Source organism: Diceros bicornis, chromosome 30, assembly GCF_020826845.1.
Source record: "Diceros bicornis minor isolate mBicDic1 chromosome 30, mDicBic1.mat.cur, whole genome shotgun sequence".
NCBI lineage: Eukaryota > Metazoa > Chordata > Mammalia > Perissodactyla > Rhinocerotidae > Diceros > Diceros bicornis.
The window spans coordinates 7598544-7670632 of NC_080769.1; the positions used below are offsets into that span (position 1 = coordinate 7598544).

The following is a 72089-nucleotide window of genomic DNA, read 5'->3' on the forward strand; positions in this document are numbered from 1 at the left end:
TAGGGGTAGTAAATAGTGAAGAAAAACCAGTTTGTGTATCCAGACTTCTCAGCCCTAAATTCCCTGTCTCTGATGATAAGGTTGCCTTCTCCCCTCCTCGTTCAAGGAGGGTACTGTTCACATGGGAAATTCATCTCCTGTCTTCAAGGGGACAAAGGAGGGAAAGAGTGTCTTTCTGGCAATGGCTGTTTCTCAACTACCTTTTACTCAAAATAATCAATATGCCAATGTGCCATATTTTTTTTATTTTTTATTTTGATGAGGAAGATTAGTCTCAAGCTAACATGTGTTGCCAATCCTCCTCTTTTTGCTGAGGAAGACTGGCCCTGGGCTAACATCCGTGCCCTTGCCCGTCTACTCTACGTGTTGGATGCCTGTCACAGCATGGCTTGATAAGTGGTGCTTAGGTCCATGCCTGGGATCCAAACCCGTGAACCCCGGGCCACCGAAGCAGAGCATGTAAACTTCACCACCACGCCAGAGGGCCAGCCTCAACAACGTGTCATATTTTGAGGTGACATATTTCAAACCTTCACACAAGATACCTCATTTGGATCTAGAGAGAGTTTTACATCTTCCCAACCAATCTGCAGGCATTTTATTTCCTTTTCTTGCCTAATTGTTCTGGCTAAAATCTCCAGTAGATTCTAGAATAGAAGTGGCAAGAGCAGACATCCATCTTTGGTTCCTTATCTTCAGGGGAAAGCTTTCCAGTTTTTCACTATTAAATATAATATTAGCTTTGGGTTTTCCACACACGCTCATTATGAAGTAAGGAAATTCCTTTCTATTCCTAGTATGCTGAGTGTTTTAATCACGAAAGGGAATTGATTTCACCAATTATTTTCATTGAGTCTATTGAAATGATCTTGCCATTTTTGATTTTTACTCTATTGACATCCTTTATTACATTAACGGATTTTGAAATCTTAACCCAATCTTTCATCCTTGGAATAAATTCACTTTGTCGTGGCATATAATACTTTTTATATGTTGCTGGATTGGCTGGCTAGTATTTGTTGTGCATTTTGCATTCATATTCAGAAAAGAAATAGGCGTGTAGTTTTTTTTGGTAATACACTTGGTTTTGGTATCACAGTAGTACTGGCTTCACAAAATGAGTGTGAAATGTTTTCTCCATTCTCTTATTTAGAAGAGCAAGTGAAGAATCTGTAATAAAACTTCTTTAGGTGTTTTGGAAAATTCTGAGTTGAAGCCACCTGGGGCTAGGCTTACTTACAGGGCTTTTCATTTACTGATTTAACTATTTCACTTATTATACTTCTATTCAGATTTTCCATTTATTCTTGAGTTAGTTTCAGTACTTTTGTGTCTTTCAAAAAAGGTATCCATTTCATCTGAGTTACCTAATTTGTTGCCATATAATTGTTTATTGAATTCCTTTATAATTCTTTTTATTTCTGTAATGTCAGTAATAATAGCCCTCTTTTTTCTTGATTGTATTAGTTTGAATCTTCCTTCTTTTTCTCTAGATCAGTCTTGGTGAGGACTTGCCTATTTTGTTAATCTTTCCACAGAACCCGCTTTTGTTTTTATTGATTTTCTCTGTGGTTTTTCTCGTTCTCATTTCATGAATTTCCGTCCTACTTGTAAAATCTCCTTTTCTCCTTGCTATGCGTTTGGTACATCATCTTATCAAGTCTGTTTAGGCGAAATGTTAGGTTACTGTTTTGAGATCTCTCTTCTTTGCTAGTATAGGTATTGATGGCTATAAATCATTTTCCATTTTGTGCTTGAGATGCAGCCTATAAACTTTCACCCTTTCAGCATGATGTAATGCTCCTCAATGTCTCTACTGATGCGTTTGTTTTCAAGTCTATTTGCATTATCTCTCCAGCTATCTTGTGGGTGCTGTTTACAGATGTATCTTTCCCATGCTTTTACCTTCAATCTATTTGTATCTTTGAATCTGAAGTGTGCTTCCTGTACATAGCAAATGTTTAGATCACGATTTTATTTATTTTTTAATCTGAGGTGACAACCTCTTCCTCCTGTTTGGATAATGTAATCCATTCACATTTAGTAGTATTGACATACTTACAATTACATCTGCTATTTTATATTTTGATTCCTACAATTCTCGTGTTATTTTTAGTTTCTCTACTTCTTTATAGCTTTCTATTGCATTTACTGAATATTTTCTAATGTAGGATTTTAATTTTTAAGTAAGTTTTTCAGTATATTTTTGATGTTGTTTTGGGGGTTGCTCTACTCTTTTTTTTTTTTTTGTGAGGAAGATCGGCCCTGAGCTAACATCTGCCAATCCTCCTCTTTTGCTGAGGAAGACCGGCTCTGGGCTAACATCCATGCCCATCTTCCTCCACTTTATATGGGACGCCACCACAGCATGGCCTGACAAGCGGTGTGTCGGCGTGCGCCCAGGATCTGAACCGGCGAACCCCGGGCCGCCGCAGGGGAGCACACACACCCAATCGCTTGTGCCACTGGGCCGGCCCTGGGGTTGCTCTACTGTTTAACATATACTTCTTAATTTACAGGAATGAGCTTCAGATTTATACAACCTTGATCCCGGTGATACTAGGAAACCTTACTCATACATTGCTCTATTCCCTTTTGCCGTTCTTGTGGTATTGTTAGGCACATTGTATCTATTAATGATGTAACCCAATAATATAAGTTAGACATATTTCTTTACCATCTGTAGTCATTCCCTTAGCTCAATACAGCTTGATCCCACCATGTCTTTTGTACATTTAATGGCAAATATATTACATTTCTATATAGTATAGTCTGAACAGCACTTTACTTACATAGTATTTTATACAATTCCCTTGTTATCAGTTAAGAGAAGAAAGGAGAAAATAGGTACTGATTCTGTCTTTCATACTCACATAATTACTTATACTGGTGTTTTAGATTCTTTGTTTTGATATTAATTACCACCTGGGGTCACTTGCTTTCAGCCTGAAGATCTCCTCTAGTCATTCATGCTTGGCAGTTGGCTGCCAATGTATTCTCACAGTTTCTTTTTTTTTTTTTAAATCTAGGAAATTGTTTATTTTACCTTCATTTCATTTTTTTTTACAAGGTAGTTTTAGTGAATATAGGATTTCTGGCTGAACTGTTCTTTCCTTGTGCACTTTGAATATGTTATCCCTCTGCCTTCTGACCTCACTTTTTTTCTGCTGAGATGCCAGATGTTAATTTTCCTAGGGTTTCCCTGTAGGAGTTCAGTCATTTTTTTCAACTGCTGTTTTTTTCCCAGTATCCTTGCATATCTTATAATTCTGTTGCAAATCATACATTTTAGGTAATATATTGTAGTAACTCCAGGTACTGGTCCCCTTCCTTCTGGGAGTTTTACTGTAATTGGCTATTTCTTTGTTCAGTGATTGGCTGGATTTAAGTTTATGTCCCTAACACAGAATGAAACCTCTGACACAGCTCTTAAAATCACACATAGTTTTGGGAAAGCCTACTCTCCTAGGACAGTAATATTGGGGGTGTTCTCTTTCTCTTTCATGAACCAAAGCCAGTGGTTAAACTCCATTAATTGCTGGCTGATTGCTTTATTGTTCTCACCAATGTCCTGGGGGCATAACTTACTCTAACAATCAATTCAATAAAAGTATGGCTCTTCTACAGAAATGTTTTCTAAAGTCACTGGGTGATATTTGTTCTGAGTTTTGTAAGCCTCCTCTCAGAAGTCTAATTATCTTTTTTTTTTTTTCCAAAAAAATAGCCAACTTATGCTCTAGGCTGTATCTTAAATAAATATATGAATCTACTCCTACTTGCCTTTTACCGTTTTCTTGGTAGGGCCCTTTGACTTGAAATTCTCATGATCTTCAGCCAATGAAGTTAATTCTTTGGAAAGTGACTAAGAGCTTTGTGTTCTATGGCTCCACCCCCATGTTGAGGAAAATCTCTATGTCAGGAACCTGGAGCTGTTTTGAGGACAATGGGAAGACGTTCCATCATTGACCATCCCATTTTAGGAGCTGAGGGTTCAGTGCAGTAAAGAGATAGCAGCGAGTGGTCCTCTCAATTGTGTCTCCTGGCCCCTCACAAATGACTTCTGTTACACTAACCTCATGAGATGGAACAAGGGTGATCAGCTCCCAAGTACTGCCAGCACACAACTCCAAGGCATCACCTCAGTCCCATGTGTAGGGACTGAAACAGCGGTGTCCCCACTTTTCAAGCACACTCTCCCAGCACTTATTTACCCTCAGCAACAGGTAGCTGGGCACAAGTTTTAAAATGTTGATGTCCTGTTCTTCTCAAGAAGATAGCCCTGTTAGTGGGATTTGAATTGACAGAGTGCCATGTGTTGTAGATTGCAGTAGTTGGGAGTGGAGATTTCACCAAGGCAAGCTGAGAGGAGCTAGGGAGACAATGTTCTTGGTTTGAATACCACAGACTCTCATGTTTCATTAAAAACTTCATAGGAAATGAGTGACATCAGCATTGTGGTGGAGTGAGCTCTCCCCTTAGACTCTCCCCACTAAGATACAACAAAAAGGACATTCATACACCAACTGAGGACATTCACACAATACAAATGTCTGAGAGACCCACACAGCCATACATCTGAAGGTAGAGGTGCTGGAACCCATGGAGGAAGTAGAAGAAGGTAAGGAGAACTCCTCTCCATTCCCAAAGCAGCAACCCTGGGACTGGACCACACGGCTCTCAAAGAGAGGGCCGAGGGATGGCCATCCATGGCAAAACCTTCATTCTCCAAGTTCCCTCACAGTCCATGGGAAACTCTCTCATGGAGGATATTGAACTGTTGTGGAGGTGTCTTCATCAAGCCAGCACCCCAGGAAAGCAGATAGTGAGGGAAGACCAAGAAGCCCGCAGGATCAGGCAGGAAAAGAAAGCACCCCTTGTCTGGTGCTTCAGCTCAGTCACTCTACCAGAGCACCCGCAGATCACAGCGGGCTCAGAATACACAGATCTTGACCCCCACCCAGTGGCAGCAGGTGGAAGCTGTGACCAGATATTCTCATTATGAGGAAAAACAAATCCAGGCCATCAAAGAGTATGCAAAAATATATTAAATCTCCAGACCAGAGGAAAATGACAAGCACACAGAAATTAATCCTGAAAGCACAGAAATTTATAATCTAAATGACAGAGAATTAAAAATAGCTATCATAAATAAGCTCAAGGAGTTACAAGAAAATACAAGTAGATAGCTCAATGAAATCAGGAACTTCTTCACAAAAGAGATTGAAACTATAAAGAAAAACCAATCAGAAATGCTGGAGATGAAAAACACACTGGAGGAGATTCAGAAAAATCTGGAATCTTTAAAGAACAGAGCTGACAATATACAGGAAAGAATTAGCAATATAAAGGATAGGAATACAGAAACACTCCAGATGGAGGGGAGAGAACTAAGGCTAAAAAGAAATGAAGAAATTCTTTGAGAAATATCCAACTCAACTAGGAAATGCAACATAAGGATTATAGGTATTCCAGAGGGAGAAGAGAGAGAAAAAGGAGCAGAGAGCTTGTTCAAAGAAATAACAGCTGAGAACTTCCTAAACCAGGGGAAAGAGCTGGAAATACAAGTGAATGAAGTCAATAGATCTCCTAATTATATCAACATAAAAAGACCCTCTCCAAGGCATATAGTAGCAAGGGTGGCAAAAGTCAATGACAAAGTAAAAATATTAAGAGCAGCAAGGCACGGCCGGGCCCGAGGCTTAGTGGTTAAGTGCGCGTGATCCGCTACTGGCAGCCCGGGTTCAGATCCCGGGCACGCACTGACGCACTGCCTCTCCGGCCATGCTGAGGCTGCGTCCCTGTTACGAGAGGTTCGGGGATTCGATCAGAGACGTAAAAGACACTTTCCACTCCAAACAAATGGACTGAAGGTATATTTTATTATATAGAGGATAGTAAAGGTGATAGTCTGCAAACAGATCCAAATAGGTCAAATATTAAGAGGGAAAAAACATCAGCCCGACTGGAAAGGGAAAACACCCACATCGGCTGAAGAGAAATGACACAAATCAACCAGAAAGAGAAACACTAGGTTAACCGAAAAGAGAACACATCAAATCAATTACTTCATATCAAATCAATTACTTCATATCAAATCAATTACTTACAACATCCACACCCCACTGCCGGGAGAGCCCTGTCAATCAACGCGGCTGGGCAAGGATCACACGTCCTGGGCAAGGTGTCCCTTCCACAGGTGGAACTCTCACCAGGGCTCAGTTTCCAGCAGTTTTTATACCATCAGTAATTTTCAGAGTGAGCATTTACAGAGTTTGCAGAGCAAGCATTTAGTGTTCCCATGCACAAAATGGTTATCAGCGGCGTACGTGCACTGAGCCCCCTGGCTAACGTCCCAGCCCAGTAGTTGTGTATGTGCATTGTTCTCTTTGGTTATCGTCTCAGCCCGGCACAGATGGCCAGTCCATTCCGGGCTATGACGCTCCAAGAGCCTTGAAATGTTACAACTTGCAACTCTCTCGGTGGGAGAAAGGCCAGTTCCCGGGAAAAGGCCAGTTCCCACCACGCAGAAAGCAGCTTTGTATTTCTTTTTGTGCTGGTGGCTGTAGGTCAATGGAACGGCCAAACATGGCTGTACTCATGTCAAGACAGTCCCACATACAGCAACTAGAAGGATGTGTAACTATGACATACAACTATCTACTGGGGCTTTGGGGGAAAAAGAGGAGGATTGGCAATAGACGTTAGCTCAGAGCCGGTCTTCCTCAGCAAAAAGAGGAGGATTAGCATGGACGTTAGCTCAGGGCTGATCTTCCTCACAAAAAAAAAAAAAAAAGAGCAGCAAGGCAAGTAATAATAATGTACAAAGGAACTCCTATCAGGCTCTCAGCAAATTTCTCAGCAGAAACCTTACAGGCTAGTAGAGAGTGGAATGACATATTCAAAATTCTGAAACACTAAAACTTTCAGCCAAGAATACCATATCCTGTGAAAATATCCTTTGGATATGATGGAGAAATAAAAACTTTCCCAGATAAGCAAAAGCTAAGGGAGTTCATTGCCACAAGAACACCACAACAAGAAATGCTCAAGAAGTCCCTCATGCCTGAAAAAAAAAGAGAAAGAGGATAAAAAGCCTTGAACAAGGAAAAAAATAGGTAGACAAAATGAGAAAAATTGCAGCTTTCTATGAGAACAGGTTACCAAACACTTAATTATAACATCAAAGATAAAGGGAAGGAAAACATGCAAAATAAATATAACCTCATCACTTTAACCACAAACCCACAACACAAGATGGAATAAGTTGTGACAATCATAACTCAGAAGGGGAAGAGGATAGGGATGGAATCGACTTAGTCTAAGGAAAGAAGAAGCCATCAGAAAAGGGACTATCTCATCTATGAGTTTTTTTAATACAAATCTCATGGTAACCACTAAAGAAATAATCAGAACAGAGACACGTATGATAAATAAAGAGAAAACTAAGAAAACCATCATACAGAACTGCCAAACTGAATTGGTAGTCTGAAACACATGGGATGAGAAACAAAGGAAATGCAGAAGAACTGGAAAATGAGCAATAAAATAGCAACATTAAACCCTCATGTACGAATAGTCACTCTAAATGTAAATGGATTGAATTCTCCAACCAAAAGACACAGAGTGGCGGGATGGATTACTAAACAAGACCCAACAATATGTTGCCTCCAGGAAACATATCTCAGCTCTAAACACAAACACAGGCTCAGAATGAAAGGATGGAAGACAATGCTCCAAGCTAATGGCAAACAAAACAAAGCAGGTGTTGCCATACTTATATCAGACAAAGTTGACTTCAAGATAAAACAGGCAGTGAGAGACAAAGAGGGTTAATGTATAATAATAAAAGGACACTCCACCAAGAAGACATATCACTTTTAAATATATATGTACCCAACACAGGAGCACCAAAGTACATAAAGCAAGTATTAACAAACCTAAACGGAGATAAACAACAACAAAATAATAGTAGGGGACCTTAACACCCCACTTACATCAATGGATGTAAGTGACTTTCCAGACAGAAAGTCAATAAGGAAATAGTGGGCTTAAGTGAAAAACTAGATGAGATGGAATTAATAGATATAAATAGAGCACTCTATCCAAACACAGCAGAATACACATTCCTCTCAAGCATGAATGGAACATTCTCAAGGATAGACTATATTTTGGGAAACAAGGCAAGACTCTATAAATTTAAGAAGACTGAAATCATAATAAGCATCTTTTCTGACCATAATGCTATGAAACTAGAAATCAACTACAAGAAAAAAACTAGGAAAGTGACAAAGATGTGGAGATTAAACAACATGCTGCTGAACAACTAACGGATCATTGATCAAGTTAAAGGAGAAATCAAAAAATATCTGGAGACAAATGAAAATGAAAATACACCATACCAACTCATATGAGATGCAGCGAAAGCAGTCCTGAGGGGGAAACTCATAGTAATACAGGCCCACCTTAACAAACAAGAACAATCCCAGATAAGCAATCTTAAACTACACCTAACAGAATTAGAAAAAGAAGAACAAACAAAGCCCAAAGTCAGCAGAAGGAGGAAAGTAATAAAAATTAGAGCAAAAATAAATGAAATTGAAACAAAAAAGCAGTAGAAAGGATCAATGAAACAAAGAGCTGGTTCTTTGAGAAGATAAACAAAATTGACAAACCCTAGCCAGACTCACTAAGAAAAAAAGAGAGAAGGCTCAAATAAATAATATTACAAAGGAAAGAGGAGAAATTATAACAGATACCACAGAAATACAAAGGATTATAAGAGAATACAATGAAAAATTATATGACAACAAATAGGAAATCTAGAAAAAATGGATAAATTCTTAGACTCATACAACCTGCCAAAACTGAATCAAGAGGAAATAGAGAATCTGAATAGACCAATCACAAGTAAAGAGATTGAAAGAGTAATCAAAAAACCTCCTCAAATATAAGAGTCCAGGACCAGATGGCTTCTCTAGAGAATTTTACCAAACATTCAAAGAAGATTTAATACCTATCCTTCTCAAACTATTCCAAAAAATGGAGGAAGATGGAACACTTCCTAACACATTCTACAAGGACAACATCACCCTGATACCAAAGCCAGACAAGGATAATACAAAGAAGGAAAATTACAGGCTAATATAGCTGGTGAACATAGATGCAAAAATCCTCAACAAAATATTGGCAAACCAAATACAGCAATACACTAAAAAGATCATACACACACCATGATCGAGTGGGATTTATACCAGGGACACAGGGATGGTTCAACATTCACAAATCAATCAATGTGATATTGATATAATATGTGATACACTACATTAACAAAACAAGGAATAAAAAATACATGATCATCTCAACAGATGCAGAGAAAGCATTTTACAAGATCCAACAACAATTTATTATAAAAACTCTCAATAAAATGAGTATAGAAAGAAAGTACCTCAACATAATAAAGGCCATATATGACAAACCCACAGCCAACATCATACTGAGTGGGGAAAAACTGAAAGCCATCCCTCTGAGAACAGGAATAAGACAGGGTGCCCACTCTCACCACTCTTATTCAACACAGTACTGGAGGTTTTGGCCAGAGCAGTTAGGCAAGAAAAAGGAATAAAAGGAATCCAAATAGGCAATGAAGAAGTGAAACTCTCCCTGTTTGCAGATGACATGATTTTATATATAGAAAAGCCTAAAGAATCCATTGGAAAACTGTTAGAAATAATCAGCAACTACAGCAAAGTTGCAGGGTACAAAATCAATGGACAAAAATCAGTTGCATTTCTATACTCTAATAATGAACTAACAGAAAGAGAACTCAAGAATACAATCCCATTCACAATTGCAACAAAAAGAATAAACTATCTAGGAATAAATTTAACCAAGGAGGTGAAAAATCTATACAATGAAAGCTATAAGGCATTATTGAAAGAAATTGATGACAACATAAAAAAATGGAAAGATATCCCATGCACATGGATTGAAGAATAGACATAGTTAAAATGTCCATACTACCTAAAGCAATCTACAGATTCAATGCAATCTCAATCAGAACTCCAATGACGTTCTTCATGGAAATAGAATAAAGAATACTAAAATTCATATGTGGCAACAAAAGACCCCGAATAGGTAAAGTAATCCTGAGAAAAATAACAAAGCTGGGGGTGTCACAATCCCTGACTTCAAAATATAATACAAAGCTATAATACTTAAAACAGCACGGTACTGGTACAAAAACAGACACACAGATCAATGGAAAAGAATTGAAAGCCCAGAAATAAAACCACATCTAGGGACAGCTAATCTTCAATATAGGAGCTAAGAGCATACAATGAAGAAAGGAAAGTCTCTTCAATAAATTGCGCTGGGAAAACTGGACAGCCACCTTGAAAAGAATGAAAGTAGACCATTTGCTTTCACCATACACAATGATTAACTTGAATGGGGGTCAGACTATCTTTAATGTTTGCTGCAGCTGGAGGTGTCAGGGGCTTCATAGTCTGTAGTGACCTTGTACTTACTTCCCTGGTGTGTTTGGGTTGCCCTAGACTCTCATTCTTTTTTTTTTTTTTTTTTTTATTGATGTTTTAATGGTTTCTAACATTGTGAAATTTTGGGTTGTACATTTTTGTTTGTCCATCACCCCATATATGACTCCCTTCACCCCTTGTGCCCACCCCCCACCCCCACTTCCCGGGTAACCACAGTCCAGTTTTCTCTGTCCATGTGTTGGTTTATATTCCACATATGAGTGAGATCATACAGTGTTTGTCTTTCTCTTTCTGGCTTATTTCACTTAACATAATACGCTCCAGGCCCATCCATGTTGTTGCAAATGGGACGATTTTGTCTTTTTTTATGGCTGAGTAGTATTCCATTGTATATATATATACCACATTTTCTTAATCCAATCGCCTAGACTCTCATTCTTAAGTAGAGTTTGTGTCTTGCAGGTGTGTGTTTTAATCCTGGGACCCTGCTGATACGGCGTCAGGTATTTGAAAGGGAAAATATACTCTTATGTTATGATAAAATCTGCAATGTTTGGTGGTAAAGAGTCCCTGGACTATGGACTTCAGAACAGGTTCTTAGCACATATATTTCCTCCACTTTAGTCAGAGGAACCTGAAGTGACCATCGGTGTCTGTCTGCACTTTGCCCAATCAGATAAGACTTTGGCACATTAGTTTCCTTTGAGGGATGGTCTACATTACAGACAACAAAATGCTTTTTGTGAATATCAAAATGTTTTCCTCCATTTCCTGCATGAAGAAGGAGGCAATTTTTTCTGATCTTCACTATGAGGACCAGGTTGGGCTGCTGACGGAAATATTCATGAATTTTGGGGGATCCCCGAAGACTAGGCTCACTAGTTTTTAAATCTCAAGATAATCCAGGGGCCGGCCCCGTGGCTTAGCGGTTAAGTGCTCGCGCTCCGCTACTGGCGGCCCGGGTTTGGATCCCGGGCGCGCACCAACGCACCACTTCTCCAGCCATGCTGAGGCCACGTCCCACATACAGCAACTAGAAGGATGTGCAGCTATGACACACAACTATCTACTGGGGTTTTGGGGGGGGGAAAAAAAGGAGGAGGATTGGCAATAGATGTTAGCTCAGAGCCGGTCTTCCTCAGCAAAAATGGGAGGATTAGCATGGGTGTTAGCTCAGGGCTGATCTTCCTCACAAAAAAAAAAAAAAAAAAAGAAAAAGAAACAGTCTTTAAAAAAAAAAAAAAGATAATCCATATTATGTCTTCATTCATCCATCTACTATAGTTGATGTGTTCCTAGAAAGTGACTGCCTCCAGTCATTTCTCCTAGTACATGGTAATTCTATTTACCTGTCTCTCATTTTGGGGGCATTGTTTGCCGTGTAACCTCAAATCTCTCATGGATCTAAGAAGAGATGTTCCTTTTCAGAGTGTTTAGATCTTTTCTTGCTGTGAGGATGAGAGTGATCACACAGAGCTCTTTACACATTGGATCAGAAACCATCCATTCATGTATATTTCTCTGTATTTTCCCTTGTGGGACTATACCATTTTCATTTATTGATTCTACTGCTAGAGCCACGTAGATGGTTTCAAAGTTCTTTTGTGACCAATACATCTGAAAACATTATCACACAGGGATCTCTGCTTTGGATTCCTTTTCATCTTATAAAAATTCCCTGCACTGAATACCTGTGCATCAGCCAAAAGATTTTTGATGGGTTACCTTCTGTTGTATCATTGCCCTTTTGGGAGCAGGATTGACACCTTACCTAAAATGGGATTGGATGGCAAGACTGATGTTGCCACATGCATCAAGTGAATAGAAATATGTTTATTACTCAGAGGTACTTTCTAAGGAGAGTATGGAAAGGGTAAGCAGGTTGAGGTGGCTTCTGCAAAGGAAAATGGGTTGTCCCTTTAAGGAGTGTGGGAGTAGAGATAGAAAGATTTAAATGTCTGACCCTCCTACCCACTGATACAAAGAAAAGGGTTGTGTCAACCCTCCTAACTTGTTTACCATTGTGGACCAGGCAGGGTGAGCAGGGATCTAAAGCTGATTGACAGTCAAGTATCAAAGATGAGGCCAGTGTTTTTATTAAAGTTCACTCCGGTTGTTCATTGCCTGAGTAATGACACATCTCATTTAAATGAGTTTGATTTGAATATTAATTAAAAAGCCATGTGAAAAACATAAGGAACATAAATAAGATGACAAAGCCTCAAAAAAACTTTTGAATTCAATCATTCCAAAGTGTTGGAGAGATCCAGGAAAGTGTGTCAGTATGGTTCCAGAACCCTGGTCAAATATCTAATAATGCTACTGTTTATTTTCATTTGTAGCTTTATTGGTGGCACCTTGCCAATGTAGCCTGCTCATATGCAGCAAATAGCCCTTTTAGGGAAACAGAACTATCCCTGGCTAGTTAATAAATAGTCCAAACTTAAGTAGTCATCAGCTACTATGGCTGCCAGGGAGTTTCCTTCATGGAAAACATCTAAAACATTAGTGTCTGCTACAGGTATTTTGAGTATTTTGGACGTTTCTTTATGGCATTGATGATGTGTTTGTTGAATAACATCATGTGTGCCCAGATCAGTACTGGTGACTCCGACAACAATAAGCAGACGCATGCAAATGGTAGGAAAAGAGCACATTTGTGTTTGATGTGTTAGAAGGGCTTCTACGGAGCATGACCAAAATGAAATATTGACACACAGGGTAAACAGAGTATGGTGATGTTACGAGGAAGACCCAGGAGTGGGATGTGAGTGGTGGCCAGGGTGCACTATTACAGTAAACCAAAGACCTGTAGGAGTGCCCATTCTGACAGGAATGTCTAGTATAGAAAGGCTCTACTTATAAGGTGCCACTAAACCTGATGATCAGGACAAAGTAATAGGCCCTAAAGACTGGGGATTGAACCTAACTAATGACTCAAAGAGCAGGAAGACTTATTTAAGAGACAGGAAGGTTTGTCAGCCATTAGGCCATCCTATGAGGGGGTAGCCCAGGGTTGTAAGAGAGGTACAAGGTCCACTGAATACCTTTTTCAAGAGCCCAGTGTTTTGTATTTTCATAAATGAGCTGATATTATCAATAATTTCTAGAGTGTCTCAGAGAATCCTTGCATTTTGGTTTTAGGAGGTCATGTATGACAGCATGAGTAATTTTTCTATGTAAGTTTCTACCATGGTCTGAGCATGGCAAGTGCCCCAACAGAGCAGGGCAGGGGCCCTACAATGTCTATTCACCATCAGCTCTAGGGACTCCTTAGTTGGACTGGAAGGTATGTCCTTCAATTATATTACCAGCAACTTGTTTTTTCACATTAGCTGCTTTCATCAGTCAGTAAGGTAGCCATGGCAGATGAGAGAAGTCTCTTGAATTTTGCCTAAACCGTTAGGTTGGAGACCTCCAAATGGTTTTGTATTATGTGGGATCAGAGGGCCAAGGTTAATACCATCAGGTTTGAGGTGTCAGTATGTCTCTCAGAAATGTGAATCAATTTATCACCCTGAGTAACGACATGAGCCTCTGCAGACTGAGGTTTAATATGTGCAGAGGAAAGAGTGACCTGATTTGCACTTGGTTATTGTGAGGCAAGATATTCCCAGTGATCTTTATGCCAAAGGCGCCACCTTAGATAAGGAGTTGATGCTAGTGTTGGGATGAGACAGCTAGATCACTGGTAATGCCAGAGGACCTATAAAAATCTGCACGTGAGTTCAATACTTAGCCAGGGAATTTTCTGTTACTAACATGATTATCTGGAGATTGACAAATTGATCTGATACTTGGGTCCAATATTTGATCAAACATGGCCTGTTTGATCTAGGAAAAGAACGCAGCATCTCTGCACTGGACTCCATCAGCTGTGGTGGCAGTACACTCTCTATAAAGTATATGAACACGCTGGCTACCCATGTGCTCTCAGGTGACTCCCCAAGTGGCCATTGTGCCTGTAAAGAAAGTGTACTCTCCCACATGGATTATATCAATCAGAGACGAGGGTAACACACTTCCTCCTCTCAGGAGGATATGCCACAAGCACCAATTTTTGCTCTATCCTGTAAGTACTCATATCTGTTCAACAAAAACTCTTCTGATTAGCAAGCATGAGGGGTCCTGCATTCATGGCCCAAGGCAAAATGAGAAGTTGGCTGTGGAAGACCATCAACTCAGGCCCCGGGAGGGCCTCTATTTAAAACAAGACTGTCAGTGGCCAGCAGTGGCTTCTCTAATTGTGTGCAGCACTGGATGAGAATAATTTCAGTACAAGAATGCCTTGGGCAACTTATGCCCACCAAGAGAGGTTTAGGGACTCTTTTATTCATAATGGGAGGCTGCTAAAGCCTTTATCGTAAAGGGTTGTGTGAAGGGAGATGCTAATGGAGGCACAGTTATTTCAAAAATTTCTAGAGCCCTTTGTTCCCCAATTCAAAGTCAGTCAATTTCTAAGTGTTGTATGAATAAGTAAGCAAGCAGATCCGATAAATATGGAATGTTTGTGGTCACTGTGGCTGACAGCTGACAGAATGTGCCCGTGACATGGGTTCTACCACGGCTTCTGTCCCCCTCTCAGCTCACAGCACCCTCGTGTTGCCTCAGAGAAATTTTCCAGAGTGGGACATGTGTGGATTTCTAAAGATGTTTCCAAGTAAGCAGATACAGAGTAGACTTGAGTTAGGAAATAAACAGCTGGAAATGGTCTATGGATGGAAATGAGAAGAACTGATGCTGATGCACATGAGTGAGGTGTCCCCAGGCAGATCCCTCTTGGGATACAATTTTTTTTGTGTTAGAACCATAGTATTTCAAAGATCATGAACCTGATTTAAACTCAAGGACAGATTCTGGAAGCCCTTTCACTTCACTCCTAGTTATGAGTATGAGATGAGGGCAGGTGCAACTCTAGGGGGTGTTTTCTCAATTAAGACAGCGTTGCAGGAAAGGCCTGTTGAGGACTGAGTCCTTCTTGCCCAGTCCTGCAATCTTCCTAAGAAGGATCCCACAGTGGTGGAAAGATTTGAACACAAAAAAATCAAGGTTCAATAGAGCGTAACATTTTTCTAGCATGTGAAAGGAATTATATTATTCATTTTCTAATAATTTATATATAGAACACATACATAGACATATATAAAATATTTTAAGTGCACTCATGAGTCTTCTCAAATGTACAGAGATACTGATGTATAGAAATACTGACATCAAAAGAAGAAAAACACACCGGCACTCCAAAAGAACACTCCTGTGATGCCCATTTGAATGAAATCCCTCCAATACATAAACTAACACTAAAGAAAAAATGAAAACATTCCATTTCCTTTGTTGTTTTACCCCTTGAAGCTGTTACTGCTGTTTCCCACTTTTCCACACTATGTGCTGGACGTCTAAGCAATGGAAATGAAACCTGTGAACAGCTAAATGGGCTCCTGGGCTGGGTGGATCATTGAAATTAAAGACTTCCAGCCACTCCTGTGATGAAAAGATGTTGAAAATTTCCCATTCTCCTTTTATACTCAATTAGGATATTATTCAAAATAATATTGATGAAGTTCACCTGAATTATTCCTTAGATGATTACCTCTAAACAACAACGACACCTTCACTCACTCCTACCCTCACAGAAAAGATATGTCCACACCTCAGCCTGCCTATTAGCTCAACGGTATTTTTTACTTTCCTTCACAGCCCTTGTCTCTATCTTATAAACAAAGCTTTACTATCTGTCATCATCTCCCTTTTCCCACAAACATATAAGCAGCAGGACTGCAAGAACTTGTTTGTTTTAAGCACTTCTATCCAAATACTAACCTGCATTGTTTCTGCTAAATTGGGTACAACATGGTATGTGAGGGATGTTGAAACATTAGCATTAAAAGCATAGTCCCTGAGAAAGAAAGGCTTGATTGGCAGAGTGGTCCTGTCTCTCTCCCTTGCTAGGTTTGTATTGTCTCACAATTTACCTAAACTCAAAGGCCTCTGGCGAGTTATAAAGGAGACATTAAAAACATTATGTAGTATACTAAGTGAATTTATATAATTTGACTGAGGTACTTCAGGGTCAACAGTGTCTAATACACCATAGGAAATACATCAGTGTCTTGATAATAAACAGGAAAGGCAAAGCTGTCCCAGAGGACCAGGAGCTGCCTGCAGTCACTGCAAGGCCAAGTCTCATCCTGCTGAAGAGAAAAATCTCACTCATCTCCTTCATCAAAGGTACAGTCACCAAGAGAAAACTAAAAATATTCTGTAACATACCAGTACAAACAGTAAAAGATAAAATTCTAAATCATAAATATGACTAAGTTTCCCTTCTTCTTACTAAAAAGACTGACTGGAACTTCTTAGAAAATAACTTTTGCTCCACTGCCTTGTTTTGCCTTCTAGAAAAGAATGATTATATTTACCAAAGACAAAATGCTTCCAAACACAGAATTATGTTTACCTCCTCACAGCATTCAATAGAGAAAACAACCTTCCTCCTTGAATAGCAATCAAATCCACAACCACATGCCAACATCTTGTAAGGAGGACTTCTGAGCACCCTGTCACTGTTACACCTCACAGTCCTTTATGGTCTGTGGTCAATCTTCTTAGAATTTACTGCACCCCTCTCTTTGACTGCAGCTGCAGTCTTGCAGGTCACTGGCAAGAGGGCGTTAAAAAAACATGATTTTTAAGTTTTGTGTTAAGAATAAATTAGAAATTAGTTTCACGAAAAAAATAGTAACTATAAAAGAAAGAAAATTAAAGTTTGCCTGAGGAAAAAAATACCTGAATTTGTATGCACATGGCAAAGTTGACTCATAATGTATAATGATTAAATGAAGAAAATTGCAAAGTATATCTGAAAATCCATAATTAAAATGAATTTTAATATGTTCTTAGGAAAGAAAAGCACACGAATATTTATTAGCATATGCTGGATTAGAACAGTTGATAAAATATATCAATGAAACAACTACAGAAGTGTTCATTTCACAAGGAAACGCATAGTTTTAATGACATACAATCAAACATTATTGAAAACATATTGAGGGAATACATTTAGCTATAACTAACAGGAAACACACACTGTCTTCCTGACATGAGAAAGGGGACTGTTCTCACGTGAAGAACCGGGTCAAGGCAGCCACTGCACAATGCAGCAGAGAAACAAATTCCCAGGTCCTTTTTTTTACTGCCCTATTGCAGATCTTCACGGTGAATCAGGAAACACACTCACTAGCACTATGAATAGCATAATTAGACCTTACACAGCTATCATCTAAGAGGGGAATCAGAGAATACTCCCAACCACAAAAGTCTGAATTAGTTTCCTGCTGGACACAAGAGACCTTACAGAAAAATCCTAACTCTGATGGATCTTTGATGTGAAACTTATGAAAATATAAGAGGAAAAGACAACTCTAAGAAAATGGAAGTCCCAACAGTTGGTGGTGCTTTTCAAGATACTCTTGCTTAGAAGGGCAAAGAATCCAGAAAACGGGATTGAGGATGGTGTCCTCGAAGCTCCTATGTAACTGTCTCTCTCCCTGTATGGCGGTTCCAAAATCTGACCAATGCCTTGTTTGCTTCTGCCTTCCAAATCTCATGCAAGTGAGGGTATTGGTGAATTCCAACATGGAAGTACAAAGGGGATGGATTCTTAAGGATCCAGTTCTTAATATTACCCACATGGACATAATACAATATAGGGGTGATGTCTCCAGCTCTAGATTTTGTTGCCCTATCACAGGCCTCTACTTAATTCAATGTCTATTCACCAAATACCAGTCAGAAGGAAGGACAAAGAGCAAAGGCCCAAACGTGAAAATAAATTTACAGCAAAGTATACTCTCTGACAAACCTGCCATACATAAAACTTTATTCCAACTGTTCCAAGTGTGGAAAATAAAAACAGGCTCATACACCCACCACCCCAAAAAAGGAGCTCTCTCTAAGAAAGGTACAAAATGCACAATGGATTAGGCAAATCTGGGAACTGCAATATAAGGCCAGGAAGCAAATCGCAAAACTACAAACTGTCATTTTTCAATGGCCTTTTAACATAGAACAATTAAAACATTAAAAATTAAAGAGAAAATATTAACTGATATAAGAGGAAAGTACCACCTATTAATCTTTATATAGTATTGATGAAGGATAACTTGTAGAATTATCTCAATATTCATTTTATTAATAGAAACCCACAATCCAATGTTGCACTTTAAGTGGCTTAGAAAACACAATATATTTACAAACTTTATAACAACTCTTTCATGTTGAAAGTTTTCTAGAACATTATACACAAACAAGTTTTCCCATGTTACTTACATTTATATTTCTTTCTGGTTGGAAGTTACACATAGAAGTATGTAGGCCAAATGAAGTCTTTCCCATGCTATTTATATTCAAATATGTAACGTTTCTATCATGCCTTCAGAAAAATCTGGGATGACATAAAGCATTCCCACATTCTTTATCTTTACATGGTTTTTCCTCTAGTGTGCATTCTCGCATATCCTCAAAAGTTTGCATCAGAAATAAATGCTTTACCAGTTTCCTGACACTCACAGGCTTTCTCTCCTACGCGACTTCTTTCAAGTCTTTGAAGTGATCTAAGAGAAGTGAACGCTTTACTGCATTTTTTACATTCATGGGGTCTCTCCAATATGCATTCTTTTATGTGAGTGAAGAGAACCGGAAAAAGTGAACGCTTTACTGCATTTTTTACATTCATAGCGTTTCTCTCCGGTATGAATTCTTTCATGCAATCGAAGATAACGAGAAGAAGTGAATGCTTTATTGCATTGTTTACATTCATAGCGTTTCTCTTCCGTATGAATTCTTTCATGTAATCGAAGAGAACTGTTAGAAGTGAATGCTTTACTGCACTTTTCACATTGATAAGGTTTCTCTCCTGTGTGATTTCTTTCATGTATTCGAAGAGTACTGGAAGAAGCGAATGCTTTACCACATTTTTTACATTCATAGGGTTTCTCTCCAGTATGAATTCTTTCATGTACTCGAAGAGAAGTGGAAAAAGTGAATGCTTTACTGCATTTTTTACATTCATAGGGTTTGTCTCCAGTATGAATTCTTTCATGTACTCGAAGAGAAGTGGAAAAAGCGAATGCTTTACTGCATTTTTTACATTCATAAGGTTTCTCTCCGGTATGGATTCTTTCATGTAATCGAAGAGAAGTGGAAAAAGTGAATGCTTTACTGCATGTTTTACATTTATAGGGTTTCTCTCCAGTATGGATTCTTTCATGTACTCGAAGAGAACGGGAAGCAGTGAATGCTTTACTGCATATTTTACATTCATAAGGTTTCTCTCCAGTGTGACTCCTTTCATGTGCTTGAAGAGAACTGGAAGAAGTGAATGCTTCACTGCATTTTTCACATTTATAAGGTTTCTCTCCAGTGTGAATTCTTTCATGTATTCGACGGTAACTGGAGCAAGCGAATGCTTTACTGCATTTTTTACATTCATAAGGTTTCTCTCCAGTATGAGTTCTTTCATGTCTTTGAAGAGCACTGGGAACAGGGAAGGCTTTACCACATTCCTTACATTTACGTAACTTCTTTCCATAGTTTTGATAGTCATATGGTTTTCGTTCAGTGTGACATCTAATGTGTCTATTAAGGGATGAATGATGCATGAAGGCTTTTCCACATGGACTGCATTCATATCGTTTAACTCCTATAGTCTTCTTGTTCAGACTGAGATTTGGAGTAAGGCTGAATTTATCTCCATGTTGACTACCTTCTTCACTTTCACAGAGTCTCCCTGCTATATAACCACTGTAAGAAATAAGGAGCACATTATTAATGATTTCTTTATTAATGATTTTATATTTGTTATATTGATTATGATTCATAGGAAAAGTTTAGGTTTTCTGTCTTGTCTCAATTCACAGAAACTGAATATAATGAATGCTTTACAAGAGGCTTTCACCCTTCATGTTATCAAAACAGTGATATTCCTACATAGAGTTTATTAATCCTGTTTCCAAGGGAACTATTTTGCAAAAACTGATCCTCTACATCACATTTCAGAAAGCATATTTGATAAAAATTTTCTAAGAATAGCTAAATTTGAAGCAAGCGTTATTTGTTTTATTTGCTTCTCTTTAAAATTTCACAACATACCAGAATTCTCACATCAGAGACTGTTTTCTATATACTCACCTCTGTTTTCTTTCCCAGTTTTGGTACTGATCTTCAACATCATGATCTTCCCATATTTTTCCTAAAATGCAGACCCAGAAAGACGATTCCAAAGTATTAGAAATTATAGAAAAAAATTTAGCTTTAAGTCCATGATGAGCTATGACCATTTCTAGTTTATTTACAAACACCCCCTGTTTCCACATTCTACATATTGGAACCATGTTGATGGGCAAGAAACACTTGTTCTCTACTTGACGAAGGGAAGGAATGTCCTCAGTCTTACCCATTGAGGCCAGGTTACTGAAGGTTTCCCACATCACATCTCTGTAGAGTTTCTTCTGTGAAGGATCCAGTAAAGCCCACTCCTCTGGGGTGAAGTTCACAGCCACATCCTCAATGGCCACTGAGTCCTGAAACATCACAAACATGTGTAGAGTAGGATGCATAAGGCTGACAGCACTGGGGATCTGTACTCCATATGTAGGAAGGTTACATATGATTCTGTCATCTCCAAACATTTATTCTATGTTGTGATCATCAAAAACCCACTCATTTTCTGTGCACACTTGCTCATCAATTTAACAGTATTATGAACACATGGAAATTATTTATGTATTTGTACTGTGATCACATTACATCATATTTTTCTGTAATGGCAGGGTACAGAGTATATTAGGAAATGACACAAATGTTATAGAAATAAAGCAAATATCATTTTAAGACTGATGATTCCTTGTGAGAAAAATTCTTTCATCTTCTTCCTTATTACCCACCAGTCACAGCACTCCATGAGGCAGAGGGTGAAATCTGCATGAGGTTTCAATCGATAAAAACATAGTCAAGAATGGGAAACTTTTTGTGTACTCCCGTCATCAACAAGAGAGGCCAGGAGGCCCGTAGAAATCAGACTTACAATGAAGCCCAACTGGCCACATTGTCTTAGATTCCTCCAGACCATTACAAGGACTCAGATGCAGCTGGTGAATGTAAACCTTCTTGGGGGGAAGCATCACTTTTAATGCGTAATATTTATCATACACTCAGTTCTTTCTCTCTCTCTCTGTGTGATTTAGTGGGGCTAGAAAGTTATTTGGAACTTAGAGCTCAGACACAAGGAAGAAGGCATGACCAATTAGACCATAAAATCCCTATACTCAAGTGCCTCAAGGCTACTTCCTGCCAATTTTTAGAACACACAGTGAGATAACAATGTGCCAGAACAGCTCTTTCCAGTCAAACCCTAACAATGTACCTTGAGCCTTGCTGGCCTTGAGGGGGCAGGTTAAGAGCTGCAGAATGCAACGAAGTTCACTGAAACCCACAATGGTTTGATAGTCAATTTGCTGATGATTATACAATACATGAAGCTTATGGACAAGTAAAACAAATGACAACAACATGACAAAGAAATGGGAAGGGGAAACTGGGGATAGTGTGTTAAGAGGTACTTGCACAACAGTGAAGGGGCATACTGTTATTTGGCAGAGGAGGTGGGTTAGTTGTAAATGTATACTGAAAACTCAAGAGGAACCATTACAAAATGCTTTTCAAAAATGTGTAACTGATATTCTAAGAGACGAGAAGAAATCAGAGAAATTGCACAATTTCAGCCAGAGAAGACAGAAAAATGTGGAAGACAAAAAGAAAAAAAAACAAGGGCAAAAACTAGAAAACAGTCAAAGACCTCATAAATATTAATCCAGCTTTATCAATATCAGCTTTAATTATCAATGGTATCAATACAATTGAAACACACAGTAATATCAGATTTCAAAGAACACAATTATATATTGTCTACAACAAACCCACTTTAAATACACTTTATATACACTGATAGATGAAGGGTAAAGGGATGGAGAAAAATAGACAATGCCAACCCTAGTAAAAAGAAAGCTGCCATCGGTATATGAATTATAGACAATGCAGATTTCAAACTAAGAAAAATGCAGAGATAGAGAGGGGCATTAGACACTGATAAAGGGGTCTATTCTCCAAGAAGGCACAGCAGTGCTTCATGCGTACCTGCATAACAGAGGGGCAAAGGAGAAATAGATGAATCCAGTACTACAGCTGTAGAATTCAACTCGCCCTTACCAAGAGTTATAAATTCCAGTAGGCAGGATGAGGAATGACAGAGGTGAACTGAAGAGCACTATGAAACAAGTGGATTTCATTATACTCTATGGAATACTTCATACACAACAGCAGAATATACATTCTTCTCAAGGTCACATGGAATATTCTCCAAGACAAACCACATTGTGGGACAGAAAGCACACCTAATCAAATTTGAAAAAACAGAACACATAGAAAATATGCTCTCACACCACCTAGACATTCATCTAGAAGTGAATAACATCAAGATTGTTGGAAAACCTCAAGTATGTGGAGAAACAATAACACACTTCTAAATAATACATTGGATCAAAGATGAAGTCTCAAGAGAAATAAAAATTTCTTTTGAACTAAAGGAAATGAAACACAACATACCAATGGTTCTGGAAAGCAGCAAAAGTAGTGCCTAGAGGGAAATTTTTGCCATTGAACAAATACACTGGAAAAACCAAAGATCTATTATCAATAATGTAAGCATCTAACTTAGGAAACAATAAAAAGAAGTGCACATTTAGCCTAAAGTAAGCACAATAAAAGAATAAATAAAAAATTAATTAATAAATAAAAAGAAATCAATGTCATTGTCGAAATCAATGGAGAAAATTAAAACAAATGGTTCTTTGACAAGACTAATAAAATTGATAAACACTATTCAAGAAAACAAGGAAAGGATGGAAGACAGAAATTACTAATATCAGAAAGGAAAGCAGGGAAAAATGAAAATAAAAAAGGATTTCATAAAATCCAACATCCATTTATAACAAACTGGTAATAAAGAGGATGTCCACTTCTTAAGAAAGAACATCTTTATGAATCCTGTAGCTAAATTTATAACATTTTTTTCCATATGACATGATAGTCAGTGGAATGGCTAAAAGAATTCACAACAGAAATTAACTCCTGGAATTAATAAGAGAACATAGCAAGGTTGCAGGATATGAGTCCATTGCTTTCCTCATAGACCCACACAAATATAATCAAGTGATTTTTTGTGTGTGTGTGAGGAAGACTAGCCCTGAGCTAACATCCGATGCCAATCCTCCTCTTTTTGCTGAGGAAGACTGGCCCTGGGCTAACATCCGTGCCCATCTTTCTCTACTTGATATGGGACGCCGCCACAGCATGGCTTGACAAACGGTGCATCGGTGCGTGCCCGGGATCCGAACCTGTGAACCCCGGGCCACTGGAGTGGAGCTCACACTTAACCGCTCCAGTTGGTTAAGGCCAGCCCCAGTCAAGTGATTTTTGACAAAGAAGGAAAGGCAATTCAAACAAAAAATTAGGTCTTTTAAACAAATAATGGTGGAAATAATGGGTAGCCACATGCAAACACGCACACAAAACAAATGTAGACACGGGCCCCATACATTTCACAAAAATTAACTCAACACACATCACAGATTTAAATGCAAAATGCCTAAGGAATGACCTCCTAGATGGTAACATAGGAGAAAATCTAGATGACCTTGGGTTTTCAGATGAATTTTTAGATATGAAACCAAAAAGCAAGGTCCACAAAAGGAAAAAAACCAAAAATTTTACTTCATTAAAATGAAAAACTACTGCTCTGAGAAATACAGTGTTAAGACAATAAAAACAACTCACAGAGTAAGTGAAAGTTTTTGTAAAACACTTATTGGATAAATGACTTGTATCTGAAATATCCAAAGAACTCTTAAAACTCAACAGTCAAAAGACAAACAACCCAATTAAAAATAGGCAAAAGATCTGAACAGACATTTCACTGAAGAAGATATAAGATATATAGATGGGAAATAGGCAATATGAACACATTCTCCACAGTAAATGTCATTGGGAAATTGCAAATAAAACAACAATGAGGTATCATTAAACACTTATTATAATGGTTAAAACTTAAAACACTAGGAACACAAAATACTGGTGAAGATGTGAAGCTACAGGTAAGCCTCATTCATTGCTGGTGGAAATGGAATTTGGTAACTTACAATGGAAGACAGGAACCTTCTTTCAAAGCAAAATTCAGAGTTACTACGTAGAGTAAGATCCAGTAATCACACTCCTTGGTATTTTTGCAAGTGTACTGAAATCTTATGTTCACACAAAACATCCACCTGAATGTTTATAGGTGCTATATTCACAATTGGCAAGTCTTCGAATTTTAAACAAGATGTCCCTCAAGAATCAAATAGACAAAACAATCAATGGTGTATCCATAGTGAAATACTGTTCAGTGATAAAAAGAAATGAAGTATCAAGCCATGAAAACACACAGAGGAATCTTGAACGGATATTGCTAACGGAAAGAGGCCAATGTGACAAAATCTATGTAGTGTATGATTCCAAGTATATGACATTATATGAGCCATTAGAAGGATCTTTAGTTGTTAAGGATTTGGGGGTTGGGGGAGTGACGAATCAATAGGTGGAACACAGAGGATTTTTAGGGAAGTGAAACTATACTTTATGATACAGAAATGATGGACACGTCATTATACGTTTGCCAAAACCCATACATTGTATAACACAAAGAGTCAATGCTAATGTACACTGAGCACTGTGATGCATCAATATGGGTTTGGAAATTGTAACAAATGGACCACAGTAATAATACAAAATATGAAAAAGAGTGCAAACTGTGTGGATGCAGAGAGAAGGGTTCTGTAGAAACTGTAAATTCTGATCAATTTTTCTGAAAACCCAAAACTGCTCTAAAGAAAACTGAAGTCTTTCAAAAAAAAGGTGAAGACAGACTCATTACAATTCACCCCTGATAACTGAAACAGGACATCTCTCATCCAACTGATTTCAATAAGCCAGTATGGTGCTCTACGAGCCTGAGACCCATAAGGGAGGTGAAACTTCCACCAAATGCCTTGTTGAGAGCACGGCACTGTATTCTCTGAGAGGTGCCATGGTCACTCTCAGTAGTGTCAGAACTCCAAGGTGGATAACGAGTGTCCTGGTGAGTCTTTGTATTGTGGACTTAGTAACGTACAGCCAAGTGTTAGCTTGATTTCTATTTTGGTTATCTCTGATTTAAGACATTCCCAGAGTTATTTTACCACAAAGGGGCATCTCTTAGACAATCATTCAAGAGTTTGTGAACATGTGCAGTTGAGGCCAATTTTTGGCCAGTAGCGTGATGACTGCCTGATGTTTGGTTAGCTCTGGTGACTCTTGAGTTTGGTTCATCAGGGATGTCCCAATTAAGGGATGAAGAGCAGCAACTCTCCACTGAGCTCCATCATGTACGAATGTGTATTGTCATCTTTCAAGTCCATGCACTCCCCGGTGCTGTGCATTCAGTTAATCCTGAGAAACTACCCAGGGAACCAAGGTGTCTTGGAGAAGGGTGACCTCCTCCATCACCCTAGCATCTTTCAACAAACTGAAGAAACAAAGGCCATGCCCCTCCTGCAGGTGGTATAAGCTACAGGGCCAAGGTTAGGCTCCATCATACCACAAGTAAGTGTCGGTAGCTGGGCTGAACTGCTGGGAAGCTATTTCCCAGGCCAAAGGCATTATAGGTGCCTTGGTAGAGGGTCACATGCTCACTGCTTGTGAGAGCCTCTATTTTCAAGAGCTCTCAGTACCTGGTGACAATAGCAGCTCTAATGGCATATAGTGTGGGACTAGGGCAGGTTCCTTCATCAGAAGCCTATGGACAACTTAAGGTCCTCCTCCTGAGAGCCTCAAATCGCTGTCATCAGGGTTAGAGGCCTCCTCCATGACAACCGGTTGCTTTATAGAGTTTAACGACCCTAGGCTTAAGTTAGGTTTGCACTAATCCCTTTGCTGTGGCAAACTCATACTGTGGGTGTTGTCACTATAACCCAGAGGGTCAGGATCTTTGTTGCAATATCTGCAGAGATGGCAGCAGCAGCAGAGTTATTTAGGGATCCTGGTGAGACCTCTGTAATCTTGTTACCTTGTGGCTGCATTTTCCTGTCTCTTCTTTCTCTGAAATAATTGCTCTTTAAGGAGTGACCATCTGGTGGACTCACCCCCTCACAGGGTATAGTCATCCTTGTAACCCCAGGCCTCCACTAATTTTTAGGCAACTCCAGCCTCAGTCTCACCTTCACTCTAAACACACAGACAGATTCCACACAAGACAAAAATTTGTCTATATATAAAGATTACAGTGTGATCATTTGATATATGTATACAATTTATATACCTGAAATTTGCTAAATCAGTGGATTAAGCATTCTCACCAAACACACACACACACACACACACACACACACACACACACACAAGTAAGCATCTAGGATTGTAATTGATGGGTCATATGGTAATTTTAGGTTTTATACTTGAGGAACTCCCAGACCTTTTTCCACAGTAACTACACCATTTTATATTCTCACCACCCATGTATGAGAGTTCAAATTTCTAAATGTATCCTCAACAAAACTTGTTATTACCTCACTTCTTGACTCTGGCCATCTCACTGGGGATTTGATTTGCATTTCCTTGATGACTAACAATGTTCAGCATCTTTTCACATGCTCTTGGCTATCTGTCTTTGTTTCTTGGAAAATGGTAAAATCTCCAGCATATTCTAAAATAGAAGTGGAAAGAGCAGACATCCTTCTTTGGTTCCTTATCTTCAGGGGAAAGCATCCAGTTTTTTACAATTAAATATAATACTAAAAAAAATTTTAAATAATAATAATAAAAGAAATATAATATTAGCTGGAGGTTTTTCCACATATGCTCATTATGACGTTATGACATTTCCTTCTTTTCCTGGTAATCTGAGTGCTTTAATCATGAAAGGGTACTGGATTTTGTCAATTATTGTCCGTGAGTCTAGTGAAATGATCTGCCATGTCTGATTTTTACTCTATTGATATCCTTTATTATATGAATGGATTTTGAGATGTTAACCCCGCCTTTCATCCCTGGAATAAATCTCACTTGGTCATGGTGTATGATTCTTTTCCTTATTGCTGAATTGGGTTTGCTGGCATTTGTTGTACTGGCCTCACAATATTAGTATGAAGTATTCTCTCCATATTAATTCTTTAAAGAAACTGTGAAGAATCGTTATTAAATAATCTTGAGTGTTTTGGAAAATGCTGTAATGAATCAGTGCAGTGGAGAGACAGCAGCCAAGGGTCCTCTTGATTGTCTCCTATGACAGCCACCTCATAAGCTGGGAAAAGTGACCAGTGCCCAGTATTCTCAGCAAAGCATGAGCACAGCAGAGCCTCTGTACCAGGAGAAGGGGCTGGGTGCAAGAAGGGTGTCCCTGGTTATCATGTGAACCAATGAGGGACTTAAATTCATGAATATGTAGCTGAGGGCAGGATGGGTAATGTTGAAGTCCTGCTCTTCCTGGGAAAAAGCCCCCATTCTGGAAGCTTAGGGAGACAGAATCGTGTCTTCTGGTTCAGGGTGCAGCACTCTGGAGAGGAGTGTTCACTTGCTGAGCTGAGAGTGGGGAGAGAGTGGACATGGTTCAAATCCCACACACTCTCCCCTTTCTCACAGAATATTTATCAATTTTCTTGAATACATGTTCCTCATTTGCTGCTTGCCCTTAGAACGAATTCCGGAGGGTTTAAATGGTTGTTTTAAATTAGTTTTTACCAGTTTCACTGGGGAGTGGGTCAGTGCATCTGCTTACATTATGATACAACTCTAGTGCACTTAATACACGGCCCATATCAGAAATCCTCTCCAGATTGATAAACAATGGCACTACAGGCTGTAGTATCACTTGTCATTTTACAGAGAAACAATTGAAAAAATTAATATTTTATGGTTAAAATGTATTGCACACTTCAAAAAATTATTATTTAGACAATTAACACATAGAGCTCTGGCTTCCCATTAAAGATACATTAGTCATTTGATTATAAACTATTGTTAACAAGAAAACCACAGGCCCCAAATGGAGTCACTTTTGCTAGTCCCACATCACCAAACCAGGGTTTATTATTTAACCTAACTGCAGCTTCAATCTCATTCAGGTCAGTCTAGAATTTTCTGGTCTGTACCAATGAGGTAATGGGCCTTCTCCAATCCCCAAAAGAAGATGTGGTAATCCACCTAACAAAACCCTTGTGTCCCCAAAGGAAGGTAACTTTGCCTAAAATAATCCTTTTATTCTGCTTATGCCTTCCTTCTCCTGGCTTTAAAACTTTTCCCTTTCTATAGTCCTATGGACCTCCTCCTCTCTACTTGCAACATGGGATGCTGCCTAATTAATGAATTGCTCAATAAAGCCAATTAGACATTTAAAATTTATTCAGTTGAATTTTTGTTATTCAACACTATTAAAAATAAAATACGGGGCCGGCCCCGTGGCTTAGCGGTTAAGTGCGTGCGCTCCGCTGCTGGTGGCCCGGGTTCGGATCCCGGGCGCGCACCGACGCACCGCTTCTCCGGCCATGCTGAGGCCGCGTCCCACATACAGCAACTAGAAGGATGTGCAGCTATGACATACAACTATCTACTGGGGCTTTGGGGAAGAAAAAAAGGAGGAAGATTGGCAATAGATGTTAGCTCAGAGCCGGTCTTCCTCAGCAAAAAGAGGAGGATTAGCACGGATGTTAGCTCAGGGCTGATCTCCCTCACAAAAATAAAATAAAATACAGTTAATATAATTTTTTTGTTTATCATGAATATCAATTTTCAATAACTCAGCCTGATATTTTTAAAAGCGTGCCTGGAGGCTGGTCCTAACATGCATTCTAGCATTGGCTTCTAGATTCTCCATGCTCATGTGGATAACAATGTACTTCATTTCTTGTAAGGCTTTTCAGCATTTGTCTACAAAGAAGCAATTTAAAGTACCTATTTTTTTCTTCCCTTTGAAATGCAAAGGACGTGTGTTTTACTTTCTGAAATATGCTTTGCTTTCTGGTTCACGAAAAAATAAATCCTGCACCTATTTTCATATCAATGGTGGTCTTATGACCATCATACGATGGTCCCTAACCAGGCCATCCCTGATCAAAGACAGGACCTAATGGTCAGCAGGATTAGTCAACATGCAGGCATTCATGCTGGAAGATGCCCTGCATGTCAACACCATCTTCATATTTTGAGACTCTCAGCTCACTGGCCACGGTCTAGCTGCCTGGCAACAAGAACATCAACTACTTATCCAAGGTCATGCTTTGGGAGAAAGCACTCTGGGATAATCTTGCTCATACTTACTCAAATACATAAGCAGCTCCCACGTGTCTCTTCACATATTAAAAATCAAACGACAGAGCCTCACTTCAACCCTCAGGCTGAAAAACTAGTTACAATTTCAGAAACACATACTGACACCTCAGTTGCACTCAGAAGCAGAGAAAACAAACAGGGGGTGTGGGAGCGAGGCTTTGGAGCATCAAGACAGTGAGGGGCTCCTATGAGCCCATGGGAGGATGTGAACGGCTTATTTGAGTAACTCCGTGGACGGACACGGTAATGACACCCACTATGCTACAGACTGATAAGACTGTAATACTATTCTTTAAAAGCATAACACTATACTATACACTGCAAAACTAATTATAAATATGTTAATGTATAATATATTCTATTTATACATAATATATACTAATTCTGTACAATACTATATACTACCTATAGTATATACAGGTAATACACTCTAACATATATATTAATATAGACACGTATACATACTGTATTATAAATTCTGTCTATATATACATATACACACAAAGATATACACTATATGCAGCATTAGATAATTTTATACTATATACTACATTATAATTCAGTACACAAATCTCTCTTTTCAATATAGATGAAAAAACACTCCACAGAATACTAGTACAGTGAATCCAACAATAGATAAAATGACCTGAACAGCATGACCACACGGAAATTTAACCCAGGAAAGAAATGTTGGTTTTACATCTGAAAGTGAATTAACATAAGAAACCATTAATAGAATCAACATCAACAACTACAGGATAATCTCATTAGATGCAAACAAGCATCAGACCAAGTTCAACACTCCTTCACAAGGAAAACACTCGATAAACTCCCTCAGTAAACTACCTCAACATGAAATAAAGCATCAATGAAAACCCACAGCTGACATCATTCTTGATGGTGAAAGACTGGAGGCTTTCTCTCTAAGATCAGAGAGAAGACAGAGATGTCTGCTCTCACCAGTTCTACCCAACATGGTAGGAAAGGTGCTACCAGGGCAATTAGGCAAGAACATGGAAAAAACTTAACAGATTTCAAAGGACATGTGCATAGCTCCACAGACAGACACACAAAATCACAATAACCTTAACGTGGCACATATAGGAGGAGACACACAGACACAGACACACAAACTCACAAACCCTCAGAGTTAATGGCTCAGAGACACACAGATGTTCCCATAGACACACAGAGCCCAGGCCCTCTGCACTCCGCCCCACTTTTCTTTACTCTTTAGGGCCAATCATCAGACATATGTTATAATTTTACTTATATATCTTCTTCTCTCTTAAAATGTCAGCTTTAAAGCAAACGGGGATATTTGCTCTGCTTTGTTCACAAAAGCACCTACCAGAAGGCCTGTCACACCAATATTTCTTGCATATCAGGGCTCATAGAGAGACAGACACACACACACTCACATGGAAGCTTCACACAGACCTCATCACAGGCCCAGACCTTCACACAGTGCATTGTTCTCACTCCCATCCCACCTGGTAGAGGGGTGTCTCCTGGCTCCCAAACCAATCCCCAAAGAGGGTGTCTCAGCTCCTCCAGATGGGGAAGGGATTTCACTGTTCCTGACACCACACAGGACAAAAAGTACATCTCTACAAAAAACACAAAATGGGAGACTGGATGGCACAGTCAGAAACCAGAATGGCTGGAGTCATGATGTTCCAGCCCCTCTCACTGCTACAAAAGCTTCCAGAAACTCACTCATCATGAATTGTCCCTCTGTCACTTTGCTTTTCTATTGTGAGCTCAGTGAGGGAACAAAGGTGAGTATCTCCTCGCTCAGCACCCATGTCCTCTGCTGCAGGCTCCTTGGTAAACGTCACCTCTGCTGTGGACTCATATTCCCACAGACCTCACTCAGTCCTCCCACGGTGGCCCCACCATCGTAACTGAACGCTTTCTCCTTAGGATCAGTGTCCAATTTGTACCACTGAGATTTTCATTTATGGAGGTGACTAAGTGACAACAAGGACAGGCTGCTGTCATTGAAATATTTTATTACTTGTATTTCCCAAAGTAAGGGGGCATGCCATGTCAGGCAGGGTCACAGTCGATGTATCAGATTTGCTCAAGAGGTCAAATCAGGAGTGGGACAAAAATCTAGGCCAGAGCCTTCATTTGGGGTTCCATAGGAAACACAGGTCAGGGCAGTGTAAGCAGCTTAGGATTGGCTACTTTTAACAATTCCAGCAGGGTTTGGGGCATAGAGACGGTCTTGTCATTTGGTACCTGGCCCTGGGTTGGTTTAGGGCAGGGGAGATATCGTCTTGCTGTGTGAGAGGTGGATCAGGAGGTCTGTAGGGACAGGGCACTGGACCGGGTGGTGTGCACACGAAAGGCCTGCTCCAGACAGGCTGTCCACTGCCAAGGTGGAGTTAGGTGCCCCTGGGAGGGGCAGTGTCTCCCTATGTCTGAGAGGCCCCCAAGATGTCAAAACATCTTCAGAGACAAAATAAAACACATGATTAATATAATCAGAAAGAAGACAAGGACTTGTCTGCTCACACCAGGGCAGTCAGGCACCAAATGAAAGAAAAGCATTCCAGATTTTGAGGACATACACACAGCCCCCCAAACAGACATACAAAATCCCACAGGCTTTCTCACTGGACATACCTGTGCACACACTCACACACAGACACCCAAAGTCACAAACCCTCAAACACAGTGGCCCAGAGACACACAGCCCAGGCCCTGAGGAGGGGAGAGTCAGGGCCCACAAGGGCTGCAGTGATCATCGTGCTCCAGCCCCTCACGCTGCTATGATCACTTCCAGAAACACGCCCCTCACCACTGGCCCCTTCCTCACTCTGCTTTCCCATTGGAAGCTCAGTGCAGACAACAAAGTTCTGTTCATCGCCCAGCCACCGTGTCCCACCTGCACACAGACCCCATGTGGGTCGGCCCCATGGGCCATCCTCACTGAGGTGTTGATCACTACCCTGCCCTGGAACATTCACTGATCCGGGGGAGGAGGCCTCAGTATCTCAGACCCCAGGTCTCCCAGAAACAGAGACATCACCTTGGGGACCCAGGAAAGCACTGGAAGTTGTTGCAAGAGCACACTGCGATGTGGCTTGGCTCATTCCTGCCCCTTCCCTTCAGGAAACAGTGGGCGTGGCCTCTCACAAAGGAGGGGGCATCACCTGGACCTGCACACTTCAGGAGGGGTGTAAATCCTCACCATTTCCCCCCACTTCCCTCGGTGTGGTGCCCGTTGCATTCTGGGTGCCATGTGAAGGGAGGGGCCCATGACTGGAGGGTCTGGCTGGGATCACCATTTCCCACAGGCCTCAGGGCTGGAACTCTGCAGGGTGGGTCCTGTTCCAGAGAAAGTAAGCACTGGCCTTGGTGGGTGGGCTCCAAACTCACTCTGGAGGCAGGTTCTGAGGTGTGGGAGCCAGGTGTGGTCAGCAGACGAGCCACTGAAACTGCAGGGTGGAATCTGCCAGAGATCTCAGGGAGAGTGGTTTAGGTACAGCAGGGCACCTGAGGGACTCAAGAGCTGGGACAGGCAGGGCATCTCTTTTTGACATAATTGGTGGTATAGAGACTATTGTGAAACTGTGCTTGTTGGTGCAGAGGTGATGTTTATGTGACAGTGGGGAGTATTGTGCTCCAGGGGCCTGTGCCTCATGACATGGGTTCTGGGTTCTGCCACTGCCTTGCCACATGGTCACCTGGGGTTGCAAATGTCAACAGAAATACAGGAAATCTCATTGCAAGTGGAGCAGGCAAGTCCTGAAGGAGGACCTCTCATGCAGTACTACTCACTATATTTTTCAGACCCCAAAAAAGAAGCGTACCTCCCATTCCTCAACAGGAAGATGCCTACCCTACACACCCCATCTGGAGGTAGGAAGAATTTCTCCTTGCCCAGTAACAGCCCAGCCAAGGAGAAACCACCACACTCATCCAATGAGAAACCACCACATTCAACCAATGAGAAACCACCATAATCAGCCACTGTCAGCAGAATTCAGTTTAAGGTTGTGACACAAATAAACTCCCAAATCTATGGACCCTAATCAAGGACACAGAATTCCTGACTTTCACAGACTTTCTCAATGTGCACAAATTACCCTCTGTGTGCCCCTACACTGTGAAAACTCCAACGTGTATCTAGAAACAGGCCCAAGTGAAGCACTGTTACAACCTCAGAAAGGGCATCACCTCCCCCTCCCCACCTCCTCCAACCAAACATCGCATGGTGCACCCCCAGCTTTCCGGGACTCTGTAGCTTCTCTCAGTATAAAGGCTCCTTTCAAGGTGGGGGAGAGCAGGGAGGACACCTGCAGGGTGAAGCTCCCCCAGAACAACTGGACGTTCAAGTGCTTCCACTGGAGGCTCAAGGGGGTTGTATCTTGGAGTCATCAGCCTCTGACCTCTGTCCTCCACTGGAGTTGCTCTGGACCACATTGATATTTTAAATAACAGAAACCCACTGTTTGAATAATCCAATAAAATCACTCAAAACCGGTGTTCATGTGGAGAGGAGGGAAGAAGATTGTAAGGCACTTTGCGAGCTCAACAAGAAAACCCAGAAGTATCTAAAGCATGCTGGAAAAAAAAATAATGTTAATTGTTATTTCCATGGCAAGAAATCGTTTTATAAACTATTTATTAAACTTGAGCACTTCAGGTCTGCAAGTCTAACCTCCTGGAAAGTTTGAACTTTTGAACTTCCCCAAAATTAAAGAACAGATCTCAGAATATTAGTACCAGCAATGTGGAAAAAAAAGGAAAGAATGGAATACATGCAAAGGAATATCAGAATAATTCATTTTTCTGTAATTCACCTCTAAGGGAGGAAGATCAATTTCTACCCTCTAGGTCCTTCTGGCTGGGCTACGAATTAAATTGACATGAGACAATAACAGGAGAAAATCCAACAAAGCTTTATAACGTGTATACATGGGAGAGACCCAGGAAAACTGAGCAACTCGCCAATGGCGGAGGCTGTTACTTTAAACACTATCCTCAGCTGAAGACAAAGGAGGGTGTTGGGGCAGCCGGGAATCAGTTACGAGAGATTACCAGAAAAGTGGTCAACAAGAGTAAGGTTATTATGCAGATTTAAGTCTTTGCCTTCTGCATTGACAAGAGTTTCTAGAGATAAGGTCATCCCCCCTTCTTCCTGGTACAGGGAGGGAGACAAATGGAGATTTCCCTACAAATGTAAATGGCTCTTACAAAGGGTAATTTCTACTTGATTTTCAGAGCTTCCTCTCCGTCTGCAGTTTCTTAAAAGTAACCAGCCCAAAATAATCCTCATGCCAAATAGACACATTTTAGGGTGGCCAATTCTGATCCCCCACAACCTCTTTCCTGGCTCTTTGAAAATATTTTACATTGTGTTTGGAATGGTATTGATTATAAAGTAATTTTCATTCATTGAAAAACTGAGACTAAAATAAAGTGAATAAATCTTTTCAAGGTGGCTAACTTAGGTGGGGCCAGTGCTGACAGATGAGCTGGTCCAAAACAGTCCTCAAGAGGAAACTCCACCCAAAGGACTTCCCCTAGGCTGTCTGCGCTCAGGAAAGATCCTGGGGGGAGGGGCACAAGGATTTCTCACCACGTAGTTCCAGCTGGTTACAGGCTGATTTTCACTCGTGTCAAATATCCACACACACAAAATAAATTTAAAAACAGCCATCCATTGTGAGAAAATGATAAACAATTAAAATACTGGATGTTTCAAATGCACAAAGGAGGACAAATAGGTGATAATGCTGTGAATTAGAGATGGGAACGTGGCCTTTGGGAATGCGGGGAGGGAGTGGAAATTTCGACATTTGCTGTCAGCCCTAGGAAGATCTAGACTGGGGGACAGAGTCCTGGATTTGAGACTCTGCTCCCTCAAATGTATGGAAAATTCGGAATAAAATGAGTTCCCTCTGGGGAGAAAGGAAGAACTGGGGACCCCACAGACCACAGCTCCTCCCGCGCAGGAGCCCCGGACACCGAGTCACGACTGTCCCTGATGTCCTCCCCGTGGTCACCGCAGCATCTGGGGACACGCGGGGCTGCGGGCGCAGAGCTGCCCAGAGAGGCTCCGGGGCCCAAGTCGCCGCGCGCAGTGAGCACAGGACGCCCGGGGTCCCGGCTGCCGGCCTCGCCCCCACGCTGCGGCCGGAGGGGACTGAGGTCCGAGCGGCGCCCCCGCGGACTCGGGCCCGCAGACTCGGAGATGACCGCGGGGAGGCCACTCCCGCCACGGCCCGTTCCGACCAGACCCTCCTCCCCCAGCCCCAACGCCCGGGCCAAGCTCTCACCATTTCTAAGTTCCCGGGTTCTGTGGCGTCCTTCCTACGATTTGGTAGCGGTCACAGCGCGACACAGTCGGCGGCAAAGCACCGTGGGGGCTTTAATGGCGGAGGACAGGGGATCCCGAGCGCGGAAGGAGCGAGCAGCTACTTCCCGGTGATGCGACTCCTTTGTCCCACCCACCTGCCCCAGCGCCGCCTCTGATTGGACAGCTCACAAGACCTCGCCCCCTCCTGCCTGAGTGACAGCCCCCTGAGGTTACGTTTCTGAGCCTAATGCCCCCCAGAACTTGTCCTCCACAGCGAGATTTGCGTTGAAGAGTAGTGCTGGGAGCGCGCTCCTGGAACTGTGATTCTTTTACAAACACAATTAAAAGGCACCTCGCCATGTGCAATAATTACTCTCTCTCCATTTTGACCTTTGTTGACAACTGGAGTCTGACATAGTTTTGCCAAATACGTACACAGACACCAGGGATGCATTAGGTGGGCATCCTTCCAGAACTTCAGTCAGGTTCAGAGAAAGAGCATTAAAACCAAGAACAAGCCTTGGTTTCAGGAGAAAAATGACTTCTGGGTATTCAAAATGGTTAACTTTAGAAAATGTTTCTGGGGCTGGCCCCGTGGCTTAGCGGTTAATCTGCTACTGGTGGCCCGGGTTAGGATCCCGGGTGCTCACAGACGCACCGCTTGTCCAGCCATGCTGAGGCGGTGTCCAACATACAGCAGCTAGAAGGATGTGCAGCTATGACATACAACTATCTACTGGGGCTTTGGGGAGAAAAAGGGGGAAAAAAAGGAGGAAGATTGGCAATAGATATTAGCTCAGGGCTGATCTTCCTCACAGAAAAAATAAAAAAATAAATAAAAATGTCAAGATCATGGATACAAATGTAATTTGTTTACATTGAGAAAGTCTGTGAAAGTCAAGAGTTCTGTGTCCTGGATTAGGGTTCGTTGATTTGGGAGTTCATTTGGGTCAGAACCTTAAACTGAATCCAGCTGAGTTTTCCTCATTGTGAGAAGGGAAGCCTGAGAGAGGGAGCATTTGCATTATTCCCTGGGGAGGGGAGGGTGTGTGGAGCTCCCAGAGTTCACTCCTGTGGCGGCTTGGGTGTCTCCACTCGCCTTCACCAGGCACATAGCACTCTAGGGGGTACGTCTCAACCAGAGGTGTTTAGACCCTAAGTTTGGGAATACGGTCAACTTTCTGAGTGTGGGTTTTCCTTCTGAACTGTAGACAAGCAGGCTGTTCTATGGGCTCATTGGAATATTCAGTGTCTGTCCTTGGATTCCTTTATCAGTTGAAGATTTCAGCCCTTTGCTTATAGTTTCATTTGTACTTGGGGTTTTAAAATTTATGCTGATTGAGAGATATGATGTGAGTACGGCAAGAAAATTGTGCAGCCAAATACAATTTTTATTCTGTTTAGGTAAGAGAACCTCAGCGCGTGAGATGGGTGTACTTAAGTTGTCAGGTGCTTTTTCCACGCTTGGGTCAATTTCTGATGTCCCTGTCCCTAGAGAACACTGATGTTTATAAGGCTGTACTCTCCCTAAGGCAAATGATTTCCTGTTTTAGCGGATGTGAGGAAAAAGCACTTGAATTTCTGTTTTCATTGATATGAGGAAACAGGTCAAACCTTATGCAAACTTTTGGAATTCCTAGTTTATTTCAGGGCTTAAGTGCAAACCTCTAATGTGTTATAATATGCTATTCCTTCCTGAAAATATCCCCAGTGTGAAATAGAGTGGAGGGACAATCTACAATGTCCCTTGTCCTTTTAGTTAGAAAGGGGTTTGTCATTTTTTTATGGTTTACAGTTTTATGTTTACTAGCATTTAAAGTATTAAATCTAGGAGTGGTTTCTTATGTAGAAAAGTTAAAATTAAATTAATTTTTAAAAGCTAAAGTTAAGAATAATGATTAACCATGTAAAATATGGTGTTTATAAATTTCTCTCCTTATTTTAAATAAATAACACATGGGAAGGTTAAAAAAATTCCTAAGAGAGGAAACTAACTTAAGGAGACTCCCTGCCTGCACATCCTGCCCCACTCCTCTGCTCTCTCTCCAGCCCCCCTCAAATGACCAGTTTTGATTCCTGCTGCATCACCCTGTTACTGTTTCTTTATATAAAACCAAGACAGTGCAAATGCCTATTTCTCTTACCCCTGTTTATTCTTGTAGTGAGTGTCCAGGGTCCACATATTTGATGTTTGACTTCTGAGAACTTAAGCCTCACCCCTCCCTTTCCCCTAGGCCTTCTTGTCTGGACAGACTGATGAGAAAGCCTGGAGGCTCCTGCACTGTGAGCTGCTGCTTGCTGGGCAGCTCCTCCTGTGAGCTGTGCTGCCCTGTGTGCATTGTTGACCCACCACGCCTGGTTCTATATACAGAGGACTCTGAATTGGCAGTTTCAGTTCTTTTGGGAGCAGGAGTCTGGGGATGGGGCCTTCCTCAGTGTGGTTCCGGGTTATGTCTTGAGTGGAAATCATCTGTTTGTTTTGGTAATTTTTGGCAGTTTTTCCTTGTCCTTGGAGCAGGAATCTGGGAATGAAGCGCTCCTTAATGTAGTCCTCAGTCAGTGTATTGAGTGGAATCTGTCTGTCTGTTTGGAGTAAACGTGAGACTGAAGCTGGGGTCACCTTGGCGTTAGGGGGAATCTGGGGCTTCAAGCATGATTATACCTGTGAATGAGCTGAGCCCATCAAATGGTCACTGGTTAAAGAGCAATTATTTCACAAAGAAGAGATTGGAAAAAGCAGGCAGTAGGTAGCAAGCTTACGGAGGGCTCCCCAGGACCCCTGAGTAACTCTGCTGCTGCCACCCCTGCGTCTATTGCGATAAAGATCCTGACCCTCTGGGTTATAATGGACAAGACCCACAGATTGCATTTGGCCCAGCAAAGGGATTAATTCATACTCGACTTAAGCCCGGGTTCCTTAAATGCTACAAAGCAACCAGTTGTCATGGAGGAGGCCACTAACCCTGATGGCAGTGATTTGAGGCTCTCAGGAGGAGGACTGTAAGTTGTCCATAGGCGTCTGATGCAAGAACCTGCCCTGGTCCCCACACTATACACCATTAGAGCTGCTGTTGTCACCAGGTACTGAGATCTCTTGAAAGTATAGGCTCTCACAAGCACTGAGCATGTGACCCTCTACTGAGGTGCCTGTTATGCCTTTGGCCCTGGAAACAGCCTCCCACCAGCATATCCCAGGTACTACACCTACTTCTGATATGATGGAGCCTAACCTGGGCCCTGTAGCTTATGTCACCTGCAGGAGGAGCGTGGCATTTGTTTCTTCAGTTTTTTGAAAGATGCTAGGGGGTGGAGGAGGTCACCCCTCTCCCAGACTCCTTGGTTCCCTGGGTAGTTCCTTGGGGTTAACTGAATGCACAGCACTGGGGAGGGCATAGACTTGAAGAACAACAATACACATTCGTACATGATGGAGCTCAGTGGAGAGTTGCTGCTCTTCATCCCTTAATTGGGACATCCCTGATGAAGAACCAAACCCAAGTGTCACCAGAGCTATCCAAACATCAGGCAGTCGTCATACTACTGGCCAAAAATTGGGCTCATCTGCATATGTTCACAAACTCTTGGATGATTGTCTAAGAGATGACCTTTTGTGGAAAAAGAACTTTGGAAAACTCCTGACTCACTGATAGCCAAAATAGAATCAAGGTAACACTTGTCTGTACATTGCTAGGTGTACAATATAAGGCCTCACCAGGACACTCGTTATCCACCTTGGAGTTTTTTCTGACACTACTGATAGTAACCATGGCACCTCTCAGAGTATACAGTGCCCTGCTCTCCAACAAGACATTTGGTGGAAGTTTCACCTTCCTTGTGGGTCTCAGGCTCATAGAGCACCATACTGGCTTATTGAAATCAGTTGGATGAGAGATGTCCTGTTTCAGTCACCAGGGGTGAATTATAATGAGTCTGTCTTCATCTGTTTTTTGAAAGACTTCATTTTTTTAGACCAGTTGTAGGTTTACAGAACAATGGATCAGAATTTACAGTTTCCACATAACCCTTCTCTCTGCATCCACAGAGTTTGCATTCTTTTTCACATTTTGTTTTACTGCTGCACATTTGTTACAATTTCAAGACCCATATTGATGCATCACAGTGCACAGCGGCATTGATTCTTTGTGTTATACGTTGTATGGGTTTTGGCAAATGTATAATAACATGTGTCCATCATTTCTGTATCACATATTGTAGTTTCACTTCCCTGAAAATCCCCTGTGCTCCCTCTATTGATTCATCCCTCCCTCCATCCCACAAGTTCTTCACAACTAAAGATCCTTCTACTGGCTCATGCTTTGTCTTTTCCAGAATGTCATATACTTGGAATCATACACCACATACCCGTGTCACATTGGCTTCTTTCCGTTAGCAACATACTTTTAAGATTCCCTCATGTGTTTTCGTGGCTTGATACCTCATCTCCTTTTATCACTAAACAGTATTTCATCGTATGGATACTCCACTGCCTGCTTTTGTCTATTTGACTCTTGAAGGACATCTTGCTATAAACTCTAACTCTTGCCAATTATGAATAAACTGCCTATAAACATTCATGTGTAGGTTTTGTGTGAACATAAGGTTTCAGTTCATTTGGAAAAATAACAAGGAGTGTGATTGCTGGATCTTACTCTATGTGGTAACAGTGTATTTTGTTTTGAAGGAAAGTTTCCGTCTTCCCTTGTAGACATACCAAATTCCATTTCCACTGGCAATAGAGGAGGATTATTTGTAATTTTGCATCTTCACCAATGTTTGGTGTTCTGAGAGTTTTACCCATTTAATAAGTGTTTATTGATACCTCATTGTCGTTTTATTTGCATTTTCCCAATGACATTTGATGTGGAACGTGTTTTCATATTGCTTATTTCCTATTTATATCTTCTTCAGTGAGCTCTCTGTTCAGATCTTTTGCCCACTTTTAATTGGGTCATTTATCTTTTTGCTGTAGAGTTTCAAGAATTCTTTGGATATTTCAGATACAAGTCATTTATCTGATAAGCATTTTACAAACGTTTTCTCTTACTCTGTGAATTGTGTTGTTATTCTCTTGACACTGTCTTTCCCAGAGCAGGAGGTTTTCATTTTAATGAAGTAAAATTTTATTTGTTTTTCTTTTGTGGACCTTGCTTTTTGGTTCTGTATCTAAAAATTCATCTCCAAATCCCAGGTCCTTTAGATATTCTCCTGTGTTATCTTCTAGGAGTTTACTTGTGTTGCATTTTAGATTTTGATCTGTGACGTGTTTTGACTTAATTTTTCTGTGTGTGTTCCCTTGTGGATATCTATTATTTCCACCAATGTTTGTTTAAAAGACTTTGTTTTTCATTTGAATTGCCTTCCTTCTTTGTCAAAGATCACTTGACTATATATTGTGTGGGTCGATAGGAAAAGCAATAGACTCACGTATTCTTCAACCTTGCTATACTCTCTTATTAATTCCAGGAGTTATTTCTGTTGTAAATTCTTTCAGAGGTTTCACAGAGACAGTCATGCCATATGGAACAAATGTGATTCATAAAGATTTCATAAAGATGTTCTTTCTTAAGAAGTGAAAGTTCCCCTCTATTACTAGTTTGTTATCATAAATGGAAGTTGGATTTTATCAAATCCTTTTTTATTTTCATTTCTCTCTCCTTTCCCTTCTCATATTAGTAATTTCTGTCTTCCATCTTTTTTTTTATCTTGACTAGATGTTAAGCAATTTTATTAGACTTGTGAAAGAACCAGCTGTTTTTGTTTCTTCTCCATTGATTTCCCACAATGACATTGATTTCTTTTCTGATTTGTATAATATCTTGTATTGTGCTTAATTTGGGTTTCATTTGCTCTTCTTTTTATTGTTTCCTAAGGTAGACGCTTACATTATTATTATTTTTATAATTTTATTTATTTATTTTTTCCCCCAAAGCCCCAGTAGATAGTTGTATGTCATAGCTGCACATCCTTCTAGTTGCTGTATGTGGGACGCGGCCTCAGCATGGCCAGAGAAGCGGTGCGTCGGTGCACGCCCGGGATCCGAACCCCGGGGCCGCCAGCAGCGGAGCATACGCACTTAACCATTAAGCCACGGGGCCGGCCCCTATTTTTAATAATTTTATTTATTTATTTTTCCCTCAAAGCCCCAGTAGACAGTTGTATGTCACAGCTGCACATCCTTCCAGCCGCTGCATGTGGGACGTGGCCTCAGCATGGCCAGAGAAGCGGTTCCTTGGTGCGCGCCCGGGATCCGAACCCAGGCCGCCAGCAGCAGAGCGTGCACACTTAACCGCCAAGCCACGGGGCCAGCCTGATGCTTACGTTATTGATTAGAGATCTTTGGTGTTTCCAGTGTATTTGTTCCATGGCATAAATTTACCTCTAGGCACTGCTTTTGCTGCATCCAAGAACCTTTGGTATGTTGTGTTTTCATTTAAGTTCAAAATAATTTTTATTTCTTTTGAGACTTCTTCATTTATCCTATGTATTATTTAGAAGTATGTTGTTGAATCTCCACGTATTTGGGTTTTTCCAGCTATCTTGCTGTTACTGACTTCTACATGAATGCCTGTGTGGTGTGAGAGCATATTTTATTTGATTTCTCTTCTTTCAAATTTTTAAGGTGTGCTTTATGTCCTAGAATGTGGTTTGTCTTGGTGAATGTTCCATGTGACCTTGAGAAGAATGTTTCTGCTGTTGTATGAAGTATTCCATAGATTACAATGAAATCCAGTTGTTTCAAAGTGCTGTTCAGTTCACCTCTGTCCTTCCTCATTTCCTGCCTACTGGAATTTATAATTCCTGATAAGGGTATGTTGAAGTATATGCTTATAGGACTGGATTCATCTATTTCTCCTTGCATTCTATCAGTTCTTGACTCATGTATTTTGCCCCTCTGTTGTTCTGCAGTTACACATGAAAGATTGCTGTGCCTTCTGGGAGAATAGATCCCTTTATCAGTATTTAATGCTCCTCTATTTCTCTGAATCTTTTTTGGTTTGGAATCTGCATTGCCTATAATTCACATACCTATGGCAACTTTCTTTTGATTACTGTTGGGATGGTCTATTTTTCTCCATCCCTTCACCCTTCATGTATCTTTGTCTTTATTTTGAAAGTAGGTTTCTTGTAGACAACATATAATTGTGTTTTTTGAAATCTGATATTACAGTATCTTTCAATTGTTTTGAGACCATTGATGAGTAAAGTGGTTACTGATACAGCTGGATTAATATTAACTAAATCTCTTCCTGTTTTCTATTTTGCCCTTGTTCTTTGTTTCTTTTTGCCTTCTAACTTTTTTCCATCTTCTCTGGCTGAAATTGAGCATTTTTTCTGATTCTTTTTTATCTCCTCTCCTAGCATATCAGTTACACAATTTTTTTTTTAATTTTTTATTTATTTATTTTTCCCCTAAAGCCCCAGGCGATAGTTGTATGTCATAGTTGCACATTCTTCTAGTTGCTGTATGTGGGACGCGGCCTCAGCATGGCCGGAGAAGCAGTGCGTCTGTGTGCGCCCGGGATCCGAACCCGGGCCGCCTGCATCGGAGCGCACGCACTTAACCGCTAAGCCACGGGGCCGGCCCAGTTACACAATTTTTAAAAAACATTTTTTATTGGTTGTCCTTGAGTTTTCAGAATATATTTATAACTAACTCACCTCCTCTGCCAAATAACACTATACCACTTCATGTTGTGCAAGTACCTCTTAACAACTGTTCTCAATTTCTCCCTCCCTGTCCCTTGTCAGATTGCTGTCATTTATTTCACTTCTACATAAGCTTCTCATTTCCAGATACATTGTTGCTAGTATTATTTTAAACAAAATGTCATCTGTTATATTAATTATAAGAAATATAAAAGTTATTTTACCTTCATTTTTTCTTTTTTTAATCCTCTGCATTTATCTTTTGAATTCTTTTTGATTCATTTTTGAACATTTCATTCAAAGTAGGTGTACTCATGACAAATTTCCTCAGCTTTTGTCAGAGAAAGTCCTTATTTTTCCTTTATTTTTGAAGGACAATTTTGCTTAACAGAATTCTAGGAGAGTGTTCTTTTATTTTCAAAACTTTAAGTATTTCACTCTACTCTATTCTTGCTTGCATGGTGTTTGAAAAGAAGTACAATTTATTTCAAATCTTTGTTTCTTTAAACCAAAGGTGTGTTTCTTCTCTGGCATTTCTCAATATATTCTGTGTCTTTGATTTTTCTCTAGTTTGAATATGATATCCTTGGGTGTGCACTTTTGTAGTTTATCATGTTTTGTGTTCTCTGAGCTTCCTGGATGTACAATGTGCTGCCTATTATTAATTTTAGGATATTTTGGTGATAATTACTTCACTTGTTTCTTCTGTTTCTTTCTTTCTTTTCCTTCAAGTATCCCCATTGTGCGTATTTTAAACCTTCTGTTAAGGCACTTCTGGGTTGTCCTAGGCTTCATGAATATTGTATCCTGTTTTTTTTGTTATTTTTGTCTTTGCATTAGACTCTGGTGAAGTAGATTTTTTGTTTAGTACAGGCCTTGTTAAGAACAGAGTATCTGTGGCTTATTTAAAAATCCCATTGTTTTCTTCCTCTTTCCCAATTTTGAAGACAGTAGTTTGCCTTGTGACCTCAAGGCACTCATGGATTTAAGATGAGTTGTTCATTTTCTTCTTGTGAGTCAAGAGTGACAGCTTCTAAGTTCCTTAAGCATGGCATCAGAAGTTGGCAGGGCATCATCTAGACTGTCTGGTCAGGAAACATTCCTCTTGAAGTTGGATAATGGAGATTTTACGTTCTTTTGGAGGAAACCCCTGTTAAATCCTTCACATATGTTATAATCATGGGCAAATTTACCATCAAACCATTGTGGACTTCAAGGAACTCCATCGTAAAATGCAGCTCTTGGGCTGGACCTGTGGCTTAACAGTTAAGTGCGCGCGCTCCGCTGCTGGCGGCCCAAGTTCGGATCCCGGGCGCGCACCGATGCACTGCTTCTCCTGCCGTGCTGAGGCCGCGTCCCACATACAGCAACTAGAAGGATGTGCAACTATGACATACTACTGTCTACTGAGGTTTTGGGGGAAAAAAAAAGGAGGAGGATTGGCAATAGATGTTAGCTCAGAGCTGGTCTTCATCAGCAAAAAGAGGAGGATTAGCATGGATGTTAGGTCAGGGCTGATCTTCCTCACAAAAAAAAAAAAATAGAAAAAAAATTAAAATGCAGCTCTTAACCTGCCCTTCAAAGCAACCAAGGCTCAGGGTACACTGTTAGTGTTTGATCAGAACGAGTGCTTATGGTATATTATTATCTCACTATGTGTTCTTTTTTCTTTTTTTTTTTTTGTGAGGAAGATCAACCCTGTGCTAACATCTGCCAATCCTCCTCTTTTTTTGCTGAGGAAGACTGGCCCTGGGCTAACATCCGTGCCCATCTTCCTCCACTTTATATGGGACGCTGCCACAGCACGGCTTGCCAAGCGGTGCATCGGTGCGTGCCCGGGATCCGAACCAGCGAACCCCGGGCTGCCGGAGCGGAGCGCGTGCACTTAACCGCTTGCGCCACCGGGCGGCCCCTCACTGTGTTCTTAAAATTGGTGGGAAGTAGCCTTGAGGCATGAGTATTGGTATTTTATGGTCTAAGTTGTCATGCCTTCTTCCTTGTATCTGGGCTCTAAGTTCTGAATAACTTTCTATCCCCATTAAATCATACAGAGAGAAAGGAAGAACCGGGTCTGTGATAAATATTATAGAAATTGAAAGCAGTGCTTCCCCACAAGAATATTTACATTCACCCAGCTGCATCTGATTACTTGTAGTGATTGCCTGGAGTACTGTAGGACAACGTGGCCAGCTGGACATCGTTAAAAAGTTTCATTTCTGCAGCCCTCCTGGACTCCCTGTTTGGTGATGGGACTAGACATAAAAGCTTCCAGTTCTTCACTATGTTTTTATCCATTGAGACCTCATGTAGACTTAACCCTCTGCCTCATGGAGTTCTGTAACTGGTGGGTAATAAACAAGAAGATGAAAGAATTTTTCTCACAAGGAATCATTGGTCTTTAAGTGATAAATATTTGTTTCATATGTATAGCATTTCTGCCATTTCCCAACATGCTCTGGACCCTGTTATTAGAAATATGATTTAATGTGGTCACGTAAAAATGTGTAAATAATTTTCATGCATTCATAATACTCTTAAACTGATGAGGAAGTGTGTACAGAAAAACAGTTTTTAATGATGATGTCATAGAATAAATGTTTGGAGATGACAGAGTCACATGTAACCTTCCTACAAATGGAATGTGGATACCCAGTGTTGTCAGTCTTATACATCCTACTGTACACATACTGTGATGTTTTAGGACTCAGTGGCCATTGAGGATGTGGCTGTGAACTTCACCCCAGAAGAGTGGGCTTTACTGGATCCTTCACAGAAGAAACTCTACAGAGATGTGATGTGGGAAACCTTAAGGATCCTGGACTCAGTAGGTAAGAATAAGAACATTTCTTCACTTCATCAGACAACAATTGTTTCTTGCCCATCAACATGGTTCCAAGATGGTAGAATGTGGAAATGGGTGTGTGTGGGGGGTGTTGCTAAATAAACTAGAAATGGTCATAGCTCATCATGGAGTTAGAATCTAAAAACTTTTCTCTAATTTCTAATACTTTGTAATCACCTTTCTGGGTCTGCATTTCAGGAAAAGCATGGGAAGATCATGATATCGAAGATCAGTACAAAAACCAAGGGAGAAAACTAAGGTGAGTCTCAGTCACAATGGAAAGCAGTGTCTCACATGAGAATCCTGGTATGTTATGAAATTTTTAAAGATGTAAACAAAACAAACCTCATTTGAAATTTAGCTATTCTTAGAAAATTTTCACTAAATATACTTTCTGAAGTGTGATATAGGGGTGCAGTTTTTGCAAAATAGTTCACTTGGAAATAGTATTAATAAACCCTATATATGAATATCACGGTTTTGACAATAGCCAGTGTAAAGACTTCTTGCACAGCATTCAGTATATTCAATTTCAGAGAATTCAGATAAGGCAGAAAACCTAAACTTTTCCTGTAACTTATATATAAGAAATATATAATCATTAATAAAGCAATAATTAATAATGTGCTTCTCATTTTTTACACAAGTCATATGGTACGGACACTCTGTGAAAGTGAAGAAGGTAGTCAATGTGGAGAAAATTTCAGCCTTGTTGCAAACCTCACTTGGAAAAAGAAAACTACAGGAGCTAAACCATGTGAATGCAGTGCATGTGGGAAAGTCTTCAAGCATCATTCATCCCTTAGTAGGCATGTTAGATGTCACACTGAACACAAAGCGTGTGACTATCAAAAATATGGAGAGAAGCCTTATAAATGTAAGGAATGTGGAAAAGACTTCCCTTTTCACAGGTCTTTTCAAATTCATAAAAGAAGTCATACTGGAGATAAACTTTATGAATGTAAAAAATGCAGTAAAGCATTCACTTCTTCAGGTTATCTTCTAATATATGAAAGAATTCATACTGGAGAGAAACCCTATGAATGTAAAGAATGTGGGAAAGCCTTTATAAATCCCTCAAGCCTTCAATCACACATGATCTTTCACACTGAAGATGGACCTTATAAGTGTAAGGAATGTGAGAAAGTATTCATTTCTCCCAGTGCATTTCAAATATATGAAAGGAGTCACACTGGGGAGAAACCCTGTGAATGTAACGAATGTAGGAAAGCCTTTAATTACTCTTCAAGCCTTCAATCACACATGATCTTTTATACTGAAGACGGACCTTATAAATGTAAGGAATATGAGAAAGCCTTCATTTTTCCCAGTTTACTTCGATACATGAAAGAACTCACGCTGGAGACAAACCCTGCGAATGTAAAAAATGTATTAATACATTCACTTTTTCCAGTTCTCTTCGAGACCATGAAAGAATTCATACTGGAGAGAAACCCTATGAATATAAACAATGTGGTAAAGCCTTCACTTCTTCCAGCTCTCTTCGAAAAAATGAAAGATATCATACTGGAGAGAAACCTTATGAATGTAAAGAATGTGAGAAAGCATTCACTTCTCTCAAATCACTTCAAAGACATGAAAGAAGTCACACTGGAGAGAAAGCGTATGAATGTGAGGAAAATGAGAAAGCATTTATTTCTCATGAAAAGTTTCAAAGGCATGTGAGAATGCACACTAGAGGAAAAACAAACCTACATGTAAATGTAGATGATGTGGGAAAGCCTTTGTCATCTGAGTTCTTTCTGAGCGTATGAAAGGACTCACTTGATAAAAACCTCTTAAATGTAAAGAGCATGAGAAAAACTTCAATTGGCCTGGGTCATTGTATGTGAAGGTCTCTCCAAAAAAATATAAATGTAAGTAATATGAGCAAGCTTGATGGAAATTAATCTGTGTATAATGTTCTAGAAAACTTTGAACATGAAAGAGGTGTTATAAAAGTTGTAAATATATTGTGTTTACCGAGGCTCTCTTTTTTTTTTTTCTTATTTTTTATTGATGTCTTAATAGTTTATAACATTGTGAAATTTTGGTTGTACATTTTTGTTTGTCAGTCACCGTATACATGTCTCCCTACTCCCCTTGTGCTCACTGCCACCCCCATTGCCCCTGGTAACCACAATACAGTTCTCTCTGTCCGTGTGTTGGTTTATATTCCACATATGAGTGAGATCATATGGTGTTTGTCTTTCTCTTTCTGGCTTGTGTCACTTAACATAATACCCTCCAGGTCCATGCATGTTGTTGCAAATGGGACGACTTTGTCTTTTTTTATGGCTGAGTAGTATTCCATGGTATATATATACCACATCTTCTTTATCCAGTCATCAGTCGAGGGACACTTGGGTTGCTTCCACTTCTTGGCTATAGTGAATAATGCTGCGATGAACATAGGGGTGCATAAGCCTCTTTGGATTGTTGATTTCAGGTTTATTGGCTAGATTCCCAGTAGTGGAATAGCTGGATCATAGGGTATTTCTATTTTTAATTTTTTGAGGAATCTCCATACTGTTTTCCATAGAGCCAAGCCTCTTTCTTAAAGGGCAACACTTGATTGTGGATTTCTTTTCATTACTTTCAGAAATGAATATTGAGGTGAGATAATTCTGCAAGTCGTCCTTCATCAGTTGTACATAAAGATTAATAGGTAGTGCTTTTTCCTTGAATCAGTTAATAATGTTTTCTCAATTTTCTTATAATATTTTAATTGTTCTGTGTTAAGGGGCCATTGAAAAATGAAAGTTTGTATTTGTTGGGATTTTCTTTTTTTGTGTGTGTGAGGAAGATCAGCCCTGAGCTAACATCCATGCCCATCTTCCTCCACTTTATATTGGACGCCGCCACAGCATGGCCTGAAAAGCAGTGCGTTGGTGCGCACCCTGGGATCTGAACCGGTGAACTCCGGGCTGCTGTAGTGGAGTGCGCGCACTGAACCACTTGTGCCACTAGGCCGGCCCCTGTTGGGATTTTCTTATTGGCCTTGTATTGCCATTCCTGGATATGCCTAATCCATGGCATATATTGTTCCTTTCTTTGAGAAAGCTCCTTTTATGGGGTGATGGGTATAGGAGCCTATTTCTGTTTTCTATAGTATTAAACAGTTGGAATAAATTTTTATGTAGGGCAAGTTTATCAGAGTATACTTTCCTATAAATTACTATTTTCATATTTGTGCCTTTTCTCTTTGTCTTTCCTTTTTTTCATTTTATTTTTTAATTTTTTTGTTGAGGAGTGGCCCTGAGCTAACATCTGTTGCCAATACTCCTCTTTTTGCTTGAGGAAGATTGGCCCTGAGCTAACATCTGTGCCAATATTCCTGTTTTGTATGTGGGATGCTACTACAGCATGACCTGATGAATGGTGTGTAGTTCTGCACCCAGGATCTGATCCCAAGAACCCTGGGGTGCCAAAGCAGAGCACACAAGCTTAACTACTACACTACCGGGCCGGCCCCTGTCCTTCCTTCTGACTGGTATTTGGAGAACAGACTTTGAATTAAGTAGAAATCTCTGATAGAGGAACAAAATCTAGAGCTGGACATATCACCCTGTATTGTGTTATGTCATGAGGGTACTGTGTAGAACTAGATCTTTAAGAATCCATCCAGTTTATGGTTTCATGTTGAAATTCACAAATAGCCTCACTTGCATGAGATTTGGAAGGCAGAAACAAGTTATTAGGCAGATTTTGGAACCACCATACAAGGACAGACAGTTACCTAGGAGCTTTGAAGAACCCATCTTTGATCCCATTTTCTGGATTCTTTGCCCTTCTAATCTAAAGTATCTTGAAAACCACCAACAACTGTTTTATTTCCATTTTCTTACAGGTGTATTTTCCACTGATGTTTTCACATTAAAGATCCATTAGAGTTAGGAATTTTCTGTAAGGCCTCTTCTGTCCACCAGGAAACTAATTCAGACCTTTGTGGTTGGGAGTATTCTCTGATTCCCCACTTCTCTAGATGATATCTCTATAAGGTCTAATTTGTATACAAAACACCTTATATTGTTAACGTTTTCCTGATTCACCATGACATCTACAATGGGGCATAAAAAAGAAAGACCTGGGAATTTCTCTGCTGCATTGTGCAGTGGCTGCCTTTACCCAGTTCTCCCACATGAGAACAGTCCGCTTTCTCATGTCAGGAAGACTGTGTGTTTTCTGTTATTTGTATCTGAACACATTCCCTCAGTATGTTTTCAATAATGTTTGATTGTGTGGCATTAAAACTACATGCATTTCCTTTGAAATGAACGTTGCTGTAGTTGTTTCATTGATATATTTTATCAACTGTTTTCTGAGCCATTGAATGCTAATAAATATTATTGTGGTTTTCATTTCCTCAGAGAATATATTAAAATCCACTTTAATTATAGATTTTCAAATATACTTTGCAATTATCTTCATTTAATCATTATACATTATGAGTCAATTTTATCATGTACATACAAATTAAGGTATTTTTTTCCTCAGGCAAACTGTATTTTTTTTTCTTTTTTGGTGAGGAAGATTAGCCCTGAGCTAACATCTGTTGGCAATCCTCCTCTTTCTGCTGAGGAAGACTGGCCCTGGGCTAACATCCGTGCTCATCCTCCTCTACTTTTTATATGTGGGATGCCTGCCACGCATGGCTTGATAAGCAGTGTGTAGGTCTGCGCCTGGAATCCAAACCTGGAAAACCCTGGGCTGCTGAAGCAGAGTGCATGAACCCAACCACTACACCACCGGACCAGCCCCTTTTTTTCTTTAATAGTTACAATTTTTGTCATAAAACTAATGTCTCATTCATTCTTAATCCAATACTTAAGCAGCATGGGTTTTTCATGCCCTCTTGCCAGTGTCCTGTAGGATCGTACCTATAGTCAAAAAGAGGGGTATAATGAATTCTAATAAGACTGACTACAGACCGTGAAGGACTGTGAGGTGTAAGAGTAACAGGCGGCTGAAAAGGACTTCTTACAAGATTTCAGGGGCCAGCCCAGTGGTGTAGTGGTTAAGTTCACACGCTCTGCTTCAGTGGCCCAGGGTTCAGGAGTTTGGGCCCCGGGCATTGACCTACACACTGCTCATCAAGCCATACTTGGATGGCATCCCACATACAAAACAGAGGAAGATTGGCACAGGTGTCAGCAACAATCTTCCTCAAGCAAAAAGAAAAACAACAACCAGATTTTGGCATGTGGTTATGGATTTGATTGCTATTCAAGAATGCAGGTCATTTTCTGTATCGAATTCTGAGAGATGGTAAACTCATTCTGTCTTTGGGAAACATTTTGTCTTTGGTAAAAATAACCAGGCAACAACAATGTAGTGGAGATAAAGGTAATTTGTAAGAAGTTCCAGTCAGCCACTTTAGTAAGAAGAAGGGAATATTAGTGATTTTTATAATTTGGAATTTTGTATTTTACCACTTTTACTAGTGTGGTAAAAAAGTACCCATAGTTTTTTTTTTGGTGACTGTGAACGTTTCGTAAAGGAGGCACGTGACATATCTGTCATCAACAGGATGACCTGGCCTTGCAGTGACTGCAGGCAGCTCCTGGTCCTCTGGGACAGGTTTTGTCTTTACTACTTGTTATCAAAACACTGATGTATTTCCTACAGTGAATTAGACAGTTTACCATAAAGAACCTCAGTTAAAATACATAAATTCACTTCTTAGTATAGTATGTAATATTTTTAATGTCTCCTTTATGACTCAACTGAGGCCTTGAGTTGAGGTAAATTGTGGGACAATACGAACCTAGCAAGGGAGAGAGACAGGACCACTGTGCCAATCAAGCCTTTCTTTCTCACAGACTATGCCTTTGATGATAATGTTTCAACATCTCTCACATGCCATGCACTATAGAGTCAAGGCACACAATTTTGCACACATAGGATTTGGATATAGTGGTGTGAAACAAGTTCTTGCAGTCCTGGTGCTTATATGTTTGTGGGAAAACAAAAGTGGTTAACAAATGGTAAATATATGTCTGATAAGATGGAAATAAGGGCCTTGAATAAACATAAAAAAATATGAGCTAATAGGAATGCTGAGATGAATATATATCTTTTCTATGAGGGTAGGGGTGAGTGAGGTTGTCATCATTATTGTTATCTGGGACTTGAGACTGCCTATCGATTTAAGCCATAGGTATTTGTGGTGTCTTTTTGTTTTTCCTGTTGAGAGGATTTTTATCTTTAAATATTTAAAATACATAGTCTTGGGCCGGCCCCGTGGCTTAATGGTTAAGTGCACGTGCTCCGCTGCTGGCGGACTGGGTTCGGATCCCAGGCGCGCACCGACACACCACTTCTCCAGCCATGCTGAAGCTGTGTCCCACATACAGCAACTAGAAGGATGTACAGCTATGACATACAACTATCTACTGGGGCTTTGGGGGAAAAAAATAAAATTATGAAAATGAAAAAAATAAAATAAAATACATAGTCTTGGGCATTTTCATTTTGCTGTTTTACAGACACGAATGTGCAATATACACCCCAGTAAACCATGGGGTTCCTCCCATTTAGAGAAACAGTTACACTCATCTGCACTGTTCTAGCTCATCCTGAGTGTGTTCTATGAGTAGAGTGATATCTATGTGAGCTCACTGTGAACTCCTAGTGGAAACCCCAGAAAGAGCTATGGGTGTTTAGAGGCAATCATCCAGGGAATAATGAGGTGAACTGCAGGGAGAGGGTATCATTTTGAGTAATATCCTAACTGAGTATAAAAGGAGAAATTAGAAATAGTTTCTTTTTATCACAGGAGTAGCTGGAAGTCTTTAGGTTCAATGATTCTCAAAGTCCCGTAGCCCATCTTGCTGTTCATAGGTTTCATTCCCATATGCTTAGACATCCAGCACATGGTGTGGAAAAGTGCAAAACAACAGTAACACGGTTGTTTTATACACCGGTTTAATAAAGAGCAAAAGAAAGCATTAATCTTTTCCATTTATTTTAGCGTTAACTTATGTATTGGAGGGCTTTCAATCAAATGGTCACCACAAGAGTGTTCTTCTTGGTAATGGCACGTTTTCCATGTTTTGATGGCAGTATTAATATACATTTGTGAAAATTCACGAGTCTACATAAAGTATTATATATTTATGTAATTAATGAAAAATGAATAACAGAATCACTTTCATGTGCTAGGAGAATATTAAACTTTCCTGATCCTTGCTTTTTATGCGTTCAGTACTTTTTTCTAGCACTGTGCGATCTGTCTTGGGATGAATTGAAGATTGAGAAGAATAATTCAGTCCTCAACAGGCCTTTCTTGCAGCTTTGGAAATTCTGTGGTTCTGAAACAAAAAGGTGTCTCCTAAGTGGGATCTGTCTGGGAACAGCCTCATTTGTGTGCATCAGCATCATTACTTTCCATTATTATCCGTAGACCATTTCCAGCTGTTCATTTCCTAACTCAAGCCTACTTGTGCCTGCTTACCTGGAAACATCTTTAGAAATTTACACATTCCATCTTGGAAAATTTCCCTGAGATAATGATGGGGGCCTGTGAGGTGAGAGGGTGACAATTCAGTGTTAGAACCCACATCAGCAGCACATTCTGTAAGCCATAGCTTTCCCAGCTGTCACATATTTATCAGACCTGCTTGCTTACTTATTCACACAACACTTAAAAGTGACTGACTCTGGCTGGCCCCGTGGCTTAGCGGTTAAGTGCGCGTGCGCTGCTACTGGCGGCCCGGGTTCGGATCCCAGGCGCACACCCACACACCACTTCTTCAGCCATGCTGAGGCCGCGTCCCACATACAGCAACTAGAAGGACGTGCAACTATGACATACAACTATCTACTGGGTCTTTGGGGGAAAAAAAGGAGGATTGGCAATAGATGTTAGCTCGGAGCCAGTCTTCCTCAGCAAAAAGAGGAGCATTAGCATGGATGTTACCTCAGGGCTGATCTTCCTCTCACACACACACAAAAAAGTGACTGACTTTGAACAGGGAAATGAATGCCTCTAGAATTTGTCAAAATAACAGTCTCTCCATTAGTGTCTCTCTCCACACACCCCTTTACCATAGAGGCTTTAGCAGCCTCCCATTATGCATCCCAGATTCTCTAAACTTCTCATGGTGGACATAAGTTGCCCAAGCCTTCTTGTACCAAAACTATTCTCATCCACACAATTGTGCTGCACACAATTAGAGAAGCCACTGATGGCATCTGACAGCCTTTTTGTAAATAGGAGCCCTCCCAGGGCCTGAGTTGATCCTCCACAGCCAGCTTCCCATTTGCCTTGGGTCATGAATGCAGGACCCCTCAGGCTTGCTAACCAGAGGCTTCCTCATTGAAGAGATGTGTACTTACAGCATAGAGCCAAAAATGGCACCTCTGGCATATCAAATCTACAGGAGGAGGTGTGTTCTCCTCTGCTTTGACTGATGTAATACATTCTGGAGGAGGTCACCTACTTTTTTTTGGCCAATCCCAGAGTGACTTGGGAGCACATGCGTGACCAGGGAGTTCATATACTTTATGAACAGCGTGCTCCTCCACACCTGATGGCGTCCACTGTGGAGTTGCTTTCCCTGGGTCAAACAGGCCATCCCTGATCACAGATTAGATCAGATTGATTAGTCAAACTCCAGGTAATGGTGCTAGCAATAGAGGATTCCCTGGCCTAGAATCAAACTCATCTGCACGGTTTTATAGGGGAGAAAACTAAGGTGGGTCACACTCACAATAGAAAGCAGTGTCTCATGTGAAAATCCTAGTATGTTATGAAATTTTAAAAAGCAGCAAACAGAACAAATAACCCCTGCTTCAACTGTATTTAGTCTTAGAAAATTTTTACCAAATATACTTTTTTAAATGTGACATAGAATTTCAATATTTGCAAAATAGTTCACCTGGAAACAGTATTAATAAATAATTAATTATTATTAATAATTAATTAATTATTAAATATATAAATATATATTATATATTATTAATAATTAATTAATAAATAATTAATAAATAATAAATATGAATATCACTGTCTTGATAACAGCAAGCGTGAAGTCCTCTAGCAGAGAATTCAGTATATTCAATTTCAGAGAATTCAGACAAGGCAGAAAATCTAAACTTTTCCTATATATCATAATAAATATAAAATCAATAAAGAAATCATCAATAATGTTTTCATTTTTATAGAAGTCATATGGCAGAGAGACTCTGTGAAAGTAATGAGGATAGTCAACATGCAGAAAAGTTCAGCCTTATTCCAAATCTCAGCCTGAACAAAGAAATAGTGGAGTGAAACCACATGAATGCAGTGCATGTGGAGAAGTCTTCATGCATCTTTCATCCCTTTATGGGCATCAGCTGTCACACTGAAGAGAAACCATATGAGTATCAGAAATATGCAGAGAAGCCCTATAAATGTAAGGTATTTGGGAAAGCCTTCATCTATCTCCAATTTTTTGAAAACCATGAAAGAAATCATAATAGAAAATGTGTAAAAGTAAGGAATGTGGGAAAGCCCTCATGTGGCTCAAAATCCTTTGAAGACATGATAACACACTAGACATGCTCTTTATACTGGTAAGGAATGTGGGAAAGGCTTCACTTGTTCCAGATCACTTCAGATATAGGGAAGAGCTCACTCTGGAGAGAGACTTTCAATGTAAACAGTATGGAAAAGCCATTAGACAGTATTATTCCTTTAAAAAACATGTTAGGACTCACATAGGAGAGAAACTTTATGAATGTAAAAAATGCTGTAAAGTCTTCAGTTCTCCCAATTCTCTCCAAAACCATGGAAGAACTCATACTAGAGAGAAGCCTTATGAATGTAAGGAATGTGGAAAAGCCTACAAATATTATAGTTCCTTACAAAGACATGAAGGTACTCACACAGGACAGAAAACTTATGAATGTAAACAATGTGGTTAAAGTTTTAGATCTCATCTAAGTTTCCAAACACATGAAAGAAATCACACTGGAGAGAAACTGTGTGAATGAAAGGAATGAGGGAAAGCATTTATTTCTCTCTCATACCTTCAAGTACACGTGATCACTTGGACTGGTGTTGGGCCTTAAAAATGTAAGGAATGTGAGAAAGCACTCATTAGTCCCAGTTAATTTTAAATACATTAAAGAAATCACACAGGAGGGAAACCTAATGTATGTAAAGAATGTGGGAAAGCCTTTTGTCATCCATCCAGCACTTCATCACACATGAAAATGCATACTGGATATACACCTTATAAATGTAAAGAACGTGCAAGACTTGCATTTGTCCCAGTCCATTTGGAATACATAAAAGAACTGACGAGAGAAACCCTGTGAATGTAAACTATGTGGTAAAACCTTCATTCGTTCCAGTTATTTTCAAGAACTAACGAAAGAACTAATACTGCAGAGAAACCCTATGAATGTCAGGAATGTGGGAAAACTTTCATTTGCTTTTTGTTTTTTTTTTTAATTTTTTAAATTTATTTATTTATTTTCCCCCCCAAAGCCCCAGTAGATAGTTGTATGTCATAGCTGCACATCCTTCTAGTTGCTGTATGTGGGACGCGGCCTCAGCATGGCCGGAGAAGTGGTGCATCGGTGCACGTCCGGGATCTCAACCCGGGCCGCCAGCATTGGATCACGCACACTTAACTTCTAAGCCACAGCACCAGCCCAAAAAACCTTCATTTGTTACACATACTTTTGAAGACACATGAGAGTGCACATGGGAGAGAAGCCATATAATTGTGAAGAATGTGGGACAGTCTTCTGTGATCCCAGTTCTTTCTGAAGGCACGAAAAGACTCACTGGATAAAACCTCTTGAAAGTAAACAATATGAGAAAGTCTTCAATTGACCCACATACTAAAATACGAAAACTCCTACTGATAAGAAATATAAATGTAAGTAACCTAAGAAAGCTTGGTGAGAGTTAACACATGTATAATGTTCCAGAAAACTTTCAATATGAAAGAGTTGTTATAAAAGTTGTAAATATATTGGTTTACTAAGCTTCTTTCTTACAGTAAATCATTGGACTGTGGAATTCTACTAATGACATTCAGAAATGAATATTGAGATCAAGTAATTATTCAAGTCATCTTTCAACAAGAGTACATAAGATTAATAGGTAGTGATTTTTCCTTAAATCATTAAATGATATTTTCTCTTTCTATTTTGAAGCCTTTTGGATTCATGGGTGAATTAAAGTTTATTTCTAATATGCAGTTAGGTTTAATATATTTATAATGTTTTATTTGTTCTACGTTAAGGGGCCATTGTAAAATGAGTTTGGCACTTGTTAGGATTGTCCTACTGGCCATGTGACAATTCTTGGATATCCCTAGTCCATTTTATACTTTCTACCTTTCTTACTGAGAAAGCTCCTTTTAGAGGGTGGTGGATATACGATCTTTTTCCCACTTTCCCCAGCATTCAACAGTTGAAATAAATTTTTATGTATGGCAAGTTTATCAAAGAGTATAGTTTCTTGTGAATTATTATTTTCATATTTGGGCCTTTGCTCATTGTCCTTCCTTCTGACTGGCATTTGGTGAATAGACCTGGAATTAAGAAGGGAGCAATGAGATAGGACAAAAAATCTAGAGTGGCAGATATCCTCACTGTGAATATTGCTAGGAATTAGATTTTCCATTACCTATCCCCTTTACAGTTCCATGTTGGAATTCACCAGTACCCTCCCTTGCAGGAGATTTTGAAGGTGGAAGCGAGGAAGGCATTTGTCAGAGTTTGGAATCACCACATATGGAGAGAGACAGATATATAGAGGAAATCACGTTCCAGCCCATTTACAGATTCCTCGCCCTTCCAGTCAAGAGTATCTTCAAAACCACCACCAACTGTTTGATTTCATTCTCTTAGAGGTGTAGTTTTCCACTGATGTCTTTGTAAGTCCCACATCAAAGATACTTGAGAGTTTTTTTCTGTAAGCCCTCTTGTGTTCACCAGGAAGATTCAGACTTTCGTGACTGGGAGTATTCTGATTCCCCTCTTCTCTAGATTATATCTGTATAAGGTCTAATTTGTATAAGAAACACCTTATTTTGGTTAATAGTGCTAGTGACTAACTTTTCCTTATTCACCATGACATCCACAATGGTGCAGTAAAAAAAAAAGACACTAGAGTTTGTTTCTCTGCTGCATTCTGCCTTGACTTAATCCTTCCATATAAGAATAAGCATCTTTCTCATGTCAGGAGGACTGTGCGTGTTTCCTGTTACTTGCAGCTGAATGAAATCCCACAAGATGTTTTCAATGACATTTGCTTGTACATGATTAAAAGTATGTGCAATTTTGTGAAACAAACATTTCTGTAGTTCTTCTGTAGAAATACTTTATCAGCTGTTTTCTAAGCCCTCAAGCTAACAAATATTGTTTTCATTTCTTCAGAGGATATGTTAAAATATACCATTATCATTATGGATTTTCAGATAAACTTTTCAGTTTTCTTCCTTTAATTACTATACATTGAGTCAGTGTTATCATGTATGTAAAAGTTCATGTATTATTTACTCAGGCAAATTTTATTTTTTATTCCTTTATAGTTAGAATTTTTCTCATGAAACTGTGTCATTCATTCTGAATACCAAAAACTTAAATTATAGTTTTTTCAGTGTCTTCTTGCCTGTGATCTGCAGGATTATAGCTGTGGTCAAAGAAAGGGGTGTAATGTTATGGGGGTTGACACATGGCCCTTTTCTTTTTGCATCATCAGTAGGATGGTCAAACCTTGGAAACCTGCTCCATCTACCTCTACACACCTTAAAGTTCCAACCCATTCTTTTTTGTACAAACCACTTGAACCAATTGACCCTTGCCCTACTCTTCTTAAAAAGTACCTTTGAGTAATAAACATTTTTCTTTCCACTTGATGCATGCGGTGACATCAGTCTTTTCATGCAATCCCATTTTGGGTAGGGTGTTAATCTTGCCCCCAAAGGGGCTATACTAAAACAGAAAGTACCCCATCAAAAATGTCTCTTAAAAAAGTCTTTTTGATGACAAACATGTTTTCATGATCTGGAATTTTCAGAAAATCAGGATAAGATATCCAAATGCAGAGATCCCAGTTTGATATTTTTAAATGCATTGGTCAGAAAAGAAAACCTTTGAGAGAACACGGTCACTAGCAATATAATCCTTAAGAGAAAATGGTACAGTCTCACAATGCAAAAAAACCGAGCAACAGAAATGAATAGATGGTTTGCTTTGACACGTAGAGAGCTTGAAGTGATCATTCTCATCTTCTGAACAAGAAAAATGCTGCACAACCTGAGAAGTAACACCTCTTAGATTCATGAGAAATATGAGGTTACATGACAAACCAATGCCCCCAAAATGAGACAGGCAAATATGGAGAACTACCACATTCCAGGAGGAGAAATGACTGGATCCATTATCCTCTAAGAACATATAAAATGTAGAAGATGAATTTTGGAGGCACAGTATGGGTTACCTTGACAGTTAAAACTCTAAGCGGGAGCTGTCTGAGGAGGTCCCCCACAATTTATGAACTTTTTCTTCAGGAGCTCAACTAGGCCCTCATAGTGAAGATTAGGAAAAATATGTCTCATGCTTCCTGCAGGAAATGGGAGGAAACATTTTGATATACACACGGTATTTTTTTGTTGCATAACATAAACCATCTGTCAAAGGAAAATAACCTGCTAAAGCCTTATCTGATTGGGAAAGTACAATTAGACAACTCCCAGACTCTTCACGTTTCCTCTCTGACAAAAGGGGAGGAAATATAAAAGCTAAAAACACGTTCTGAGTTCACAGACCAGGGAGTTTTTACCACCAAAATATTGAATAACATAATAGGACATTGTCCCTCTCAAATACCTGACCCCATATCAGCAGGGGCCCAGGATAAAAACAGTTGGTTAAGACACAGGACACAGAGTCTACTTAAGAATGAGTTTCTAGGGATATCCAGACACACCAGAGGGCATAAGCACAAGGACACTGCAGGATATTGAAGCCTCTAGCACCTACAGCTGCAGCAAACATTAAACATAGTCTAATGCCATAGAAATAATAAAACCTCACACTAAAAGCCTGTTTATCTCAAATCTTGTCGTAAAAATTCACAATAATACATGGAAACTAAAATACTCTTGGACAAGAATGGGTTAAGGCGTTAAAAGGGAATTTTAAAAATATGTTGAGACAGACAAAAATGAAGACAACTTTCAGGAACGCAGCATAAGGAGAACTAAAAGGAAAGTTTGTAGCAATAAACAACTATATTAAGACAACAGATATCAAGTTAAGCTAAATTTATGCCTCAAGGAACTAAAAAAGAAAGTGAACCCAAAGTTAGCTAAAGTTAGGTCAGAATGCAGAGGGATAACATATTCAAAGTTTGCAAGGAAAAAACCTGTCAGCCAAGAATTCTGTATTCAATGAAACTACCTTGTGAAAAATGAAAGTGAGGGGGCTGGCCCCGTGGAGTAGCGGTTAAGTGTGCGCACTCCGCTGCTGGCAGCCTGGGTTCAGATCCCAGGCACGCACCGATGCACTGCTTGACAGGCCATGCTGTGGTGGCGTCCCGTGTAAAAAAGTAGAGGAAGATGGGCACAATGTTAGGCCAGGGCCAGTCTTCCTCAGCAAAAAGAGGAGGATTGGCATGGATGTTAGCTCAGGGCTGATCTTCCTCACACACACACAAAAAAGAATGACTAGAGGAGATCTTCAGGCTGAAAGCAAGTGACCCCAGGTGGTAAATTCATATCAATATAGAGAAACAAAACATCAGTATAAGTAATTATGTTAGTATGAAAGACAGAATCAGTTCCTATTTTGTCCTTTCTTCTCTTAACTGCTATCAAGGGAATTGTATAAAATACTACGTAAAAGTGCTGTGGGGAGTATACTATAAGGAAATGTAATATATGTGTAACATGTTTGACATTAAATGCACAAAAGTCATGGTGGAAGCAAAGAGATATTGGGTTAAGGAAATGACTACAAATGGTAAAGAAATAAGTATAACAAGATATTATTGGTTATATTATTAATAGATACAATTTGCATAACAATACCACAAAAATAGCAAAAGGGAATAGAGCTGTATATGAGTAATATTTCCGTGTATTACTGGAATTTAGTCTGTATAAATCTGAAGCTCATTCTTACAAAATAAGAAGTATATATTGGGGCCAGCCCGGTGGTGTAGCAGTTAAGTTCATGTGTTCCAGTTCAGTGGCCCAGGGTTTGCCGGTTCAGATCCTGGGCCTGGGCCTACTCACCGCTCAAGCCATACTGAGGAGGCATCCCATATAGAAGAGATAGAACTCTACAATTATGATATACAACTATGTCCTGGGGCTTTGGGGAGAAAAAGGAAAAAGAGGAAGATTGGCAACAGATATTAGCGCAGAGCCAATCTTCCTCAAAAAAAAAAAAAGTATATGTTAAACAGAGCAACCTCTAAAAAAATAACTTCAAAAACATAGTGAAGGGGGCTGGCCCTGTGGCGTAGCGGTTAAGTGTGTGCGCTCTGCCACTGGTGGCCCAGGTTCAGATTCTGGGCGCGCACTGATGCACCGCTTGTTAGGCCATGATGTGGCGGCGTCCCACATAAAGTGGAGGAAGATGGGCACACATATTAGCTCAGGGCCAGTATTCCTTCGCAGAAAGAGGAGGATTGGCATGGATGTTAGCTCAGGGCTGATCTTCCTTGCCAAAAAAAAAAAAAAAAGTGAAAATGTTACTTAAAAATTAAAATGCTACAATAGAAAATATTCACTTAATGCAATACAAAGCCATAAAGGAGGAGAAGAGAAACTAAAAAGGATGTGAGAATTGTAGAAAATGAAAAGTAAAATGGCAAGTATAATTGTAACTATGTCAACAGTACTAAATGTGAATGGATTACATGATCCAAACAGCAGGAAGAGATTGTCACCTCAGATTCAAAACATAAACCATGATCTAAATAGATGCGATGATATAGGAAGCACACTTTAGATTCAAATATACAAATAGATTGAAAGTAAAAGCACGGGAAAGATACATCTGTAAAGAGCCCCTAGAAGATAGCTGGAGAGATGATACAAATATCCTGCCAAATAGACTTGAAAACAAAAAATATCACTAGAGATATTGAGGGACATTATATTATGCTAAAAGGGTCAAAGTTTATGGGCTGTTATCTCAAACAACATCGAAAATGATTTATACCCATCAATGCCTATACTAGCAAAGAAGAGAGATCTCAAATCATAACCTAGCTTTTCACCTTAACAGATTTGAAAACATGAGGTACCAAACCCAACGCAAGGAGAAAAGGAAAAAATAAAAATTGGAGCAGAGATTAATGAAACAAGGAATAGAAAAACCACAGAGAAAAAAAATGAAATGAAAAGCACATTCTATGAAAAGATTAACAAATTGACAAATCTTGAGCTAGATTGATTTAGAGCAAAAGAGGGAAGATTCCAATAAGTAAAATCAGAAAGAGAGAGACATATTACTACTGACATTGCAGCAATAAAAACAATTATAGAGTAATTCAATGAACAATTTTACAGCATGTGATGAAATGCATAAATTTCCTTACTGGACAAAAACTACAGAAACTAACTCAACAATAAATGGAAATCTGAATAGAACGATAATAAGTGATGTGGTCGAATTAGTAAACAAACAAACAAAATACTCTAAGTCAGTCTAGGCCCAGATGGCTTCAACTCAGAATCCTCCAAAACATTCAAAGTAGGTTTATTATGGATTTCCTACAAACTCTTTTAAAAAATAGATTGTAGACAACATTTCACACTGATTTTGTGAGGCCAGTACTTCTCTGATACCAAAACCAACAAGTGTATTGCAGAAAAAAGTGACACCTCTATTTCTTTTGTGAATATGGATGCAAAAACCTCTACAAATGCTAGGAAGCCCAATCCACCAACATATGAAAAGAATTATAAACCATGATCAAGTGGGTTTATTGCAGAGGAGAAAGATTGAGTTAACATCTCAAAATCCATTAATGCAATACAGGATGTCTATACAGTAAAATGCCAAAATGGCAAGATTCTTTCAATATACTCAGAGAAAATAACTGACAAAATGCAGTACCCTTTCATGATTAAAATACTCAGCATACCAGGAACAGAAGAAAACTTCCTTACTTTATAATGATCATCTATGGAAAACCCACAGCTAATATACTTAATGTTGCAAGACTGGAATGCTTTCCCCTGATGATAAGGAACCAAAGATGGATGTCTCCTCTTGCCACTTCTATTCTAGAATTTTCTGGAGACTTTAGCCAGAACCATTAGGCAAGAAAAGGAAATAAAATGCATGAAGATTGGTTGAAAAGATGTAAAGCTCTCTCTCCTTAAGGACGAGGTATTTTGTGTAGGAGTTTAGAATACATCATCCATCATCTCAAAATATAGGCCATTGGCCCATTGACTATTTTGAATAAAGGTACTTGAGAAACTCCCATTTTGAGAAAGACACTCTGCCCCTCCTTTGTTCCCCTGAAAGCAGTAGATGAATTTCCCATGTGAATGGTACCCTCCTTGAACCTGGAGGACAGAAGACAAACTTCTCATTTAGAGACAGGGAATTTATGGCTGAGAAGCCTGTATAAACAAACCTTGTTATTTCTTCACCCTTTACTACAACTAGCCCAGACCCCTCTGCCTTGTCAATTATTCCCAAATTTATTGTTTCTATATCTAAAAGGTATAAAAGCTTCCTGCTCTTCTCACTTCGAGTCTCATTTTTTTATGGGTCTTCTGTATGTAGAAAATTAAATTCATTTTTTTCCTGTTAATGTCTTATGTCAATTTAATTATTAGACCAACCAAAGAACCTAGAAAGGATGAAGGTAAAAAAAAATGCAGGTAAACTTTTTCTACTTGCATATAGAAAACTCTAAGGAGTCCACACACAAAAAAACTCATAAAACTGCCAATTGACTTCTGCAATGTTGTAGGATACTAGGACAAAATATAAAAGTCAATAGTATCTCTGTACACTTGCAATGAACAATGTGATAATGAAATTATGAAAACATGCATTTACAGTAGCATCAAAATGAATACAATACTTAGGAATAAGTTTAACAAAAAAGTAGAAAACAAATACCATGAAAACTACAATCCTTATTGACAGAAATTAATAAAGGTATCAGTAAGTTGGAAAATATCCCAATTTCATCGATCAGAAGACATGATGTTGTTGAAGTAGAACTACTCCCCAAAATGATCTGAATAGTCAACACGATACTCATCATAATGCCAGCTGATTTTTTAAAGAAATTGTCAAGTTGGTTTATAAATTTATATAGAATTGCAGGGTATCAAAATAGCCATACCATACTTGAAAAGAATAAAACAAATAGTCTGGACTAATATTTCCTGATTTCAAACTTTTTACTAAGAAATGGTCATCAAGATATTCTGGTACTGACACAAGGAGAGACGTACAGATGTGTGGAATAGATTGAGATTTGAGAAATAAACACACACATTTATAGTCAACGGATTTGTGAAAAAAGTGCCAAGAATGAGGAAAAACATTCTTTTCATAAATTCATGCTGGGCCGAGTGGATAGCCATATGAAAAGAAAGAGGTTTTACACTTACATCATATACAATAATTTACGAAGAAAAATCAAAGACCTAAACATATAAGAGTAAAACTAGAATGCTCTTAGATAAAACGGGAAAAAATTCCTGACCTTCGATTTGGCAAAGAATTGTTAAATATAACACAAAGATAAAAAACAGGCAAAAAGGTAATTTGGACTTCATCAAATTAATGACTTTTATGTTTCAAAGGACACCATGAAGGGGAAAATACCTTTTGGAACCCTAGTGCACTATTGCTGGGAATATAAAATCAGATTCAGGTATGGAAAACATGAGAATTCCTCAAAAAATTAGGAACTGAGTTATCATCTGATCTGGCAATTCTGCTTCTGGTAAGCACCCCAAAGAATTGAAAGCAGGGACTCAGATACATGTCCACTCGTGTTCATATTAGCATTATTTACAATAGCCAAAAAGTGGAAGTAACCCACGTATCCATCAACGGATGAACAGATCAAAAAATTGGATACATACATAAAATGGAGTATTTCAGCTTTTAATTCTGACACAATGTACAACATGGATGAACCTTAAGGATATTATGGTAAGTGAAATCAGCCTGTCAAAAAAAGTCAGAGTGATGTCAGCATCATGGCAGAGTGAGCTTTCCTGTAAACTCTCCCCAGATAAGATACAACAAAAATGACATTCACATACCAACAAAGGACACTCACACAACACAAAAGAACATCTGAGAGACCCACACAGCTGCACTTCTGAGAGTGGATGTGCTGGAGCCCCCGGAGGAAGTGGGGAGAGGTAAGGAGAAATCCTCACCCTCCCATTCGATCTGCAATTCTGGGTCTGTGCAGCTCCCAGAGAGAGGGGGGAAGGGTGGCCCGCTGCAGGAAAACCATCGCTCTGCAAGTTCTCTCATAGCCTGTGGGAAATTCCCACATGGAGGAGTCTGAACAGTTGTTGGGGTGCCATCAACATCTGAGCACCCCAGGAGAGCAGATAAGGAACAGCAAGAAGCCCCCTGGGATCGGGCAGGCAAAAGAGAGAGACTGTCCCCCCACATGCCTGGCACCTCAGTTCAGCCGGTCGGCCAGAGTGCTCACAGATTGCACTGGGCTCAGAATACACAGTACTTGACCCCTACCCAGTGGCGGCAGGTGGACACTGCCACCAGATATTTTAGGATGAGGAAAAACAACCCAACGTCAGCAGGCATGACGCAAAAATATATCAGATCTCCAGACCAGAAGGAAAATAACAAGCACCCAGAAATCAATCCTGAAGGCACAGAAATTTATAACCTAAATGACAGAGAATTCAAAATAATTAACGTAAAAAAGCTCAACAAATTACAAGAAAACACAGAATAACAATTCAACGATATCAGGAATTTCATCACAAAGGAGATTGAAAGCATAAAGAACAACGAATCAGTATTGCTGGAAATGAAAAACACAATGGAGGAGACAAAGGAAAATCTGGAATCTTTAAAGAACAGAGCTGACAACAAGGAGGAAAGAATTAGCATTACTGAGGATAGGAATGCAGAAATGTTCCAGATGGAGGAAGAGAGAGAACTAAGACTAAAAAGGAATGAAGAAATTCTCTGAGAAATATCTGACTCAATTAGGAAGTGCAACATAAGAATTATAGGTATTCCTGAGAGAGAAAAGAGGGAAAAAGGAACAGAGAGGTTATTCAAAGAAATAATAGCTGAGAACTTCCCAAATCTTGGGAAAGAGTTGGAAATACTAGTAAATGAAGCCACTAGATCCTCTAAATACATCAACAGGAAAGGGCCCTCTCCAAGGCATATAGTAGTAAGGCCGGGCAAAAGTCAATGACAAAGAAACAGTATAAAGGGCAGCTAGACAAAAACAAAAAATAACATACAAAGGAATTCTCATCAAGCTCTCAGCAGATTTATCAACAGAAACTTTACAGGCTAGGAGAGACTGGAATGATATAGTCAATACTCTATCTAGTGAAAATATCTTTCAAATATGATGGAGAAATAATAACTTTCCCATATGAACAAAAGGTAAGGGATTTCATGGCCACAGGACCCTCACTACAAGAAATGCTCAAGAAGGCCCTCATGCCTGAAAAAAATAAAAAAAAAAAACAGAAAGGGGATACAAAGCTTCAAGCAAGGAGAAAAATAGGGAGACAAAATCAGAAAAATAGTAGCTCTCTATCAGAATAGGTTAGCAAACACTTAAACATCAAGATCAAAAATCAAAGGAAGGAAAACACCAAAAATAAATACAATCTCATCACCTTAAACACACACTCACAACACAAGATGGAATAAGCTGTGACAATAATAACTTAGAAGCGGAAGAGGAGAGGGATCGAATCAACTTAGTCTAAGGAAATAAGAGCTCATCAGATAACAGACTATCTCATCCATGAGATTTTTTTATACAAACCTCAAGGTAACCACCAAATAATCAGAACAGAATCACATACGATAAATAAAGAGAAAACTAAAAGAGTTATCATACAGAACTACCAAACTGAATTGGTAGTCCAAAACACATGGGATGAGAAACAAAGGAAATGCAAAAGAACTGGAAAATAAATGATAAAATAGCAACATTATATATCAATAATCACTCCAAATGTAAATGGATTGAATTCTCCCATCAAAAGACACAGAGTGGGGGGATGGATTAAAAAGCAAGACCCAACAAGTGCTGCCTCCGGGAAACACATCTCAGCTCTAAAGACAAACACAGGCTCAGAGTGAAAGGATGGAAGACAAGACTCCAAGCTAATGGCAAACAAAAGAACACAGGTGTTGCCATACTTATATCAGACAAAGTAGACTTCAAGATAAAACAGGTAATGAGCGACAAAGAGGGGCAATATATTAAGATAAAAGAGACACACCACCAAGAAGACATATCAATTATAATACATATATATATATATATATATATGCTTCCAACACAGGAGTACCAAAGTACATAAAGCAACTATTAACAAACCTAATAGGAGATATTAACAACACAATAATAGTAGGGGATCTTAATACACCACTTAAATCAACGGATAGGTCATCCAGACAAAAAGTCAATAAGGAAATAGTGGACTTAAAGGAAAAACTAGACGAGATGGACTTAATAGACATATATAGAGCACTCCATCCAAAAAGAGCTGATTACACATTCTTCTCAAGCATGCATGGAACATTCTCAAGGATACACCATATGTTAGGAAACAAGGCAAGTCTATAGAAAGTTAAGAAGATTAAAGTCATAACAAGCATCTTTTCTGACCATAATGCTATGAAACTAGAAATCAATTACAAGAAAATAACTGGGAAAATGACAAATATGTGGAGATTAAACAACATGCTACTGAAGAACCAATGGATCACTGATGAAATTAAAGGAGAAATCAAAAAATACCTGTGACAAATCAAAATGAAAATACACCATACCAACTCATATGGGACATAGCACAAGTGGTCCTTAGAGGGAAACTCATAGCAATACAGGCCCACCTTAACAAAAAAGAAAATGCCCAAATAAGCAACCTTAAATTACACCTAACAGAACTAGAAAAAGAAGAACAAACAAAGCCCAAAGCCAACAGAGGGAGAGAAATAATGAAAATTAGAACAGAAATAAATGAAATTGCAACCAAAACAGTAGAAAGGACCAATCAAGCAAAGAGCTGGTTCTTGGAGAAGATAAACAAAATTGACAAACCCTTAGCCAGACTCACCAAGAAAAGAAGAGAGAAGGCTCAAATAAATAAAATTAGAAAGGAAAGAGGTTGGGCCAGCCCAGTGGCTTAGCAGTTAAATGCGTGCACTCCGCTACTGGCGGCCCGGGTTCGGATCCCGGGCACGCACTGATGCACTGCTTCTCTGGCCATGCTGAGGCCACGTCCCACATACAGCAACTGGAAGGATGTGCAGCTATGACATACAAGTATCTACTGGGGCTTTGGGGAAGAAAAAAAGGAGGAGGATTGGCAATAGATGTTAGCTCAGAGCTGGTCTTCCTCAGCAAAAAGAGGAGGATTAGCATGGATGTTAGCTCAGGGCTGATCTCTCGCACAAAAAAAAAAAAAAAAAAAAGAAAAGAAATGAAAGAGGAGAAATTACAACGGATACCACAGAAATACAAACAACTATAAGAGAATACTATGAAAAACTATGTGCCAACAAATTGGACAATCTAGAAGAAATGGATAAATTCTTAGACTCACACAACCTCCCAAAACTGAACCAAGAAGAAATAGAGAATCTGAATAGACCAATCACAAGTAAAGAGATTGAAAGAGTAATCAGAAACCTCCCAAAAAGTAAAACTCCAGGACCAGATGTCTTCTCTAGAGAATTTTACCAAACATTCAAAGATTTAATACCTATCCTTCTCAAAGTATTCCAAAAAATAGAGGAAGATGGAACACTTCCTAACACATTCTACGAGGCCAACATCACCCGGATACCAAAGCCAGACAAGGACGACACCAAAAAGGAAAATTACAGGCCAATATCACTGATGAACATAGATACAAAAATCCTCAACAAAATAGTGGCAAACCTAATACAGCAATATGTTAAAAGATCATACGCCATGATCAAGTGGGACTTATACCGGGGACACAGGGATGGTTCGACATCCACAAATCAGTCAACATGATACACCACATTAACAAAACGAGGAATAAAAACCAAATGATAATCTCAATAGATGTAGAGAAAGCATTTGACAAGATCCAACATCCATTTATGATAAAAACTCTCAACAAAATGGGTATAGAAGGAAAAGACCTCAACATGATAAAGGCCATATATGACAAACCCACAGCCAACATCATACTCAATGGGGAAAATCTGAAAGCCATTCCTCTGAGAACGGGAACAAGACAAGTGTGCCCACTCTTGCCACTTTTATTCAACATAGTACTGGAGGTTTGGGCCAGAGCAATTAGGCAAGAAAAAGGAATCCAAATAGGCAATGAAGAAGTGAAACTCTTGCTGTTTGCACATGACATAATTTTATATATAGAAAACCCTAAAGAATCCATTGGAAAACTATTCAAAATAATCAACAACTACAGCAAAGCTGCAGGGTACAAAGTCAACTTACAAAAATCAGTTACATTTCTGTATGCTAATAATGAACTAACAGATAGAGAACTCAAAAAGATAATTCCAGGGGCCGGCCTGTGGCACAAGCGGTTAAGTGTGCACGCTCCGCTGTGTTGGCCTGGGTTTTGCTGGTTCGGATCCCAGGCGCGCACCGACGCACCGCTTGGAAAGCCATGCTGTGGCGGCATCCCATATAAAGTGGAGGAAGACGGGCACTGATGTTAGCCCAGGGCCAGTCTTCCTCAGCAAAAAAAGAGGAGGATTGGCAGATGTTAGTACAGGGCTGATCTTCCTCACAAAACAAAAAAAGGTAATTCCATTTACAATCACAACAAAAAATAAAATGTCGAGGAATAAACCTAACCAAGGAGGTGAAAGACCTATACAATGAAAACTATAAGACATTATTGAGAGATATTGATGATGACATAAAGAAATGGAAAGATATCCCATGCAAATGGATTGGAAGAATAAACATAGTTAAAATGTCTATATTACCTAAAGCAATCTACAGATTCAATGCAATCCCAATCAGAATCCCAATGACATTCTTCACGGAAATAGAATGAAGAATACTAAGATTCATATGGGGCAACAAAAGACCCTGAATAGCTAAAGCAATCCTGAGAAAAAAAGAACAAAGCTGGAGGCATCACAATCCCTGACTTCAAAACATACTACAAAGCAACAGTAATCAAAATAGCATGGTACTGTGTACAAAAACAGACACACAGATCAACGGAACATTCAAAGCCCAGAAATAAAATCACACATATACGGACAGCTAATCTTTGACGAAGGAGCTAAGAACATACAATGGAAAAAGGAAAGTCTCTTCAATAAATGGTATTGGGAAAACTAGACAGCCACATGCAAAAGAATGAAAGTAGACTACCTGCTTTTACCCTACACAAAAATTAACTCAAAATGGATTGAAGACCTGAAGGTGAGACCTGAAAGTATAAAACTCATAGAAGAAAATATAGGCAATACACTGTTTGACATTGGTCATAAAGGAATCTTTTTGGATACCATGTCTACTCAGACAAGGGAAACAAAAGAAAAAATAAACAAGTGGGACTTCATCAGACTAAAGAGCTTCTGCAAGGCAAATGAAACCAGGATCAAAATGAATAGACAACACACCAGCTGTGAGAAAATATTTGCAAGTCATATATCCAACAAGGGATTCATCTCCATAATATATAAAGAACTCATACAACTGAACAACAAACAACTGGATCAAAAAATGGGCAGAGGGGGAGTGACATCAGCATCATGGTGGAATGGGCTTCCCCCATTGAACTCTGCCCTTCTAAGACACAAAAAAAGGACATTCATATTCCAACAGAAGCTATTCACACAACACAGGGGATATGTGACCCACCCATGCCAGCTGTACACCCAAGGACTGAGGTGCTGGAGCCCCCACAGTGGGTGGATGGAGGTAAGAGGAGATCCCTTCCTTCCCCAAGGACTGCGACCCTGAGACTGAGACGTGGCTCTCAGAGAGAGGGGGATGGCGCAGCTCTCCACGGGAAAGCTGGTGCCCTCCAAGACACCGCACAGGCCATGGGGAATCCCCCTACAGAGGGTGTGGACCGGTTTCAAGGGTACTTTTGATGGGCTGGCCCCTCAGGAGAGCAGAGAGTGACAG

General features: G+C 39.7%; 2 pseudogenes; one reads left to right on the plus strand and one right to left on the minus strand.

Moving 5' to 3' along the window:
• Positions 1 to 17362: 17362 nt before the first annotated feature.
• LOC131394545 (zinc finger protein 709-like) lies at positions 17363 to 36379 on the minus strand (annotated as a pseudogene).
• An 11025-nt stretch (positions 36380 to 47404) lies between these two features.
• Positions 47405 to 48528, plus strand: LOC131394183 (zinc finger protein 564-like; annotated as a pseudogene).
• The last annotated feature ends 23561 nt before the right edge of the window (positions 48529 to 72089 follow it).